This window comes from Mauremys reevesii, linkage group 1 (genome assembly GCF_016161935.1).
Source record: "Mauremys reevesii isolate NIE-2019 linkage group 1, ASM1616193v1, whole genome shotgun sequence".
NCBI classification, from domain to species: Eukaryota; Metazoa; Chordata; order Testudines; family Geoemydidae; genus Mauremys; species Mauremys reevesii.
This window is the reverse complement of record NC_052623.1, coordinates 88,001,374-88,073,462: the sequence shown is the minus strand read 5'-3', so window position 1 is coordinate 88,073,462 and position 72,089 is coordinate 88,001,374. Positions and strand designations below refer to the sequence as shown.

The 72,089-nt window shown below is 41.7% G+C and overlaps 1 long non-coding RNA gene across 1 annotated transcript; it reads right to left on the bottom strand.

Moving 5' to 3' along the window:
* Positions 1-54,232: 54,232 nt before the first annotated feature.
* LOC120380344 lies at positions 54,233-66,032 on the bottom strand. The gene is made up of 5 exons (XR_005587731.1): positions 65,436-66,032; positions 60,666-60,984; positions 59,411-59,476; positions 56,780-56,855; positions 54,233-54,344 (listed from the first exon to the last, which is right to left on the bottom strand). It is a non-coding gene; the product is annotated as an uncharacterized LOC120380344 (long non-coding RNA).
* Positions 66,033-72,089: the final 6,057 nt, after the last annotated feature.

Below are 72,089 nucleotides of genomic sequence, written 5' to 3'. Positions count from 1 at the left end.
AGGGCTGACTAGCATGAAAAGAGAGATGGCCTGCAGGGAGTTCGGCTGATCGGAGCTCCTACTGGCCGTGGTTCGCCATCCCAGGCCAATGTGGTCTGTGGGAAGCGGTGCGGGCTGAGGGATGTGCTGGCCATGGCTTCCTGCCGCTCTGTGGCCAGTGGGATCCACGATCAGCCGAACCTGTGGATGCAGCAGGTAAACAAAATGGCCCACCCTACCAGGGTGCTTACCCTGGCAAGCTGCATGCCAAAGGCTGCCAACCCCTGATCTGGCAAATAAGGACAATACTGAGAGGTGAGAACTCATAAATGAGATTGATTGCGACCGCTCTGGGAAGTGAGTAGTGAGAGGAACAGATTGAGGGTTCTTTTTTTGTTTGGTTGGGGGGTTTTTTAGCTGGCTAAATGGAGGAAGTGGTCCACATGCAGGTGGCACAACCGGAGTGGACTTATATGTTGTTACAACTTTTACAAGGACAAAAGAAGTAGCAAGAGTCCAACAGTGTTCTGAAAGATGGAGCTCCAACAGAAGAGAGTCTCTGGGCAAGGAGAGACCTAGTACTAATACTGTCAAAATTACACACACACACACCCCTGAGATGTTCCATAGGCATTTTTACACATGTTTAAATGGATGGCAACAGCAGGAACAGGTTAGCTGAGGTGCCTCAGTTAGCTCAGGTGGCCTGTTTTCCTTCAGACAGGCACAAGCAAAATACCATCCTCTTTTGGACAAGCCAGTGAAGTCTTATATTGTAAAGAAAGCTATCTTAGACTAGTTAGGACTAACTCCAGACGTCTGCAGACACTGCTTTAGAGTAGAGCCTTTCCTTTTGGGAGGGCATCCCAGGATAGTGGACTAATGCCCATTGGGCCTGGCAACACAGTTTTTTGCATCCTGAAATGGAACCTCATTTTTGGAGGCAGAGGCAGCATGCAATGGGTTCCATTTTCTGGGGGCTGAAGAAAGGAGTAGCTGCTGAGTTGCTTGGAGTCTTGTCTGAGCTGTGTCAAAGCAGTACACTAGCCTGCTGCTGGGTCCCCTGTTCTGACTCAGGAGCTGAGACTATGTCCCTGGACTCCTGGTCAGGGGATATGAGATTGCTCTGTGGAGCTCTGGCCAAGCCACGAGCTACAGCTAGAAAGCCAGAAGCTGCTGGTGAGAATAGACATAAAGATGGGTTATGTAACACACGTAAGATTAGAGAAACAGTTGATTACCTGATATGGGAATGCAGTGAGTGGTTCTGGGACAGAAAGACTCTCTGAGAACAGTTTAGATGCTTTAAGGCAACAGAATATACTATGAGGGAAGGGATCTGGGGGGTCGTAGTGGACCACAAGCTAAATGTGAGTCAACAGTGTAAAAAAAAAGCAAACATAATTCTGGGATGTATTAGCAGGAGTGTTGTAAGCAAGACGCAAGTAATTCTTCCACTCTACTCCACTCTGACTAGGCCTCAACTGGAGTATTGTGTCTAGTTCTGGGCACCACATTTCAGGAAGATGTGGACAAACTGGAGGGAGTCCAGAGAAGAGCAACAAAAATGATTAAATGTGTAGAAAACATGACCTATGAGGGAAGATTGAAAAAAATGGGTTTGTTTAGTCTGGAAAAGAGAAGACTGAGAGGGAACATAACTATTTTCAAGTATGTAAAAGGTTGTTGCAAGGAGGAGGAAGAAAAATTGTTTTTCTTAATCTCTTAGGATAGGACAAGAAGCAAAGGGCTTAAATTGCAGCAAGAGAGGATTAGGTTTGACTTTAAGATAAACTTCCTAACTGTCAGGCTGGTTAAGCACTGGAATAAATAGCCTAGGGAGGTTGTGGAATCATCATCATTGGAGATTTTTAAGAGCAGGTTAGACAAACACCTGTCAGGAATGGTCTAGATAATTAGTCCTTCAGGGTACTGGACTAGATGACCTCTCGAGGTCCTTTCCAGTTCTATGATTATATGATAAGGGGTTTGCTTAGTGAGAGTATTGGGAAATGCACTAACATTAAAAAAAGCTGTACTACATTTTTTAAGGACATTGAGCAGGGTAAAAGTGTAGTGGCATGAATGTATGAAAACTACATAGGGGGCAGTTACAGACTCATCAGGTGAGTCTGATTTGCCATAAAGCATCAGAAGAAAAAGTTTGGGGGAAGAAGCCTTGGGGAATAATCAGGCAGGCTTGCTTTTGTGAAGGGCTGAAATGTCAGTGACTGTCAGAGGCTAGAGGCCTTACAATGACTTATGTTGGTTGGGACAATACTTGATACCAGAGCTGGGGGGTGGCAGTAGAGCTCAGGGAAAGGGGTGAACACAGGGCCCAAGATAGACTGACTCTTTGAGACTTACCATTAATGTCAATGGGAACAGGAACAGGTCTATTTATAGGTTGGTTGGGCTCATTGTTATAATTGTATAGCTAGAGCCTCCTCCTCCTCTTGTTAGAATTCCATGGGAAAAGGAAACTAACATACCTAGTTTGCAGAGTCTCATCACACGAATGGCTTTTTAAATCTATAGTATTGCAGCATGGTCTCCTCCAGGGTGCATATTCCTTTCCTGACTGTGGCCTTGAACCTACAAACATGTATAACTTTATGGATGGGAGTAGTACCACTGACTTTTCATCTGTAAAGATAAGCATGTTCATATCAAAGTCTACTTTGGTTCAATATCCTAACAGGATTTCCCAACTTTCAGCAGGAAGAGAATGTTAGAGGACATCTGTACAACAAAGAGGTTTCCCTCATGTTGACGTGATGAATTATTGTGAAGGATCACATTAGATAATGTTCTTTGCAGATGTTCAGGACTTACAAAAAAATTGCCCAGGCCCAGGTGGAATTTCTTTAAGGTTAGCAACAGAAAATAATTGTTTTGACTGTCCATTACCATTAATATGTAAACAACTGAGCATAGAAATATCAGAACAAATGCTTATGGAACATAACATAACTGGTTTTACTATAAATTATAATCCAGGGTACTTGTTACATAAAACTTAAAATTCCTGGAGTTATTATTTAAATTGCCTATTGCTTCTTAAAATATTTGATTAAAAGTATTAATGCAAAAGCCTGAAATTAAAAATTGTTTTTTCATAGACAAGAAACAATTAATATATTAAGCTAATTTATGGATTATTAATCATTAATTTTATGTTATTGCCAAAAGACCCCAGAGTCAAAATCCCATTATAATAAGCAGTGAATAAGCCTGTAGCTTTAATTTGATAGGTTTGATTATATTCGACAACACAAAGCATTTGGAATTTTGCCCTTTCGGTGATTTTTGCACAGATCTAATCCCTCTAACTTTACATATTAAAAATAAATAAATAAGTGGCCTGTTTTCAGAGAAATTTGAGCAAATGTTTTAATAAATATTTGTAGCTGAAACAATCTGTCCATACCACATCATTACTCACTAGGGTATGCACATAAAATCTCTCAAACCACTGCAAAATATCTGAACATCTCATAAATCCTATGTCACTCGAAGACTGATAGGCATTAAAGTTCAAGTAGAATATCAGAATGCTCTTGGAGGGAGCCGGTTGTCACTATCCTGATTAAAGGAAAACATTTTAAAAGTTGTCATCCTTGTCCAGGAAGCTTTTGAGATTTTCCTGTTACTGAACAGGACTACCAAATGAGGACTATGTAGTTGGGAGGAGGCACTGTACATTGAAGTATGGATTATTTACCCAGCACCAATAGAAGAAGCTCTAAAACTCACATTATGTTAGCTTAGCATACATAGCTGCTTGGCATGGAAAGAGTAAATTCAAAGCACAAATGGACAGAAATAATATAAATTGACATCGTTTCTGCATGTATTGCAGTTAGATGTTTCTGGAACATCTTATGTAATTTAACAGAAAATGATTTTCCCCATTTAAACAGCAAGTATCATTGGATTTAAAAGTCCTGGCAGCTGATGGCCAAAATAACAGCTAGGGCAGCCAGTCCATGCTCCCCACCCCCATCCTTCCCATGCCTGCATGTTTTATCTTGTTTTCAAAGTGAAAAACATGAAGACGGTGATTTGGGGAGAAAGAGGGTGGCACAGGGAAGTGGTTTGGTGGGGAACAGAGGAGATTGCTTTGGAAGAAGGAAGAAAAACAGGCACCCTCCTCTTCTCTACCTGCTCTCCTGTTAGAATAAAAAAGGGATGTTTTAAAGAGCAAAGTGGGATAAAACTGTATTTATCTCCGTTATTGCTTCACTGTTCTCCCTAGCCCCACCCTCTCCCTCTCAAATGTAGCTCTTACCCTACCATCTGCTCATAGTTTCTTCTTTCTACCCACCCCCAGCTCAACAGTTCACTCCATACCCCTCTGCACTCATTCCAGTACAGCCAATTCATTCCTCTTCCAGGTCAGAACTCTCCCCAAATCCTGGGGGCATTCAGATACAGTGCAGCTCCCAGGACCTGAAACATCTCCAGCCCAATCAGGAGATCTTGGGTTGCAGCAGTTAGTATTGCACCCTGCAGCTCCCTGGAAGTGATACCAATTAAATAAGTTTTCAGATTAAGGTGTTTCTATCATAGTTATGTATTAAGGGTTAAATTCTTCCCTCAGTGACACTTGTGGAAACCAACTGATGTCAATGCAGAGAATTTGAGCCTAAGTAGTTTGTACAGATGAGAAACACAACCATCCCACCCATTTCATCCTCCTATTATCTTCCTCAAGTTGTGCTAAAACACAGCTAGGACTAATTTTAGCTTCTCCAGCTAAGGTTTATAAACCTGCTATATACCACATATATCAGTTATGATTTGAGACCAATGGGAGTATTCCTAGAGTAAGGAGTGCAAGATTACTGCATGATGAGGCTCCAAATTATATGTCATTTAACTGGAACATTTATGTCAGTGTTTCCCAAACTTTTGAAAGATGAGCCTTCCCATTCAGAACAATTACATTAATTGCATACCCTGCAACCGGTCTTCTGCTGTGAAAGGCCTAAACATCTTAATTTGTACATCCTCCACACACACCCTAGCAAGTTCGCTCAGCCCCCTCTCCCACTTCACGCCGTAGGAAAGGCTAGTGTAGAACTTTGTAATAAGATACTTCCAGCCTTTTCTTGAATGCTTTAGTGAGCAGTGAATAGTTAATGTTAACATTGAAAGGATCAGCCTTGCCTTCTGAGTTAGCAGCTGCTGAAATGAAAGGGTGGTGTGATCACTGCAGAACTTACTGTTTAAGGTTCTCCACAAACTCAGGCAGCCATCACTGCATTGGTTACCCTCATGTTGACTTACTTTTGTCTTTAAATGAAAGCTGAGTCTCTTAAAAACCATTAAGACATCAGTCCCTATCCCCTGGTTAGCCTTCTGGGCATTCTCCACACTGGGTTAAGGATTTGATTGGACAATGCCATTGACTTCAATGGGAGCGGGTCTAGCTATTAACAGCTGTCCATTTTTTATGGCTGCTTTTATAGATGTCACCTAGATAGCTGTACTGTTCTCTTTCTAACTTTTTTTTTAAAGAGTATGAGTTTTCTTATATCTGATATAATTTCTAAAATTATGTTGTACTATCATCTTTTCTCTCCTCAGGCATTTCACACCATTGGTGTCACTGTTAAATTTTTTTTTACATTTCACCCGTAGCACATGATGGGACATAGATTATGTTGTTTTGATTACTGGACCATTGGAAATTACAGCAGTGTATCTTTAATTAAATGTCAAGTATCGAAGGTAGCCATGTTAGTCTGTATCCACAAAAACAACAAGGAGTTTGGGGGCACCTTAAAATCCCCCCACCTGCTCATTATGCATCATTATATAATGCCTGCATCTGTAATTTTCACTCCATGCATCTGAAGAAGTGAGGTTTTTTACCCACAAAAGCGTATGCCCAAATAAATCTGTTAGTCTTTAAGGTGCCACCCGACTCCTTGTTGTTTTAATTAAATGTGTATCGTAATGGGTCTTATCACTGGTTTTGTTATAACAGTACTGTTGTGCCTCGTGCTAAGCTTCCTGCAAATAGACATATTGAAGAGAATTCTAGTTTTTCTTACAAGTGGGCTACTTTTAGTTAGGAAAAGAGTTGTTAAATTTGGATCATATTGAGAGTGGTTATTTTTTCCCCAGTGTGTTCTGCTACTTTTTTAGCATTTGGCTACATAAAAAGCTTTCAGTTTTCACAACTAGTCAGTTCTTTTTGATGTACAGTCAAAAATGATACAGAGTGAGTTGCATTCCCACAAAAACTTGTTATAATCTAAAGCATGGATCTGAATGAATACTTAGAAAATAATAGTTTATTTTAGAAAAAATCATCTTTGGATTCTTGCTAACAAATTGTCTATGAACAAATCACAACCTGCTCACAAGCACTGGCTATTTAGAATTATCCACACTTTTTTATAGGGAAAAGTTCTTGATCTCCAAATTGTTCAGACTCTGAAAGTTAAAACTGATGTTCAGTTCTCTATTTGCACTGCGACATATGTTTCTAATCAAAACAGCACACATGTTGAACTGTGAGCTAGATCCTCAGGTTATTTTAATGAACAATTTTAATGAAACTAATTTATGCCAAGCTGATGATCTGATCCTATATTATTTATTTTATTTCACTTTGTGTTGGTTAGTTGCATACAAGTATGCCACCCAATCCAGGAAGAGAAACAAATCTGACATATCTGACTCACCAGTTTTATTTGACCATTGTTAATTTCTCATTTGAATATTCATAATTTGTTTTTGATAAATATCTAAGAATTGTGATTAAAAATTATCTTGTCAACTGTTCTTGCTGGTAAATTTGCTATTCTGGAATGTTCATGGAAAAATAAAAATATTTACACAAACATTTTCTGATGTTATAATATAGACACTTCAATAATACTATATGATTCAAGGCAGGGAGCACATATCGCGATGTGTTTGGAAATATAATCTGTTCAGTTGCAAATCTGAATTTATTCACAATTATAAAATTGCCTGTAGTGTGGAAAGCCAGCACAACACTCCATACTAATAAAACTGAATAGGGTCTTTGTAATTTACCATGGATGGACAGCCCATGCATGTACAAAAGTCAATTAGAGTAAATTGATGGACTTCAGAGCATTCAGAACTGTAAAAGGCCTTATGGAGAAGACAAAAAATTGAATTTGTTTTGGTGGAAAATGGCGAGCCAGTGGAAAGATTCCAAGATAAGGTGATTTGCTCAGAATGATGAGCAAAGATGATGATTTTACTAACTGCTTTTTGAGTCATTCTGATTGCTACCATTCTATAGATTAGCAACAAGTAACAATAAAAATAGCCGTATAAAAAAGAATCCTCTTAAAGTCTGTAGAATTTTAAGAAATGAAGATGTAGTGATTTTGGAAAGTGCTATTCTTTTCTATGGGATGTCATGGTTGAGTGCAATGCTGTATTAGTACCTCCTATTCTTCATTCACATAATGTATTGTATAATATTCAATACTCTGTTAGTGCTATTGTATTTTTAAATCCATAGTGGAAATTCATGAGAAAAAAAGAACAAGTTATTTCCTCCTGAGAAAACAACACACGTGAAGTGGGGGATGGGGGGAGAAGAGGAAGGAACGACAACAGCATGCTGATGTTGTTGAACATGGGTTCACTCTTGGCCACAAAACAGAATCAGCTATGAGTGAAAGTATTTAAAATATATTCATATACCTGTGGGATTCTAGTAGAGAACTTGGCCTCACCTTCCTTCACTGTGGTTTGTTGTTAGCAAATTTCCTGTGCAAGTCTTGTTGCAGTTCCAGAACTTAGTATTAAACTCAACTTATTAAATGGTTTTAATTATTTCTAAAAAGGTATTTTTCAATCAATGAAAAGTCAGGCAGGTATTTTACAGTTATACAAGTAACAATGTAAGAAGATAAGAATGGCCATATTGGGTCAGTTCAATGACTCATCTTGCCCAGTATCCTATCTTCCCATGGTGGACAGTGCCAGATGCTTCAGAGGGAAAAAACAGAGCCACGTGCCAGAGGCTGCCGACTCCTGTTCTATCCCTTTCCTAATGGTTCCTAACATTCTGTTAGCTTTTTTTGACTGCCACAGTGCATTGAGCAGATGTTTTCAGAGAACTATCCATGATAACTCAAAAAACATTCTGTTTCTTGAGTGGTAACAGCTAATTTAGACCCAATCAAGGACTTGGTGGACTTTCTTAGGCCATCTATTAAGTTATAGATCTATGCTCTTTTGAGTATGGCTACAAAATGTGACATAACTCCTTTCATTTGTACTGAACAGGTGGGTATGTTTGATCTCATATGAACTTGTGTTGGAAATATATTGGTACAAGTACTATAGTTGAGAGGTAGGTTGATTATTATATCTTGTCTACTGCAAAAAAATCCTGTGTTCTTTGTAGAGATTTAAGGATAATAGCAACAACCATCAATTGTTGTGTGTTTATTTCTCTGTATTTCCTCTTTCTCCTTCATATTCTCTATCCCCACCCCCACACATATTTCTGGACAAAGTTATCTTCTCTTCCATAATAACTTGTTCCACTCAGTAATTTTATGCATGAGACACTGGAGCAACATCAGGTATTTATATTGTGATGCCTCCTTCGCATGTTCCCTCTTATATATTCTCATATAACAATAGCAGCCCTGCAGGATGACTCTAAAAGTGGGGAGTGGCTAAGCCAGAATCTCCTATTGGAGTCAAGCAAAAAGCACAACTATGGGGCATATAACGCTGGACTGTGACGTTACCCGAATCTTGAATGAGGACTAATATATAATTGTGTTGTCCCAGGAGCAGACCAGAGACAGTATTGTGATTGCGAGTCACAATTCTTTACCTGGTTCTCCTTTGCTCTAGAAAGGAAGAAATCTGTATCCCTATAACTCACACAGTTTACTTCTCCCTCTGCACCAGCTAAGCTTCTCTTGTTGGTACCTTTGAAGGACAAAATCAAGGTTCCACGCACTCCCTGATCCTGCCTGCTCACCCTTCACACACCTGCATTGGAAACGGGGTAGAGGCCCATTGGAGGCTGCCCTCTACCTTAAGCAGTGACTCATGATGCAGGTAGCGAACATAAGGAATCAAGGGGGTACTGTATGCCCCCTTCCTTTTTTGTGTGGTCTGGCCCATAATAAGTACAAAGGCATAAAATGATTTACAATTATTGTTATCTACAATTTAAAAAAAACCCTAAATGTTGTTCTGATACAGAAAACCAATGTTGAAATAGAGGGCTAAGGCCATGGTTTTCTCATGGCAAAGACATGTTGCAGGGGTCTTGGAGAATACACAGTTTTTAACCTACAACCTCTTGACACACAGTGCATGTTCTTTCTTGTTTCACTGATGAGAGTGTTTTTCTACACAAATGTCAACTTCAGTATCAATTATTTTCAAGAAAAAAAACAAATGAGTTTGAGAGTAACAGAAATGTGTTAGCAAAGCAGGCTGGTATGCTTCAACTGATCTGCAGGATAGCAACAATGGTAACAGGGAAACAAAAGAGCATAAATACCCAACTATATTTTTTCATGTAATGAAACACTATAGATGCTACATTATAGGTGTGAGTATTAGATCATTCATGGGGTAATCTGTATGTTAAGAAGTTCACCACAGGTAGTAAACTTTGGTCCTCTTCAGATGACTCCCTCGAAGCCTATGCACCACTTAAGCACTACTTTTAAGGGCTAAGTGGGAAATGAAGTGGTGAATATGCAGATGTATGAATTTCATCTAGGTTAAAAAAAGTCAGAGAACCACTGAATTATTCATTAGTTGACTAAGGTTCATTTGTTGACACATTTACACATCTGTGCAACTACAGACTGCATCATCTTCATGAGACTCTGTTTTCAAATTATTATCCACCTATTCCTCTTCAAACAAACAATTATTATTATTAGGGTTTGATAATCTTACTGGCTTCTTGTCTAGGGTGAGTAGAAATTGTGCCTGTGTTGCGTGAGACCAGGGTGGCACTAGCTCCTTCTACTGTAGAGTGTGAGACTACTTTCTAGTGTCATGTTCCAATTTGTTTTATATGCTGTCTATTGTTTCCATGATTTTGTGTCATAATCTCAAAGAAGATTATGAAAGCAAAAAGTGAGGTAAAGCTTTTCACAAATTTTGCTTTTAAAGCACACAGTAAAGAGTAACTGTACATACACAGGTATGCCCAAACCTTTCACTCTATCAAAACCTCAGACCCCTGCCTTGCCAAGAAATTGCTTCAAATTGGAAATACATTTTGGGTACTAGTCATATTCCTAGCCTTTCACTACTGAATGACAAGTTAACTCATCTCCAATTACTAGTGAGCTGAATTAACCCATGTCCTGTTATTCATGCTAATAATCAGATTCAATGAGGGCTGCCAACAACAGAGATTGAGATTAAGGAAACCTACTTGCTTTGGCATTGTCATGGTTCTAGGACCTTACTCATGTTTTATATTATGAGTATCAAATCCAGATCATATTCTTATATATATAATTTGTTCAGTTGCACGTCTAAATTTATTCACAATTTTTTTTAAATTGCCTGTTGTGTGGAAAGCCAGCACAGCACTCCATGCTAATAAAACTGAAAAGGGTCTTTGTAATTTACTATGGGTGGACAGCCCATGCAGGGTACAAAAGTCAATTAGAGTAAATTGATGGACTTCACTGTATTCAGAACTGTGAAAGGCTCTGACGGAGAAGACAAAAAATTTAATTTGTTTTGGTGGAAAATGGCAAGCCAATGGAGAGATTCCAAGATAAGGTGATTTGCTCAGAATGATGAGCAAAGATGATGATCTTACTAACAGTTTTTTGAGTCAATTGGAGAGGGATGTTGTGCATGTGAAGGAGCTCCGAACAAAGAGGAGAACAATAATCAAGATACGAGAAGAAGGCCTGACTAGAGTCTTAGCTGTGTAGTCTGAAATAAAGCTTAGACCTTATAAATGCTATAAGTAATAAATAGTTGGATTTAGACACAAACCAGATAGTTTAGGATAGAGTCAAAGATGATCCCCATGGTAGGAAGTGATAGGGAAGGTGGTGGTGTTGTCACCATTGATAAACAATGAAGGAGAGGGAAATTGGGGGGAGAAAAGATATTGAGATGCTTTATTTTGTTTTTGTTTTTGTCACATTCAGTTTGTTACTGTCGAAGCGTTTAGATAGAGAGGTCACAGAAAGAGGCTGAAATATGGAACTGGATAGATTTAGGCAAGTTGGCAATGGAGAGAGAAATAGGCAAGTTATCAACATAAAGACAGTAGTTAAAGCTGTGAGAGCAGCTGAGATCACCAAATAGTTTATTATTCCCTTCTATGTTTGTGCCTTGGAGGGGAACATATGACTAGGCTTCACAGAATTCCAATTTTTTTCTTCAAAAAATGCTTATCTGTTTAAATTTTCACAGTTGCAGGAAATTATGGTGGGGTGGGAGGGCTCTGACAATGGAGGGTCAAACAATAATTATTTAGTGACAATAAACTTTGAGATTCAAAAAGTTAAAGCTTTACAACTGCTAAAACACAAATTGTCAATATCACATCAAGATATACAAAATGAATATCCTTAAATCAAACTCTAATAAGTGCTCAAACAGCATTTTTCCTACTTTGACTTTGTAAATTTCAATTATTAATGGGAACATTTGTTCATCTGTGTGTAAGTACAGTGAAATTGACATTTACCAACATTTACCAATAAAAATCTAATCCTTCCATGCCTACATATAGGACATAATCTTTGGTATTTGAACTATCGCTAAAAGGTACATGTCTATTGGAAAATGGGAGATCTCAGAACTTTTTTTCCCAATGAAAGAAATAGAGGAAACACATGAGAACTTCCTTTTACATCATGTATCTCAGTTTGCCTCTCATCCCTTTCTCACGCCTTCCATTCATATATGCAATTTGTCTCCCTATATTCTCATCTTCTCATGTAGTCTTAACTTTTTCTTTCTTTCATTTTCTCTAAGTTACATTTTTGGCATGATGCAGCTACACATGCATTCTACTAGCACGACACAGCAGTGCTAGTGGAAAATCCGATAGACCCTTAATTATAGCAGTTTCATCTATGTCTTATATATTTCCTTTTGTTCTTCAATCAATTCCCTTTCAAACTCACATTTCATTCTCGCTTGGCTACTTCCCATTATTGCTACTAATTTTGTTGATTTCAGACACTAATGAGAAATACAGGGTGCATTAAATAAGAAACAGCATTTCAGTGATCAAAAAATCTCTTTGTGTGATATTGAAGGGATAATGATGAAAATGAAAGTTTCCATTTGAAAGGTAGTCTGAGTTCAAAAGTATAATATTTTTGCATGCAGGTACTTCAATATATTGTACCAAGCAGACCTTGGTGAACATAGCTAAATTGAATTCTGTACCCAACAGAGACAGAACAACTGAATATACCTATTCATAATGAAAGATTGATTTCTTATGTGCTAGACCTGGACAGAAAAAAAAATTAGTCCTGGAAATTCTGAAAAATAGCCTTTAAAGTCTTGTACAGCATATTATCCTGTTTTAATTTAAAGCTATCCAAATATCTTTCTCTGAAATTATGGCATTTAAACTGTATGCCCTATGATCTATAACAGGGGTCGGCAACCTCTGGCACGCAGCTTGCCAGGGTAAGCACCTTGGCGGGCCAGACCAGTTTGTTTACCCGCTGCGTCGGAAGGTTCGGCCAATCGCGGCTCCCACTGGCCGCGGTTCACCATCCCAGGCCAATAGGGGTGGAGGGAAGCCGCGGCCAGCATATCCCTCAGCCCCTGGCGCTTCCTGCCACCCCCATTGGCCTGGGACGGTGAACTGCGGCCAGTGGGAGCCGCGATCGGCCGAACCTGCCGACGCGGCGGGTAAACAAACTGGCCCAGCCCGCCAGGGTGCTTACCCTGGCAAGCTGCGTTCCAGAGGTTGCCGACCCCTGATCTATAAATATCAAAGTACATCTAGAAGAGCCTAGCCTTCTGTAAAAAGATATTGCTTACACTCTAGTACCCCTTATCAATAGGATGCCTTTGTTATAGGTAAAAGAAACTTTCAAAATACAAGGCTTACTTTGTCAGCAATGAAGCTACTTTATGGTTGGCACTAAATACTGTTTTAAATCTTGTTGGCCCAAATAAAGGAGCACAAAGTAATTTATGAGCACTGTTATTTCTTAGTACTGGTATTTGCCAAGGCTTTATATTTTGCTTAGCTCTAGTGGTAATATAGGGCAAGGTGTGTGTTGAGTCTTTAAAGTTATGTTTAAATAACTTATCTAGAGCTTGTCGGTACATATTTTAAAGTTTAGTTAGATTTCTATTCTGATTTCAGGTAAAAGGATATCAAGTACTGCATGCACCATATTCTTACTTCTCTGTTGATAATATGTCATTATCAAGAGGGCATATGTATGGTTTTTGCATTTCATACATCTCCACACTGTAATATTCATCTAGCACCGTTGACATCATGTAAAAATCTGTGGCCGAGTGTACACTAGGCATAGGCCATAAGAGGTTACATTTGTCTTTTTGGACATATCTCCAGTACTACGATGACCAATTATCTGTGGGGTAGCCGTGTTAGCCTGTATCCACAAAAACAACGAGGAGTCCGGTAGCCCCTTAAAGACTAACAGATTTATTTGGTCATAAGCTTTCGTGGGTAAAAAAACCAGCTTCTTAGGATGCATGGAGTGAAAATTACAGAAACAGGCAGAAATATATATTGGCACATGAAGAGAAGGGAGTTACCTTACAAGTGGAGAACCAGTGTTGAAGGCCAATGTGGATGTGGTCCTCTCCCAATAATTGATGAGGAGGTGTCAATACCAAGAGAGGGAAAATTGATTAGATATGTGGACAGAGATGCAACAGGGTTTGTTACAGGGATTGGTTCCTGTGTTAGTGTTTCTGTGGTGTGGTGTGTAATTGCTGGTGAATATTTGCTTCAGGTTGGGGGGCTGTCTGTAAGCGAGGATTGGCCTGCTTCCCAAGGCCTGTGAGAGTGGGGGATTGTTTTCCAGAATAAGTTGTAGATCATTGATGATGTGCTGGAGAGGTTTTAGCTGGGCGCTGTATGTGATGGCCAGTGGTGTTCTGTTATTTTCCTTGTTAGGCCTGTCCTGCAGTAGGTGACTTCTGGGTACTCGTCTCATTCTGTCAATCTATTTCTTCACTTCCCCAGGTGGATATTGTAGTTTTAAGAATGCTTGATAGAGATCTTGTAGGTGTTTGTCTCTGTCTGAGGGATTGGAGCAAGTGTGGTTGTATCTTAGGGCTTGGCTGTAGACAATGGATCATGTGATGTGTCCTGGATGGAAGCTGGAGGCACGTAGGTAAGTATAGTGGTCAGTAGGTTTCCGGTATAGGGTGGTGTTTATGTGACCATCACTTATTTGCACTGTAGTGTCTAGGAAGTAGATCTCTTGTGTGGACTGGTCCAGGCTGAGGTTGATGGTGGGGTGGAAATTGTTATCTACCAATGTGATATACTACATCATGTACCAGCAATGCCCCTCTGCCGTGTACATTGGCCAGACTGGACAGTCTCTACACAAAAGAATAAATGGACACAAATCTGACATCAGGAATCATAACATTCAAAAACCAGTAGGAGAACACTTTAACCTCTCTGGTCACTCAGTAACAGATTTAAAGGAGGCAATTTTGCAACAGAAAAGCATCTAAAACAGACTCCAATGAGAAACTGCTGAGCTTTAATTAATATGCAAACTAGATACCATTAACTTGGATTTGAGTAGAAATGGGGAGTGGCTGGGTCATTACACATATTGAATCTATTTCCCCTTGTTAAGAATCCTAACATAAGAACATATAAGAACATAAGAAAGGCCGTACCGGGTCAGACCAAAGGTCCATCTAGCCCAGTATCTGTCTACCGACAGTGGCCAATGCCAGGTGCCCCTGAGGGAGTGAACCTAACAGGCAATGATCAAGTGATCTCTCTCCTGCCATCCATCTCCATCCTCTGACGAACAGAGGCTAGGGACACCATTCTTACCCATCCTGGCTAATAGCCATTTATGGACTTAGCCACCATGAATTTATCCAGTCCCCTTTTAAACATTGTTATAGTCCTAGCCTTCACAACCTCCTCAGGTAAGGAGTTCCACAAGTTGACTGTGCGCTGCGTGAAGAAGAACTTCCTTTTATTTGTTTTAAACCTGCTGCCTATTAATTTCATTTGGTGACCCCTAGTTCTTGTATTATGGGAATAAGTAAATAACTTTTCCTTATCCACTTTCTCAACATCACTCATGATTTTATATACCTCTATCATGTCCCCCCTTAGTCTTCTCTTTTCCAAACTGAAGAGTCCTAGCCTCTTTAATCTTTCCTCATATGGGACCCTCTCTAAACCCCTAATCATTTTAGTTGCTCTTTTCTGAACCTTTTCTAGTGCTAGAATATCTTTTTTGAGGTGAGGAGACCACATCTGTACACAGTATTCGAGATGTGGGCGTACCATGGATTTATATAAGGGCAATAATATATTCTCAGTCTTATTCTCTATCCCCTTTTTAATGATTCCTAACATCCTGTTTGCTTTTTTGACCGCCTCTGCACACTGCGTGGACATCTTCAGAGAACTATCCACGATAACTCCAAGATCTTTTTCCTGACTCGTTGTAGCTAAATTAGCCCCCATCATGTTGTATGTATAGTTGGGGTTATTTTTTCCAATGTGCATTACTTTACATTAAATTTCATTTGCCATTTTGTTGCCCAATCACTTAGTTTTGTGAGATCTTTTTGAAGTTCTTCACAATCTGCTTTGGTCTTAACTATCTTGAGTAGTTTAGTATTATCTGCAAACTTTGCCACCTCACTGTTTACCCCTTTCTCCAGATCATTTATGAATAAATTGAATAGGATTGGTCCTAGGACTGACCCTTGGGGAACACCACTAGTTTCCCCTCTCCATTCTGAGAATTTACCATTAATTCCTACCCTTTGTTCCCTGTCCTTTAACCAGTTCTCAATCCATGAAAGGACCTTTCCTTTTATCCCATGACAGCTTAATTTACGTAAGAGCCTTTGGTGAGGGACCTTGTCAAAGGCTTTCTGGAAATCTAAGTACACTATGTCCACCGGATCCCCCTTGTCCACATGTTTGTTGACCCCTTCAAAGAACTCTAATAGATTAGTAAGACATGATTTCCCTTTACAGAAACCATGTTGACTATTGCTCAAGAGTTTATGTTTTTCTATGTGTCTGACAATTTTATTCTTTACTAATAAAACTAATTTGCCCGGTACCGACGTTAGACTTACCGGTCTGTAATTGCCGGGATCACCCCTAGAGCCCTTTTTAAATATTGGCGTTACATTAGCTAACTTCCAGTCATTGGGTACCGAAGCCGATTTAAAGGACAGGTTACAAACCTTAGTTAATAGTTCCGCAACTTCACATTTAAGTTCTTTCAGAACTCTTGGGTGAATGCCATCTGGTCCCGGTGACTTGTTAATGTTCAGTTTATCAATTAATTCCAAAACCTCCTCTAGTGATACTTCAATCTGTGACAGTTCCTCAGATTTGTCACCTACAAAAGCCAGCTCAGGTTTGGGAATCTCCCTAACATCCTCAGCCGTGAAGACTGAAGCAAAGAATCCATTTAGTTTCTCCGCAATGACTTTATCATCTTTAAGCGCTCCTTTTGTATTTTCATCATCAAGGGGCCCCACTGGTTGTTTAGCAGGCTTCCTGCTTCTGATGTACTTAAAAAACATTTTGTTATTACCTTTGGAGTTTTTGGCTAGCTGTTCTTCAAACTCTTCTTTGGCTTTTCTTATTACACTCTTGCACTTAAGTTGGCAGTGTTTGTGCTCCTTTCTATTTGCCTCACTAGGATTTGATCCTCACTCTTTCTTGTCAATTGTCTAAAATGGGCCATCTTGATTATCACTACAAAAGTTTTTTTTCCTCCTGCAGCCAATAGCCCATCTTAATTAATTAGCCTCTTACAGTTGGTATGGCTACTTCCACTTTTTCATGTTCTCTGTGTATTTATATACTTACTATATGTTCCAGTCTAAGCATCTGACGAAGTGGGCTGTAGCCCACGAAAGCTTATGCTCAAATAAATTTCATAGAATCATAGAATTCAAGATCAGAAGGGACCATTATGATCATCTAGTCTGACCTCCTGCAAGATGCAGGCCACATAAGCCGATCCACCCACTCCTTAAGCAAGCGACCCCTGCCCCATGCTTCGGAGGAAGGCGAAAAACCTCCAGGGCCACTGCCAATCTACCCTGGAGGAAAATTCCTTCCCGACCCCAAATATGGCGGTCAGCTGAACCCCGAGCATGCGGGCAAGACTCTCCAGCCATAATTTGTTAGTCTTTAAGGTGCCACAAGTACTCCTGTTCTTTTTGAAATCCAGGTGGAATTCTTCAAGTACCTCCTTCCCATGTGTCCATATGATGATGTCATCAATGTAGCGTAAGTAGAGTAGAGGTGCTAGGGAACGAGAGCCGAGGAAGTGTTACTCTAACTCAGCCATAAAAATGTTGGCATACTGTGGGTCTATGCAGGTACCCATAGCAGTGATGCTGACTTGAAGGTATAAGTTGTCCCCAAATCTGAAATGGTTCTGGGTGAGGACAAAGTCACAAAGCTCAGCCACCAGGTGTCCTGTGGCCTCATCAGGGATACTGTTCCTTGTAATCCATATTGGTGTAAAGAACTTCTACATCCATGGTGGCCAGGATGGTGTTTTCAGGAAGATCACCGATACATTGTAGTTTCCTCAGGAAGTCAGAGGTGTCTTGAAGATAGCTAGGAGTGCTGTAGCACAGGGTCTGAGGAAAGAGTCCAAACAGCCAGTAACAAACCCCGTTGTCCTCTCTGCCCCCATATCTACTCTGGCAATACCATTATAGGACCCAACCAGACCAGCCACACCATCACAGGCTTATTCACCTGCACATCTACTAATGTGATATATGCCATCATGTGCCAGCAATGCCCCTCTGCCATGTACATTGGCCAAATCAGACAGTCTCTACGTAAAAGGATAAATGGACAAATGAGACATCAGGAATGGTAACATAAAAAAGCCAGTAGGAGAACACTTAAATCTCCCAGGACACTCAGTAACAGATTTAAAAGTAGCCAGTCTTCAACAAAAAAACTTCAAAAACAGACTTCAAAGAGAAACTGCTGAGCTACAATTCATTTGCAAACTTAACACCATCAATTTGGGCTTGAATAGGGACTGGGAGTGGTTGGTTCACTACAAAAGCAATTTTCCCTCTCTTGGTATTGACACCTCCTCATCAATTATTGGGAGCGAACCACATCCACCCTGACCTAATTGGCCTTCAGCATTGGTTCTCAACTTGTAAGGTAACTCCCTTCTCTTCATGTGCCAATATATATTTATGCCTGTTTCTGTAATTTTCACTCCATGCATCTGAAGAAGTGGGTTTTTTACCCACAAAACCTTATGCCCAATTAAATCTGTTTGTCTTTAAGGTGCCACCAGACTCATTGTTGTTTCTGAGGATGACCAATACTTCCCACAACACACCTTTCAAGATCCATGAGTCCTACACATGCCTATCACAATATGTGGTGTACCTCGTCCAGTGCACTAAATTTCCCAATATCATGTGAGTGAATCCAGAGAATCACTAAATTCTCGAATGCACTAATACAGAAAAATGTTAAAAGACAAAAATAACCCCTGGGCAAACACTTTTCACAAAGCAATCACTCCATATCTGACCTGTCAGTTCTTATCTACAGCCAAGCCCTAAGATACAACCACACTTGCTCCAGTCCTCATCCTCATAGGAAACTTGCACAATATCTTCAAAAAAGGAGCCTATGAACTTAAATTCATAAGTCTGCTAGACTCTAAAAATCACAGACTCCGAGATATGGATTTGATGACTTATTACAACAATCTGTAACTGAATAACCCTCCTTTGTCCTATTATTTCAGAGGTGTTAACTATCCACTTCTTTTAAATGATCTCCTGCAACATGTGTTTACCCTTATGCTAAACAATCTCTTCCACCTTGTATTTAGCTGTGACACTGATTACTTTTTCCAGACCTAGAGAAGAGCTCTGTTTAACTTAAAAGTTTGTCTGTTTCACCAATAGAAGTTGGCCCAATAAAAGAAATTACATCACCCACCTGGTCTCTCTCATATCTTCATGACAACAAGAATACTGCAAATGATTTTTTCTTCTTACTAGTGCAGCCAGGACCCAAAATAAAATTTCCAGATGATAGCAAGTTAATGTTAAAAGAATTCAAAAAGAAAAAAAAAATAACAGTCATTCTTAAAGTGGCATAAAATCTATTGAACTAACCATTTGTTATTCACATATATGCATAAGAAGTCTATATGGTGTGTAGAGAAGTAATTAATTGTTTCATTCAGTTAATTCATAGACTAATAACCAATGAAATTGGAAATGTCCACAAATTCAAGTACTTATAAGAATACTTTAATTTTGTCCAACAGAGCAATTGTGAAAAAGTTTGGAAATTCAAATATAAATGTACTCATTACAAATAAACACATATTATCCATGTGGAAATGTAAAGTCAAAGTTAACTTGTTACTCAATATAATCACTAGTCTCCGCTCTTTCACCTACAGTATTTCTCATAAGTTTTTTAGCCCCCAATCCTGCAAAGGATTATGCATGTGCATGGTTTTTCCTTTGTGGAATCCCATTAGCTTCAATGGAACTAACCATATGCATTAGTGTTTGCTGGATCAGGGCCAAGATGGCAAGACAAAACAAATCAAACTGAAGTAGCTAAAGGAAAATCCGTAGTAACAACAGTAAAAGCACTGTTATCTTCTGTGAGCCAGTGACTTGAGGGCCATAGAGTTACATATGTAAGTCCCCTACAAACGCTTATACATATTTGTAACTTTATTCATGTGTATAAAGTTAAAACACATGCATATATATTTAGTAGGATAAAGGGAATAGATGCAGTCTACTGAAACATATAAGAAATTTCAATTAGATTCAAAATTAAGGCAACTGAGACATGCCACAATTGTGCTGTAAACCAAAAGGTAGTCAGAACCCTAAGTATGAGACTGCACTGTCTTCATAATGTAGTACTTTACATGTTCAAAGCACTCCCCAGATATTGACTAGTAATCCTAAGGGCAATACTGTATGGTAAATAAGCATTGTACATATGGGCAGTGATGACCTGCCAAAATATTAACAACCGGTTCCCTATGAAAAGTTCTGATTTAAGGGATGTGCCACAGAATGTATTTTTTGTCGCTTTCTCCATAAAAAGTGGCAATGCATTGAGTCATTGGGAGTCATACTTAACAATAAAAAATATGTCCGTATTTTCCCAGACAGCGATTTAAGAACCAAAAAGCCTGACATGTCAGGGAAAATACGGATGTATGTTAACCTTACCTAAAGTTCTTTTTTAAAAAGTTGAGCCTGAACTAGAAATGAGCTTTGTTTCACATGTGTGGGTCCCTGCCACTCCCTGGGGGTGTGCTAGGGTGACCAGATGTGACCGATTTTACAGGAACAGTCCAGATTTCTGGGTCTTTTTCTTATATAGGCTCCTATTACCCCCCATCCCCTGTCCTGATTTTTTACACTTGCTGTCTGGTCACTCTAGGGTGTGCACATGTGTGGGTCCCAGCTGCTCCCTGTCCCCCTCATTGAAGCAGGTGTGCAAGGTTGCTGCCTTGGGAATTGCAGGGCACCAGTGGACGTGGGGCCGGCTGCAGACAGGGGTGTGGGGCAGGGCTAGCTGGAGGCAGGGGGGTGCGGGGCTGGCTGCGGGCAGGGCAGGGGGTGCAGAGCTGACTGGAGACAGAGGAGTGTGGGGCTGGCTGGCTTCAGGCAGGGGGGTGCATCAGGGGCTGGCTGCGGGCAGGGGGTGCGGGGCTGTCTGCAGGCAGGGCAGGGGGTGCAGAGCTGGCTGGAGATAGGGGGCTGTGGGGCTGGCTGGCTTTGGGCAGGGCCGCAGGGGGGTGCGGCAGGGGTTGGCTGGAGACAGAGGAGTGCAGGGCTGGCTAGCTTTGGGCAGGGGGGTTCCGTAGGGATTGGCTGACTTTGGGCAGCAGGGTGCGGCAGGGATTGGCTGGCTTTGGGCAGGGGGGTGCGGCAGGGATTGGCTGGAGACAGGGCAGGGGGTGCGGCAGGGGATGGCTGCAGGCAGGGCAGGGGGTGCGGAGCTAGTGCAGGCAGGGCAAGGGGTGTGGCAGGGGATGGCTGCAGGCAGGGCAGGGGGTGCGGGGCTAGTGCAGGCAGGGCAGGGGGTGTGGCAGAGGCTGGCCGCAGGCAGGGGGTGCGGGTACTCATGGAGAGAGCATCTAGGAGCAGCCTGAGCAGCAGGATGCAGCCGGGGACCCACCAGGCAGCAGTGGGAGTCCCAGGGTCAGGGGTTGGGGGAGCAGCAGCAGCAATAGGGCCAGGCGGTGGCCCACATGGCTTCCGCAGTGCAGCGCACCTGGCAGCTGGAGGAGGAATTACACACTTCCCGGCCAGAGCCCATCAAAGCCACAGCGCCCCGTCCTCGCAGGGAAGCGGGTTAACAACTGGTTCTAAAACCGCTTCAAAATTTAACAATCGGTTTGCACGAACCAGTGCAAACCAGCTCCAGCTCACCACTGCCTATGGGTCAGACAAGACACAGTTAGGCGATGTGCTTTGCCTGTTGTAATTTTGAATCTTACAGAGAATTACCTGTAGGTGGCAGGTAAGTAGTAATTCAATCAGAGACACAACCAGAAAAATCTAGACAGGAGAACAGACTTTGTAGGTGACATTTTGCATTTAGAAAGAGCTGCTCCTCAGCAGACTAAACATCAGATTGTGATAGACCCTCATCTAAGTACACAAGAGGGAGGGAGACTTGTGTGAACAAGGCACATATAAGGCCCAGTCATATTTGCAGTTCCTGCACTCAGTGGAGTGTACTGACTAGTCCCTTGGTGTGCACCCTGGGGTGCATGTTGTCCTAAAGGAGGCACACAAAGGAGGCATGGCTGTGATGCTCTAGCCCTCTTGCACTGGTCAACAGACCAACTACGTTCCCCTCATCTACTGAGCTGACATACCAACAATACAGTCAATAAACTTTTTGCAAAACTAAAACATTTCTAAAATATCTGTACAGACACACACAGATTGAGGGGTGGGGGGAACATACATGATGGCATTGTCGTTGGTATACATAAACTCTGTTGGCCACAGCACATCGTCACGACTCCTCAATATGCTATGTGCTTTTCAAAAACTATTTCCAATATGAGGCTTAATTGACAGTTACATTTGTAATGAAGTATCAGAGGGGTAGCCGTGTTAGTCTGGATCATGCATCCGATGAAGTGGGCATTCACCCACGAAAGCTCATGCTCCAAAACGTCTGTTAGTCTATAAGGTGCCACAAGACTCTTTGCTGCATTTGTAATGAAACTACTCTTATTTAAGATACGTGACCTTTGCTGCAATATATCACAAGGAAAATATTTATCTGTCCTGGTTTTTTTTATTATTATTATTTTTATTTTTATTTATTTTTATTTTTTTGGTACATGAAACAAGCTTTTACGCTATTCAGATAATTTGTTTCAGTGGATCATATCCAAGATAAAATCCATGTGAAGCACCAATCTATAGTGGAGAAGGTGGGATTTTTTTTTGTTTCTTTGTTTGTTTATTAAAGTAGCCATGAGTCCCGATGGACTGGTATATCAGCAAACTGCACAATTCAATCAAGTTTGGATCAATCAACAGTGTTTCAAAGGTTAGCGTTTTATTTGTGAGCAGATATCTTGATCCAGTGCCAATTTAATGCAATGGAAAGACTCTCATTGATTTCAGTGGACATTGGATTAGGTCTAGACTGAACACACATACATTTTCAATGAGATGTGTAGGTTTTGGCCATACAGATTATATTAAGGTTAACTGGATACCTCATAGTATTTTAAGAGCATTTTGTATTGTATGTCATAAGATTCTATTATCAAAAATACTGAAAAGTAAAGCAGACACATTACGCACTCATTTGAAAATGTGCTAGTTCTCACAGTTTGGATATTTACTTTTAAATTATAGTATAGGCAGAGCTGTTAGCCTTTTTTTTTTTACCCAGCAGAACAATTCACGATAACAAGGGCAATTTAACAAAGAAGAACTCAGAATAATTAAATATATGGAGGCAGTACTTTAGTGAACTACTGAATGGTAAGCCAGTGGCCAATCCCCTAGATATAGAGGAAGGAGAAGATCTGGATGTTGAACTAGTCATAAGTGCTGACTTTTGGTTTTGCTGGTGGGTGCCCTATCCCAGCTCCACCCCTTCCCCTAAGCCCTGAACCCCCACTCAACTTCTTCTTGCCCCCACTCTGCTCCCTTCCCTGTGGTCCCCTCCCCTGAGTGCCTCCCATCCACTGCTCATTCCTTTCTGCCCCCTCCTGCCTTAAGGACGAGGTGTGTGTGTTTGGGTGGCCTCAACCTGCCCCCCAAAGCTGGCAATTTTCTGCATATTTATGCACTCCTTTCATGTTCTATTTATTGAATGTGTGTCTATCATTGGTATCTTAACAATTTAATCATTATTGAAATAGTAATGAACTACATAATTACATTATCATGAATTATGGTATATTAAAAGGATTATACTCAGCTATGAGCTATCTCCACTAACAATCCAGTTTAAAGACATTACATTCGCTCTGTGGTTCATACTTGCTTAGGGCCTGTTTGGGAGCTGAGGGCCACTGATGGCTGCGGGAAGGTGAATGGGAGGGACAAGCAGAAGGGAGTGTTTCCCCTCTCCCTTCCTCTTTCTCCTCTCCCTTCCTATAGTTCTCTCTGCCGCTTTCCCTCTCTCTTGTTTCTTCTCCAAGTCCCTGCTCCCCTTCCTGCTTCCCATCCATGTCTCTTTTCCCATCTCTCTCTGCTCTCCACCTCCTGGTGGCCTTGTCTAGTGCCTGCCCCACCCATGCACGCAAAGCAGCAGAGAAAGCTTCCCCTACTTAGTTGGCCGTAGTGATAGTTCACCATTTGGTCCATTCCTCCACAACCGCAAAGGCTTGACGGCCTAAGAGTCCAACATGGGAACTAACTTGATGAACCTGTGAATAGGGGGGTCTGCCTCTGGGCTGCCTCCACCCCTTAGTTGATGGAATTTTATCCCGGATGTTACAAGCCACCCTGAAAATGGCGTTCACTGGAATGTCTTGTGGCATCCTTGCGACATGTCCGAAAAGCGTAAGGTGCTGCCTGTGGACAATGGCCCCAGTAGTCTGTAGACTAGAGTGACTATAAACATCTGCATTACAGATGAATTAATTCCACTTTATGCCTGTAGTGAGGTGGCCTGGCTCCCAGCCGGGCCTGAGATGGCCGAGCCAGAACAGACGCTGAAGTGGGCGGAGCCACCGCCGCCTGTTCCCACCCCCCGGAAGTCAAGGGACGGGACAGGAAGTAGAAAAGCCCAGCCCCAGCTCTCAGTTGACCGCTGGCCGCCGGAGAAGACAGACGCTGGTGCCCTAGCTCCCGCTGGGCCGAGCCTGCCCCATGCTCACTACCCTGAGGAGGACTGGCCGGGCCTTCCCCGAACCTGCTACCCGGAGGAGCTGCCTGAGCTTCCCCTCACCTGGTATCCCAAGGAACAGCCCCGCTTACCCAGCGCTCAGTATCCTGAGGAGCCCATGGTGTGGGACACTGCGGAAGACGCTGGTGATACACAAGTACCAATAGAGGGGGAGATTGGAAGTGGCCCGGGGGTAGCCGACCCTAGCCTGGCTGCAGGAGATGCCGAACCAATGTCAGTGTGTTGCGGCCAGGATCCCCACTGACACAGCAGACAGCCTGCCGCTGTTAGGGCCCCGGGCTGGGACGCAGTGGTGTGGGTGGGCCTGCGTCCTCCCTGCCACCTCCACTCACGGGTGGCAGTCTCCCCCTCACCCTAACGCTAAGGGTCTGAGCCCTGAATTGCTAAGATGATGTTGATTCCATATCCATTGTAAATGACTCGTGGCAGATGTTGCAATGCCAATCTGATGGAGAACCTCTGTGTGATTATTGGAGGAGCTGGTAAGTAAAGAACTGAGATAGCAAAAACTGGAAACTGTTATCATGGTTTTGTTGTTCAAAGAGATGAAGTTGCACGTGGACCGGATCCTAGATTTTTCAGTTTTGTCTTTGACCATGAAACTTGGAGACCTATCTTAGCTGACTCCGCCTCCATATGCTGGAGCGCCTCACAAAACCTGTTGGGGCTCTGTACTAAAAGAACAATGTCATCAGTGTAGTTAAGGTCTGTGAGTGAGAGATCACCAATCTCAATGCCTATAGACCTGATGAAATCCTGCTTTATGAAATCCATTCCCCAGACTAATGCTGGCAGTGGTTCTATTATGCAGCTCTCTAATCAAGTCCAGCAGAGTGGTAGGGACACCTATGCCCTTTAAGGCCTTCCATAATGCAACACGGTCTACTGAATCAAATGCATCCTTAAGATCAACATACGCTATGTGCAGGGGCTTCCTGAACTCATAATGTATCTTTGACAAAAAGCAAATGGTCAAAATGTCTAATGTGGACCTGTTCCTTGTAAAGCCTGATGCTTCCAATGTAGCAAAAGTTCCAGGCATGCCAGCAAAACATGCACAAACACCTTCCCTGGAATGGAGAGTGAGGTGATCGGCCTGTAGCTCTTACATTCACTGCACGGTCCCTTACATCAGATTAGTGGATAATATTCCAACAGAGGCTCCCAAGGCAGACTTGACAAACACAAACATTTTGATAGGCCCCTTTCAAAAGATATGGAAAGAAGAAAAAAATACTAAACAAGCAGAAACAAGTATCAAATAGTGAAGCTGCCAAAGAAAGGAGACCTAAGTTAGTGTAAAAACTGTAGGGGCATTTAACTGCTGTCTATCCCAAGTAAGACATTTATATGTTCTGTTCTAGAAAGAATAAAGAAGTGGTATATTCAAGAGCGAGCAGGGTCCAGACAGGAGAAATCACATATGGATCAGCTAGTAACACTACTGTAAGACCCTACAGTTCTAGAATCTGGGAGATTCTGTGTCACTGATGCTTCCACATTTCCCCTGGAAGCTTAGGCTAGCTTTCCCCTAGAGGACTTTGCGAAGCTAAGCTCAGCAGGAAGTACTGACCAAAGAGACTGAATGGTGACCCCTCCCAGCCCATTGATTGGCCAAGGCTAGTATTTAAAGCAGGAAGCCATCATGGGGAGTTGTCTGAGCTACAATTCAGACTGTGTGCCTGCTTCTGCTCTAGACCCTAGATGCTGGCTTCTGACTCTGGTTTGTCTTTGACTTTGGAATTTGATTGCTTTCTATAACCTTTTGCCTGACCCCCTACTTCCTGATGTCCTGACCCGACTTGACCCCAACTGTGCTATCTGCCTGTCATCTGAAACTTGCTGCCTGACCCTGACTTCTTGGCATTCTGATCTGGCTCACTCCCGACCCTGCTACTCATCTCGTGACTGCAACTTAATAGCTGACCAGTACACAACCTGCCCATAATCCACCCCTGACACCTACATATCACAGAATTGTAGACTGAATGGCAGTCATCTCTTTACATGAATTTTGTAGATTTTTAAAGAGCTTTTGATACAATAGATAGAACAGTTTTATGGAAGTTGTTGTGCCACTATGGAATCCCCCAGAAATTTGTGAACATCGTTCCCAACTTATATGAAAATATGATGTGACAGCATTACTTGGTGCACTGTCTGGAGTGGTTCACAACCATGAGTGCCTATCACAGGGCAGACACCCCAAACTGATTTCACCAACCCAGTAACACATATGAACTCCTGTATCCCTATAACAGTCTTACCATGAAGTCACAGACAGTCCTCTTGAGCTCTCATGTTTATCTTGCCACCCAAGCAAGTTGGACTTAATGATAAATGGTGACTTACACCAAAAGTACAAAATATTCAAGTTGCTCCTAGTCCCAAGAGACCAGTCACTTACCCCAGCTCAATTTGTACCTTAGACCTCACAAAGAAAAACCTGGTAGCTAATCCTATAGTAAACTAATTAAGGATTTATTAACTAGGAAAAAGAAATGAGAGTTATTCATCATAGATTATTAGGATTGGAAGGGACCTCAGGAGATCATCTAGTCCAACCCCCTGCTCAAAGCAGGCCCAATCCCCAAGTTGTCCCCTCAAGGATTGAACTCACAAGCCTGGGTTTAGCAGGCCAACGCTCAAACCACTGAGCTATCCCTCCCCCGTTTTTTATAGGTTATAGCAGGCAACATATGTGCACAAATGAGTTCAGTCTATGGTTCAGTCTGTGGTGGCAGAGATGTAGTAATGTGTCAACAATGAATGTATTTTCAGGGCTAACCTCAGTTGAACGTGGGGATCTCTGCTTTTTGTTTCTTAGCTCTAGCCCTTGTAAGAGTCCAAAGAGCAAAGAGATGAAAAATCTTCATCTTAACTCTCTTTATTTCCCTCTTTCAGAATTCCATCCCATGGGACAAGGCCTTCAGCACATACTTCTCCATGGGTGAATGAGGCAATCAACAATACTTTTGTCCTAAGTAACCCACTTAATTTTGATATCCCTCCTGGATGTGTGGGGAAGCCACTCTTCCCATCTGAGCTCAAAAGGTTGAGAATAGACATTTATACAGTTATAAAACAAACATTTTACCTTGTAGCATGGAATGCAGACATTACAGGAAGATTAATGCATGCAGCAACTTACAAGCATTTTATAGAGTCTAAACATTAAACACATCCTTACAAGTCTAACACTTATCTTGAATAATATTAACATGTAGGTGAGATGGTCGGTTTTCCAGCTATGAATTTGTCAGTGCTGAGCTGACCCCTGCAGACTTGGCAAGAGCTGTCACCTGGTTTACCACTGTCAAACATACATAACAACAAACTGACTGAGCCATTTAAAGTTACAATGGGCACCAGATAATGATGTCTTATGTCACCCACGATCTTTTTACTGGTAGTGGTTTGGGCAATGAGAGACCACAGAACAACCAAGGGGCATCGTGATGGGATGTATAAATGCTACACTGACAGGGAAGGAGCCAGAGAAGTGGCTCTGTGCTAAAGTAGTCCCACCTCTCCAGCCCCATTAATCATGGATGGTATGGAGGAAGGCTTTAAAAGGAGGAAGCTATAGGCAGCAAGGGGGAAGCGCTAAGAAGGGAGTGGCTACTGAAGTAGCATGAGGCACCTGCATGGCAGAGATCCCTTCAACTTTGCAAGGAGTCCAGCAAACCTGAGAGGCAAGCCCAACAGGGAGAGACTGATTCAGCTATCTGTCCAGAAGGACTACATTAAAGCTGCTGCACAGGTACCCCTGAAGTAACATGGTGTCACTATCCTTTTCTCTTTTTCTTGACCCTGGGAGAAGCTTGCTCTCTGAGTTTGAATGTTTGCTTTCTCAATCTATAATCAAAGTAAGAAGACCCACAAGGGCAGGGGCTACCACAAGGATTAAGAGGCTGGGGCCTGGACTGGACCAACCCTGTGGTGGTAATTGGGCGTGCCAATGGGCTCCAACCCAGCTAGAGAGGTAACTGAGAGACACACATTTACAGGCATACAGTGGACTTTCACACAGGAATTAGAGGACCTTGGCTTTGCAGATGACATCAACTTGCTATCCCATACCCACAGATATATGCAAGCAAAACCAAGTGATCTCCAGACCTATGCACAGCTAGTCGTGTTAAAAAATCAACTCTGAGAAAACTAAAACTATGAGAATCAACACACAACAAGAAACACCAATAATACTCTCTAGGACTGATGTAGAAAAGATCTGATATTTCATTTAACTTGGCAGCATTGTGAATATAACTGGTTGAACAGACGAAGACATGAAAGTCAGAATAATGAAAGCCAGATATGCCTTTTCAATGCTAAAACAAATCTGGAGAAACAGAAATTTCATCCTCCAAACTACACTTAGAGTATTTAACACTATTGTAAAATTAGTCTTACAACATGATGCTAAAACTTGTAGACTCAAGGTCCTACTATCTAAACTGCAAGTTTTCATATCGAGCTGCCTCAGACCAATCTTCAATATCTAATGGGCAGAAAAAACGTACAAATGAAGAACACTAATAGAGGATGTAACAGAAACCAATAGGACAGTAAGTTATGAAACAAAAATGGAGATGACTAAGACACGCATAGAGTGAAGGACTTAAATAACATAAGGCAGCCATAAACCTGGAACACCCCAGGCAAGAGGCAGGGAAGTAGAGCAAGGAAAGCATGGAAACACAATAAAAGAAGGACTGAAAGCTATCAAAGTGACATAGGAAGAAGCTAAGACTGCAGCAGGAGATTGGTAAAGATGGAAGGCAATTGTAAAGGCCCAACGTTCTACATGGAGTAAAGCGGCATAAGAGAGAAGTGTTTGACAATCTTAACAATGGCTAACACTTCCCATTGTTATTCCATGTTTTCAGTTGCTTATGACATTGCAAAGCTTTAATAGAATCATAGAAATGTAGGACTGGCAGAGACCTCAAGAGGTCATCAAGTCCAGCCTCTTGTGCTGACGCGGGATGAAAAAAAACATAGACCATCCCGGACAGTTTTGTTCAACCTCTTCTTAAAAACCTTCAATGATGGGAATTCAACACTCTCTTGGGAGACTTTTCCAGAGCTTATCTACCCTTATAGTTAAAATGTTTCTCTTAATCACCCACCTACATCTCCTTTGTGGCCAGTCAATGCCTTCTTGTCCTACCTTGAGTGGACATTGAGAACAATTAATTACTGTCCTCTTTATAAAAGCCATGAACACACTTTAAGCCTGTTATCAGGCCCTCCTCCATGAAGGGGATGATGAAGCTTCTTGATGTCATCAGTTATTAGCTCTCCTTCCCCAGAAAGTAGAGGACTTACTCATTCCTTCATCTTTCCCTTGCTCCTAATGTATTTAAAGAACCACTTCTTATTCCCTTTCATGTCTCTTGCTAGGTGTCATTCATTTTGTGCTTTTGTGCTTCTGATTTTTGTCCCTATGTGCTTATGCTATTCTTTTGTACTCCTCCTTAGCAATTTATCTATGTTTCCACTTTTTGTAGAACTCTTTTTTCATTTTTCAGGTATTTAAAGGGCTCCTGATGGAGCCATATTGGTTCTCTTACTATTCTTCCTGTCTTTCCTTCGCACTGGAATAGTTGGCAATAGTGTGTTTAATAATATCTTCTTGAGAAACTGCCAGCTCTCCTGAACTCCTTTATTCCTTAGATTTTCTTCCCAAGGGCTGAATGTTTCTTTAATGGGAATCTACCTCAGGCTAAATAGTTTTGGAATTTTTTAGCCAAATCAGTCAAGCCATTGCCAAGAACACTGCAAGGGAAAGATGTCTTTAAAAAATGTTTGAAGCCTTTTCTTGAGGAAGCTGTAGTGTCTCCTACTTTGGAACAGGGACTTGAAACTTGGTAGGGGGTAGCCTTTTTGGCAGGGATGTGCCTTTAGCCATTCTTATAAAAATCCACACAAATGTGGCCAATTTATAAGCCATGGGAACAGGGGGATGCAGGCAAATCATAGTTTGCACATGCCCAGGAAAGACTTCTATATTTATCAGCTAAAATCTCTAAAGATTCCTTCCTCACTGAGTGTAGTCAAGCCTTTCACAGCTCCTCGTGCGGACGGGACAATGCACGTACCGTCCCCATAGCACAACTGAGCATGTTCAAGCCCAGGGCTATAGGGGCAAACCTGGATGTCCTCTATAATTGCAGCTCTGAGTTACTCTGGCCTGGGCAATGAAAAGGATAGCAGGATGTCTGTCTGTCCTGTGCTTTTAATGACACTCCTGCTTATGCCTAGGCAGCATGGAGGAGGAAGCCACCTGATTCTAACGCTATGAAGACAAAAGCTGGATTGGGGGAAGGGAAAGGAGTATATTGAGAGAAGGCAGATAGTGACATGGGGACTGGAGAGGGTTGGGGGAGAGAAACTGACTTGTAGTTTGGGGGACACTGAGAAAGGGCAATGAGACTGGAGAAAGAAACAGGGTTGGACATGGGAGCCAGTTGGCTGACGTTGGGGACACACTGAGATCATTTTAGGAACTGGGAAAAGACTGTGAGTGGGATTATGAGCCAGTGGTGAGTGGAACAGTATGATGAGAAGGAAAGAAACATGTGCTAAGGAGCTGGGGGTGCTGAGGGAGAACCAGAACTGGCTTAATGACCAAGAAGAGGTGAGGAAACAGAATGGATAAGGAGCTCAGGGAAGGTGACTGAGGCCTTGGCTACACTTGCCAGTTACAGCGCAATAAAGCCTCCCAAAGTGCTGTACCTCACTCTCTGTCCACACTGGCAAGGCACGTACAGCGCTATGTCTCCACGGCTACAGCGCTGCTGGTACTCCACCTCCCCGAGAGGAATAACAGCTGTTGCATATTGACTGAGATGCTGCTGCTCCAGTGTAAACGGGGAGTAATGTTATTACACACTGATTGACCTCCGGAAACTCCCCATAATCCTTTTAATTGAAGCGTTCTTTCTTGTTTTGTTGTGAACTCCGGAGGAGGAAGTGCCCTTTCAAAGCTCCGTTTCAGGGGCTGCTTACCAAAACACAAACACAGCTACTGTTTGCTTTGAATGAGTGAGAGGCAGGCAGGGGGGACTCCGTTTGGAGTACCCACAGCTAATGTTTGCTTGAAAAGAGAGGTGGCGTGGGGGGTGGGGGGCTTGGGGTCCATTTCGGGGAGCAGAATTTGTTCTTCGTTGCCAGATTGTACTGGACAGAGTGTAGCTTTTATACTTCCTCCTAGCAGCTTAGGGACCCAGTGAGTACATGGGGCTTTTGTCACAGTTTGGCGGGTGCTTCTTCAGCAGTGTGTCTTGCTGCCTGATTAACCAGAATTGAAAGTGGATTAGGAGAAAACATCTCCTAAAGAAAGTGCGGAATTGGGCTGGTACAATGAAAATAGTGTCTAGTACAATGAAAACACAACTCCCTTGTGTAAGGAAAGGAAATGAGGTCCCAGTAATGATGCTGGGATCAGGTTAACGTGAGGAAGAGAAGCACTGATGGCAGCCCTTCACTAGCTAGAATAGATTACAATAGGAAGGATGACCTGCACTGCACAGATTATTGCCTAGTAGTTCCAGATGTGTTACTTAATAAACTTGAAGTCTAGCTAAGCCACAATCCTGGCATCTTGTCTTTCTTACTGTAGTGTCCAAGAAAAAAAACTAGTATCCTCATTATATAAATTGGGAACAGAGGTTAAGTGACTTGTTTAAGGTCAAAAAGGACATCTCTGATTTAAACACAGATCTCTTGAGTCCTGGTCTAGTGTTTAAGGCACTAGACCATCTCTCTCCCTACATTGTCACAGTAAGTCATTGGAAGCAGGCTGACTTATTGCTCAGCCTTCAGGCTATGAGGACTTTAGGCTTAACCCTACACCCTCTGCAAATTCAATGGGAACTTGATCTTGAATTAGTGTGAACAGAATTGTAATGTCTACAGAAATATTTGTTTATAACCTGAGAAAATTGTTTATTGGCTTTGGTTTCAACTGAGACATTTATTTTATTGAATTAGTATTTTGTCTTGTATCTTTTTTTTAAGTAGGGCATATCATTTAGGAAGATTAATTAAAAATTATGAATATTTAATGTAGCAGACCTACAGTTCAGAATTCTATTAATATTTTCTCGTGATTTATTATAGTCTAACAAAATGTTTCTGCTTCTAATTAAGAGTTATTAAATAAAACGACAGCTATCCAGCATTCAGTTTATATTGATAGGTTAACAAAATTCTGAAAGCAATAGCTCAATATCCATGAAAATCAAATACCATAGTTCATTAATATCAAAGTTATTATATTCTCTGTGCAAAAGGAAAGAAAGAACCCCCCCACACACACACGTTTCAGATTACTGAGCCTCTCAGCTTCTTGTTAAAAAAATCCTCTTTAAGTTGCATTCTACCCTCATGATAACATTGTTTCCATCAGCAATGTAGTTTTGGTTTTATTAAGAGGTACTTCTGTCCCCAAGGTACTTGTTATTTGCTTAATGGTTGAACTGGGAGCTGTGTGACTTGTGCAGATAAAGTAATTAGCACCATATAAAGACACTTTCTTATAAAGTGGTGAACTGTAGCCTGAGGCCACCAAACTACAAACATTTATGCACATACTTAAGTTACCTGAATAGTCACAGAGTAGTCAATGGGAAGACTATCAACTTTTTTGTACTGCAACCCATTATCACAGTATTTGGACATCTTAAATGTAACACAGATTGCTATTGTCAAAGTTCTTAGTGGGCTTCTTGGATCCTCTGGCTTGTCTCCCTTTGAGTTATAGAAAACTCTGCCTGGCATTTTGGTGGTTGGAATTTTTATTTTTTTTTAAATGGGGTAGGGTATGAATTTATACTGAGAGTTAAGGTTGCTGTGGTAGAAAAGCTTTGTTATTTAAGAAGGTTCTGCAGCAATTCCCAAGGGGAGTCAGACTCTGGTTTCATCTAATCTCAAAAGTTAAAGGTGTATAGCCGTTAAACACACACATTATCAACCTGACCTGTCAAAATACATAATGTAAATATCTTTAAATCTAACTCTAATAACTTCTTAAGCAGCAATTTTCTTACCTTGCCTATCTGTAAATTGTGATGATTATGAATGGAAATATTTTTGTCACTTGTGTGTATGGTTGTGACATACCAGGGAACAATCCAGACCGAGGCTCACAGACACTTTGGGTGTGTCTTGCATCCTTGGAGGCTATTTGTAACTGCACCCTGAGCCTTACCAGCCTTGATTATACTGCATGGTGACCCCAACACACCCCCAGCCCCAGATCTCCCCTCAGAAATGTATGTCCTATACTGCACAACCCATTCCTGGACAGAACAAATATTGTAAGTCCATTATTCCTTTAAGAGAATAATATACCACCTTATTATCTTAATTTGAGTTACCCAGACACTTCACTTTAAACACACTGGATAGATAAAATAAAACAAGTTTATTAACTACAAAGAGATAGATTTTAAGTGAGTACACCACCAAAGTGAGCTACTACTAGCCCCGCAGATGAGCTGCCAAGAAGCCAGACATTTCTGCTGGAACCCTGCCCATGATTCAGATAGTTCACTGAACCTGAAACATTTATGCAAAACATGTTGGTTTCAACTAACTGGATTTTTTTGTCAAAGCACCAGCTAGCTCTAATAATGGCCCATATGTTGAGTTTGCGTAACAAAAGATTTTTAAAGAAAAACCTTTGCCTGAGATGCTGACACCTCCATTATTTTCAACAGGCCTTAAAAATATGGCAGGATGAAAAGCTTGGGCCCAGTATTGTTTGTTGTGGAGGGGGATTGTTTTTGATGAAGTCATGTTCAGATTTGGCTGAGCCACAACCTTTGATAATCACCATTTCACTCCTGTTTCAATGTCAACAGAATTTTGACAGCATGTTGAAATTATAATTGAACATGAACATACTAATTTAAGGCTGGTTTCAGAGTAGCAGCCGTGTTAGTCTGTATCTGCAAAAAGAATAGGAGTACTTGTGGCACCTTAGAGACTAAACAAATTTATTTCAGCATAAGCTTTCGTGGGCTACAGCCCACTTCTTCGGATGCATAGAATGGAACACACAGACAGAAGATATTTATACATACGGAGAACATGAAAAGGTGGAAGGACACATACCAACTGGAAGAGGCCAATCAACTGAGATGAGCTATCATCATCATCAGGAGAAAAAAAAAACCTTTGAAGTGATAATTGAGATGACCCATAGAAGGTGTGAGGAGAACTTAACATAGGGAAACAGATTCAATCTAAGGCTGTGATTCATGCCATGGAGAAAGCAGCAACAAATACACACTGTGGAGCAGACCACTTCTTCAGAAGTTAAGTAGACAGACCTGTGTTATCTCCCTCTGACAGCTCCTCTCCCCATCCCAAACCCAGCATATTGGCCTATGGTGGCTTATCCTGAACTCAGAGGGTACCAATTGGTGAAGGAGCTTCTTGAACTTCTCAGGGAAGCTGGCGAAAGAGAAAGAAGCCAGGTTTCCCTAGTCACTGTCACATCCAGAAAAAGTAGTATGCACTGATATATTAAGGATCATGTTATACTTATGTTTGTAAGGATTAGATTATTAATAGTAAATGTTGATTTCACTACTGTGATGGAATACATCTCTGTATTCACACCCTGCACACTACTGTAATAATCTTTCTACAAGATATACATTGTAAGGTATCATTTAAAAACTCATAATTTGCTGGTCAATATTGTTCTGATAAAATGTGTGGAAACACTATGAAGTTATAAGATTACCCTGTAAGAAGTTATTAACACATGTTCCAAACCCCACAACACTGCCCCAGCAGAATTTATCAAATAGCTCTGTCCTAAGCAAAGGAATGTGTACTTGCTTTAATTTGCATTTAAGCAGAAAACAGAGTCATCAAGCAGGAAGGGGAAAAACAAAGAAAGTTCAAACAGGTGAAAAAGCCAGCTTAGAGCATCCTTCCACATAGACTCTTTGTCTCTTAGTTTTCAGCTGGATATGGTTTTTTTCCCCAAGAGGGGAACCAAAACTATAGAAAGGAGGGATAAACACTCCAAGACCTCCCCCCACCCCCATTTTTCTGCCTCTGACATTGCACCTAAGATGACACAGGAAAACAGCCATTGGACTCTGGGGGTCCTGACATGAAGAGTTTGGTCAGTAACTTTGCTGGAAGCATGTGGTGAGAAATTTTGATTGAATCTAATACAATTTGTTAAGTTAGGCACTAAAAAGTGTTTTATCTTTACTTTTCTTGTAACCATTTCTGACTCTTATGCCAGTGGGCCCTGGAAGCTAATGATCGAAATTGACATGGTTCTTGTCAATTTAATCACTGCTTGTTATCATTCAGCAGCTACTGAGGTCCCTAGAGCATGCTTTGCTTTAGAAAACACCATTTCTTTTTTTCTTTTTTTTAAAATGTCCCAGCTCATGGAAAATTTTAAAAAGGACTTGGGAAAAAAAACCAAAAACGGTTGGACTCAACCAAAGTTTCAAAGTGTCCAAGTTTCACATGAACTGGAAGTTCTGAGTTTTGTTCAGCTCAACTCATTATTAGCTCACCCTATAAATTCACTCATTTTTATGTATTTGCAATTTAAGAGGATTTTCAGGAGGAATATGCTGCTCCTGTTCAGCAAAGCACTTCATCATGTCATTATGTTTCAGCACAGGCTTAAAGTGAAGTACTGTATATGCTTAAATACATTCCAGAATAGAGGCTGAACTTCAGCAAACACTGAAAGTTACATGTATGCATACATTGTTTTGTTGAGTAGGACTGGACTGCAACAAATGCTTAAAGTGTTTTGCTGAATTGGGGAGTGAATGAGAAATGGGTGGTGGCCTGGCAGATCAGATCAAGAAGGGAATTTCAAGTGGAAGAATCAGTCAAAAAAGTTATAGTTATTATTTGCTAAGTGCCAACAATGTACTCCCACTGTACACAAAAATATAGGCTTTTTTCCCATAAATATTCAGGGCAGTAGGACACCTCACATGAGGAAAGTTACTCACATGCAAAGGAGATGTCAGGACTGAGCCCTAAGGCAGTCATAGGAATGAGATGTCCTGGAATATTAAAAGGAAGAAATACATTTAAATACTTGTTAAATGAATAATTTGGGCCACATTCGGACATCTTTACTCATGTTGACCAGTACCTTACATTGATTTAAATGGATCTAGTCACATAGTAACAGTGGCAGAATCTGACCCTCATTTATTTTAAACTGTCTATCTTTAATAACATAACTTACATGTATGTACAAAAACATTTAATTATAGCATAGCTGATAGTGTGTGAAGAAACAAAGAATGTATTGATCTTGGAATTAAAGAATACCAGGAGTAAAATACTGCTGCCAATATTAACAAAGACAAGGTATAATTAATTCATCTTTGAAGACTTACACTGATTAGACAAAATGCAAAATAGGATTATGTTTTCCAAAAATCAATAAAACTGATTAATTCAATAAGACATTTTGTTTTCATTGCCCATGGCTGGATTCTGTTGACAATCTAAAAGCTGAATGTTTTGGAAGTACAAAGGTTTTTAAAGACATTCATGACTGATTAGGAAACATTTGTGTTTTGCCATATCTTTTGAAGTTTTCAATTTCCTTAAGTAAGATATTATTGCTGGAATCCATGTGAGCAAAATTGCCTTTTAAAATTCTTGGCAATATTTTCTACAACATAAATGTTTGTGGAGGAATGAAACAATTCCCTTGCTATGGTTTTCACAAGAGATTATAATACTAATTTAAATGTAGAAGAATAAAGCATTTGTTCAAGAAACTGGCAGACAGACATTTGCAGTTAACAACAAAAAGGGCTCAAATTAAACACACTGGAGGAAATAAACAGATAACAAGGGCCAAATGGGATTCAGCCAGGATTTTAAGGAATGTAATAAAGAACAAGCAGTTAGCACTTTTAAAATACATATTGTGAATAGTTAGCACTTTTATATATCCATATACAGTTAGTGTGTGCGTACAGAAACTCATGCACCCATGCAAGAAATACTATTTCAGAGGATTAAAAGAAGGCCAATATATATATATACACACACATATTAGGGCTTGATGCTGGCATGGGCCAATAGAAGATTTCTTCTTCCCCGCATCAGGGGGCAAGAAAAACCACAAGAGAAGCACCTGTGATTGAGTCACAATTCTTTCCCTGTACTGCTCCCAGGCAGCATAAATGAAATTTGCCTCTTAATATGGACTAAAGAACAATGTCTCAATCAAAATAGTTATGGTTATTTTTTGAAATGACCTTAAGGGAATTATCTGATAAAAAACAGTTTCACTGTCAGACCTGCCAGCATTTTTGAAATGAAAACTAGGAGATTGCTGGCTTGCAAAAATTGACATCCCCCCATCCCCCAAAATATTTATTTAAATAAATGTGAATAGATGTGCAGTGAGTTAAAGAGAAAGAAAGGAGAGCAAGGGGGAATATTAAAGGACCATGTAATTTCATTCTCTTTTCCTTCTTTCTCTCAGCATTAGTATTTCATTCTCTTCTACCCTTTCCTTCTCCAACAAGGTGTTTCATTCTTCTCTCTACCCAAATCAGACTCCAGAATAGGAGCTATTTTGGGGAAGCTATTCTGGGAGATTTTTTTTTTCCTCAACATGATGTAATATCATTAATTGTACTGTTCAACCTGTTAACAATATTAAGCTAGCTACAGAGCAACAATAATGAATAGCTTTAAACGTTAAACCTTCATACTTTTGTACTTAATTAGAATTATATGCTGTGTTCTTACATTAAAGCTTCCGACAGAGAATGCCTTCTGCTGTAACCGTGTCGATTTTGTGAACTCAATTTTTGAATGCATTTTCGTTGCACCATTCATTGTTAAAAGACCAAAATTTTTTTTTCTTTTTTCACTGTGTCACTGTTTGAGTGCCCCTCTCCACTGTAATTCAGGTTTTGGGTTTGGGGTTTGAACTGTTAGCTCAGGGGTCGGCAACCTCTGGCACACGGCTCACCAGGGTAAGCACCCTGGCAGGCTGGGCCAGTTTGTTTACCTGCCACATCAGCAGGTTCGGCCGATCGCAGCTCCCACTGGCCGTGGTTCGCCGTCCCAGGCCAATGTGGGTGGCAGGAAGCGTCGTAAGCCGAGGGATGTGCTGGCCGTGGCTTTCCGCTTCCCACATTGGCCTGGGATGGCGAAGTGTAGCCAGTGGGAGCTGCGGTCCACCAAACCTGCTGACGTGGAGGGTAAACAAACTGGCCCGGCCCACCAGGGTGCTTACCCTGGCGAGCCGCGTGCCAGAGGTTGCCGACCCCGGTGTTAGCTAAATAGCTAATTGTAATTTTTCTAGAGCTGGACGAGGAAATGCAATGAAAAAACAGACAACATTCATGAGCATACGTACGTCAGTTATGGTAGTACTACTGGTTTACATTATGTATTATGTCATTGCGTTTTTCTTTCCCTTGGAAGCGTAATCAGTTTTAACAATAAATGAGCTTCAGTATGAATTATGTGCATTCATTATATTAATTTATTTTCTTAAAATATCCTATTAAAATCTCCCAAAGTGCTTTCAATAGTCCCCTGGAGAATAATGATGATTCTGGTAGATTCCCGGCCAATTCAGGAGAGATGGCAACCCTACTCCAAAACCCATATCATTTTCAAAATATACTCCCTCCCCATAAAATATTTTTAAAAAGACACCTCTATGAAAAATGATTTGATGTTTGAAATACTCCCATTCCCAGACCCAATATCATTCTACCTCCATATGTCACCTCTGTAAGAATACTGGAGGTAAGGTAACCACCAGGGGACTGGGTTACTTGTTCCCTTCCAAGCCTGAAGAGGGCAGCACAGAGAGGATTGTCTTACCCCACCAAACAATCCCCTCCCCCACAAAAAAGTCACTAGCACAGGGTACTATAGCCAGACCTGCAGAGCCAGAAAGAGAAGCTGCTTCCCAGCCACCTTCAGACAAAGCCCTTCAGTTGGGAATGAGTATAAATTAAAATGTATTCTAACAACTTGATTATCTGTGAATAATAGAAGTTGTTCTAAGTGTCTGGAAAGCTTCCTGACATCTGTTTTGATCCAGCTCTATTCCTGAATCTGGCTCATGCTACACCGTATGAGAAAGAAAAACGTGAAATATTCAAAAGGTGCTTTTCACATATTGGCATGGTAACATCACTGAACTCTACTGATAAATTCTGGGTATTTTGTTTGTTATTTATACAACACTGTAAATGTGGATGGTGTCTAGCGGACAAAAGCTTAGGGCTAAATTCTCTGTGGCTACAACTTTATGTAGCACCACTAAAATCAAGGGAGTTTGCACATGGTCTCTGTTCCTCAACTACAAACTTAGTCTTAGGCATTTTGCTAAACTGGAACCTAAGCATGTGCTTAAGGCACTCACCCCTATTCAGCAAAGAAGTTAAGCATGGGCTTAAGGACATGGTGACACAGTGTGTAGTTATGCAAAGGCAATTTCATGCAGGTGTTTAGAGGCCGTGTTGATTAGTAACATATCTGGAAGGATATTCTGTTTTCTTAACTTGTCATTACCCTCTCAATACTATGCTACATATAGACCTTGAGGATCTTCTCTTTGTAAAATATTTTCAAGGCTAAAAAATGTGTTATAAATCACATCTGAATATCCTATTTTAATTGGATTTCTTGCATATTGTATATTTAGATTCAGTTTTCTGGGCTTGGGTGCAGAATTTTGTCCTTGGGAGCAGATCCTTTTTTGTATAGGTAACATAACCAAGTGGTGGTAGTCACCTGGATTGGATACAAGACCCACAATTTCACTTGAAAACCTGGGACCACTGCAGCTAACTCTTGCCTTCTTGCTGTTATCCTGGGGAATGTTGGGGCAGAAAAAAAGATAGTCATGCGTTTTGACCATAGAAGAATATGCAGAGTTGTAACTTTGGCCTTTTAGTTTCTTCATCTGGAAGAGGAAATCATTTGCTCTGCTGGATGCAGATATGTCCATTGACAAGCCAGTGACTCAGGGCTGACTCTCCACTTCAAGACTTTAGGCTGTAGACTCCCCTCTCCTGGATTTTTCCTTTGCTTTGTTAACTAGCCACTACCATATTTAATTTCTTCCTTATGCATTGTACATGAATATACAGGAGATATTTATCTTTATAAAAAAACCAAACTCAAACCTAGAAATCTACAACACAGTAGATTAGAAGTTCATAGCCAGGCTAATGTGAAAGTAGAATTAATTATATTGTAAAAATAGAAAGGATAAAAGAAATGTTGTATGTACCTTTAAGCAGAAATAAGAAATGTTGAAATACGGGTGCCAGGAAAAGAAACATTAGGTATAAACAATGGTGCTAATGGCGAAACATTAGCCGAAGATCGGTAATAGTTAGTAAGGAAATAAGATATGCATGTCTAGCATGTCTACCTGATAAGGTAAACTTATCAGATTCTGCTTCCTTTGTTATCTTGTTAAGTTCTGTCCCTTTTATCTGTATAAATAAGATAGTTTGCGTCTTGCATGGTGCTCACATTATCTGGGTGTTATTAGCAGAGCGCTGTGCTAATAAAAGTGGTCTGACAAACTGAGTCCTGAGTCTAACTTTGACACTAAGGATCTGGTACCTCCTTCCTCTTCAATAAAAACCATTGCTGACGTGTTGTAAGACACCCCTGGTATATTTTGGCTGATCAGGATTGGAGCTATAGCCTTTAGGGTCTGATTACTTTCTTGATCCAACTCATACCATGTTGGAGATCTGTTCTTCCATTATCCTTGAATGGAATTTTTCCTTCTGTGAGGCCTGGTCTACACTACGCGTTTAAACCGGTTTTAGGAGCGTAAAAAAACCATTTAACGCCACCACACACACACTAAGGAGGCCCTTATATCGGTATAAAGCTCTTTAAACTGGTTTCTGTGCTCCCCTAACGGAGAGGAGTAGCGCTATATCGGTATTAACATATCGGTTGGGGTTTAGTGTGGCCGCAGATCGGGCCGGTTGCCTCGCGCGGTATCACTGATGCACCACTGGCCGCTCCGCTCTGCAATCTGAACTGGCAGATCAGTGGCCAGGTAGACAGGAAAAAAAAGCCCTTTTTTTTTGAAAACTTTTGCTTGCCCTGGAGCTCCGTGGTGGTGATGCAGTTAAAAATCAAAAAAAAAAAAAAAAAAAAGAAAAAGGCAAGGGCAGCATGTGCAGAGGTGGATCGCTGTAAGGGCAAGGCAAATCTGTTCTATCAGCGTTCTAAAGAAGAATATTCAAAAAAATTTTTTTTTATTTTTCAGAGAGAGAGCATATAGCCAGGGAGATAGCGCAAGCAGGTGGGCAGCGTAAGCGGAAAAAAAAAGAATTAAATGGAAGCCATGACTGAGGAGCATTCAGTCATCCCCTGCCTGCAGTCTCATTCTTGTTTCCTGCAGTCTCTGAAAAACAGTGTCCTTCTAGGGTCAGGTCAGGTCAGGGCATAGCTGGTCACTTCAGTCCACCCAATTCCCCACCCCACCAGAAGTGAAAGTGAAACCAAAATCAATCCTCTTTTTGCTGTCTTACAATTCACCTTTACTTTACATTTCATGCAGCTTGCAGGATGGTGCAGCAACTATGACCGCCATGGGGTGGCTGATGCTGATGGGTGGGTACTGATACCCATATCATCATCATCCATATTGCAGGGCATCATGCTGGTCAATGCACTAGGCGTAGGGCTGATACTCCCACAGGTACCATCCATGGCTGATAACCATTTTGGTGACTCCTGGGTACATGGGTACAAACATGTATCAAACCATCATCACATCACAAAACACCAATTGCCCCCCACCTTTCATCCCCTGTGAAAGATTCAATGCTGGATCCCAATTGCCTGGCTGCACTCCTCCTCTCCTCCTCACTCCTCTCCACCACTATGTCTATGTGGACTATGGACTGAGGCTTAGGCTTCCTTCTTCTCATTTCTCACTTTCTCACTGTCATGTCTTCTTTCTTTATTACATATACTGGGAGTGAGACACAATGCAATGGCAGGATAGCCCAGGAAGAGAAATGAACAGATGGGGTGGAGCTGTGGGGCAGGTGGGGTTCTGCACAGAGCACCTGACAGCTCTGTCTCCTCTTCTGACACAGAGCAGTCTGACACTCTCTTCTTCTCTCTCTCCAACAGTCTACTTCTTTACCCCTGGTTCTCTCAAACTGATTCTCTATGATTTCCTCAAAAAGGACATTGACTCAGGAGTCAAGAGCCATTTTTTTTTTTAGCTTAGGCTAAGGCTAGCTAGGTTTTAGCCCTGGCAGCAAATGGCAGCAGGCTGGACAAGACAGGTACTGGTGGAACAGTACTATCTATGGTATGGTATGGGGTATGGTACAGAATGGCTAATAATCTATAATCAAAAGTGCAAAAGCAAAGCATGCACTGCTGCAGCATCTATCTGGCATCTCTAGCGGCATGCTCTACAGTCAACAGGAAAGTCACAGGTCAAGCTGCCATGCGCAGGCACATCTCCAGATGGCGACATTTAGGAAAAAGGCATGAAAATCTTCCAAAGCGCATCAGGCCCTGGAATCGGAAAGATGAAAAGAGTTACTGGCGACCACCATCCAGATGATTTTTGCCGCATATTTTTGCCAAATCATCAGGAAAGGATCACAAAGGGGATGGATGCGGGATGGCTGCAAAACTAGGATGATAACTACAAATGCAACATAAATCGACATATAGCTACCAAACGCTACACTACCACCGCCGATTTAATGTTGTGTGTGGCCGCCCCTGAGATTCCCTACTCTTGAAAATGGCATATATTTTCCTCATCAATCCTCTCTTATTCCAAATACCTCCTGGCAATGGTAGAAGGGAGGACAGGAATAATGGGTCCTACAAGCTCAAAACATTTATGAAGAAAGCCATATGGAGTCTCACTCATAACAAAATGTTGTTGCTAGAGACCTTCATTTTTATCCGGACATCAGAACCCTGAGAAATTACTGTAGAATGAAAAACATTGTGCCTTCTGACCACTTGCTTCTGGATCCTGTCCTCTGATAGAAATGAACTCCTGTACAAGTTGATCATCTTTGATCATACCCAAAAATAATATTGACAGCCTGACATCATTTGGATGCTGGTTATGTTGACAGAAAAACATGGGAAAAAATCTGCACTGTAAGATGGTTTTGTGGAGTTTTTCCGGGAAAAGTGCACTGATCAGCAGGTTGTTTTAGCATGTGTATACAAGAATGCTTTTCTGCTTCACAAAGAAACAATATACCTAGCACTTTGGAAAATACCTTAGAAAGGTAGGTCCAGGAATAAAGGGATATACTGTTAATACTGTCTGTTGCATATGATGCTGAAATCTCCTCCTGGAGGGTTGCATAATAATCTGTAGATAGGTGTTCTTCAAATGATTCAGTAATGGAAATTGATGCTAGGGTCTCTATCCTGAACAGTGATTTTTTGATAACATCTGTTCAAAAACTTCCAGTTGAGAGTTCCTCTGTCTTTGGAACTTGGGCACTAGGAAGAAGATGGAGAAGAAATCTAAGTTCTTATTTTCTGGGATATCAGTTACCCCATTTTGAAGCAAACGATCCATCACAGGCTTCATATTCTGGTGTTTCAACAGGTTGGAAGAAGGGAATGTCAATCTTGGTTCCTAGTTGCTTGCAATTCTAAGCTGTAAAGCAGACCAGATCTCTCTGCAGAAGATTCAGTCTTCTGACAGTATCAATCCAGATCTTCAAATTTCCTGCCACTTGCTCTCCAATGGGCAAACCTTGTCATATGGGATGAGCTTGTAATTATGCTTACACTTAAAATCCAGAGAGTTCTCAGATTGGCTGCAGAGTCTCCCTCCAGCCAAAACTTAGAATCTCTCCCTTTCTCCCCACCTCTCTCCCTTCAGTAACAATTAGAATCCCTCTTGGTTCTTTTGGGGGGTTTCTGTTGCTCTGAGCAGGAGGCCTGGTCCTGCAGCAGCAGGATGCATTTCAAGCTGTCTAGGTCTTCAGAGATGTGGTCATTCCCAACCTTCCTGATGGGGCCAGTACCCAGACTTCCCAAAGAAGCTGCAAGCTGGAGTAAGACTATTGTAATGGATTTGCAACCTTGACCTGTGAAGAATTAATATTTCCTACTGAAAATGGCTCATGTCTAGCAAAGTATTCTTTGAACATGTTTTAAATTCTATATATCAAAATAAAGTGAATACAGCAATATTTTTTCAGAGATTAATTCTATTAATAGTCAGTTCCCAAAGCTCCTATTGTAATGCATTTGAACACATTTCAGCATACTGGCACAACAATGGTAAATGAGTGGAGATACATGAACTATTAAATACATTTTCTTCAGCTACAAAATAAAGCTTGCCTAGCTATTGAAACCTCAGTGAAGAGATGGATAGGGACACACAGTCACTAATTTCACCCCAACCCTACCTCCTTTTAACATATTGTGAAGTCTGATTGGAGAGTAAAGATCCTGGATGACTCAGAAAGTCACTGTACATTAAATTTTAATTAAAAACCTCTATTTGTAAAAAAGCACTAGGAGAATTTGACACACCAAAATAGGCCACTGTCATTGCACTCCAGGATGTACTGGAGAGTCAGATACCTTCTGGCGATTTCTGGATTTCACGCCGAGTGGTAATACAAAAATGTATTGCAAATCTTCTGTGAATCACATCAAGACCAGGGCACTGTAGTTTATCCCTTCCTCCTTTTTAAAGATGCAGTCTAACCATGTTAGCGAGCCACCTATAACTTGATGTTAGCTATTGATGCAGCATTCTGAAACATATTACAGACTGAGGTTTGGGGCCAAACTGGGATTCAGGTTGAGATTCAGTTTTGTATTTCTCAGACCTGCAATCCTGAAAGCTGTTTTCATCATTTTCAATGGCAGAATCTCCTAAAAATCAGGCATCTTGAGAAGATTTTTTTTCCTAAAGTAAAAGTGGAACTGAAAAAAAAGTGTCCCTTTATTTAGAATTGGTCAGAATTTTAATTATTATTTTACATTGCTGTACTGCAAACAGGGATTGGGACCCCCATTATATAATGACTGTACAGGCAACACACAAAATAGTCCTTTCCTCAGTACTCATGATCTAGGGTGAAATCCTGGGCCCAAAGTAGTAAATGGAAAACTACCATTGACATCAATAGGGCAAGTATTTCATCCCTTAGATTTACACAGTATAGGTGAATAAACTGTCAAATGAGTTGGTAGTAAGGAAGACAAGATAACAAGAGACAAATGTGTTTGCATAAAATGTCCAAGTTTGCTGAATACCATTCAGCAAGTTTTTCAACTGGTTCTATTTACAGGTAAGAAAAAAAAAAGTTTCTTCAGCACAGAGTTGCTTGTTCAAAAATCTTTGTTTAGGTTAAAAATAAGTTAAGGTTTTATCTTAGACCCTAATTATGTATATTGCAATTCCTTTACACCAGGGGTTGGCAACCTCTGGCACGTGGCTCGCCAGAGTAAGCATCGTGGCGGGCCGGGCCAGTTTGTTTACTTGCTGCGTCAGCAGGTTTGGACGATCGGGGCTCCCACTGCCCATGGTTCGCTGCTTCAGGCCAATGGGAGCTGCTGGAAGCGCCAACCAGTATGTCTGTCAGCCCACACCGCTTCCCGCCACCCCCATTGGCCTGGAGCAGTGAACTGTGGCCAGTGGGAGCCACGATCCACCGAACCTGCGGACGCGGCAGGTAAACAAATTGGCCCGGCCTGCCAGGGTAAGGACCCTGGCGAGCTGCATGCCAGAGGTTGCCGACCCCTGCTTTATACAATTAGCATTCATTAGTCAAATGAGATTTTGGGCTACAACAGCAGATGTTTTGCATATCAGAAGTGTAGTATTCTAACAGAGCTGTATGGGGAAAATGTGTACAGAAACTTCCCATATCATGGTTAACTCAGGCCAATGCTATTAATCTTTTACATTCAGAAGCACTTAAAATCATTCTCAGATTTTTTTTTATAAGTACCTTCCAGTTAAGTGATCTTTAGAAGGAATCACAGAAGATGATCCTGTAATTAATCGACTAGATAGTAGACATACTCATAAGGGCTTCATCAGCTTTATTGAGTGCTAAAAGATTGTACAGGTTAGCTATTTTTGGGAGCAGAATTTTTTTTGAGATCATAGAATATTCAAGGTTCTTCTGTAGGCTGTTCATAATTACGGCATTAAAAATGCACTTATTTGAGAGTTAGTGAATATTACATTCAAGTTTAACTTCATTAACTCTTTAGTTATGCATTATTAAGTGATTGAAAAGGAAGTTTGGAGATAATTTTCTTCTGGTCTTCAGTATGGAAATATTTGGTTCAGTATATCAGTCTTAATATAAGAGGGATAGGGGCAAAATGGTAGTATGTTAATTTAGGTAAGACATGACATGTCCAGTATAGCTAATGCACCTTATGAACACATCTCCACCCCTTTGACTCCTCCACCCATGCACATAGACTTCCATGGGCTTGGAAGACCCTAAACCCAGCAGAACTGGTACACTTCAACTACACAAAGGCACAGGATTTAGACAGCTCATTTTTGGAGTGCAGCTCTGTGTGCTGTGGAGCACATCTCAGCAGATACCTTTCCGTACTGCTGCAGATGGGAATGGAATAAGGCAGAAGGCTCCGTATTTGCATGGACACTCCAGCCAGCACCCCATCTCTGTAAATGGAGGATGCCATAGACATGGGGTTCACTGCAGTCATAGTACTACTATAGCTACATTGTATTCAATTTCCATTCCAGGTCTTGAGAAAGACAGGTTCTGTTCTGCTGACCTCCACCACAATAGCACCGTGCACTAAGTGCACTGGGAAGAGGGGCCTCTGCACAGCAAATGCTTTTTATAAACTTAATCTTAGCCTCTATTTATCTGCAATGACTTCCAACATGGCACAAACCTGAGAAGGCCTTTTGCTAAGAACTTCTCCTAATGTCATCTCTCAAGAGTATCACTTCAGCAATCATCCAGACTCCAGTATTGTCCCCTGGCTGTACTGCAGGAGCAAAATTAAACAAAATCTCATTGTGTAATATTTTAATGTTACTTCTTTGGTTTTAACATTTTAGACTTTCTAATCTGGAACATTTTTACATTTTGAAAGCTTTGCTTAAATCATTGGGAAGATAGATGGTTAAAGTATTACATTATCACCCTACATATCTTTTCATTTTATCACCTTATCATGCTGGGATTAGATCAGTTTGAGACCACTATTCCTGTGACACACATCATGTAGAGAAGAAAATGGTGGTAAAGTGTAGGTGGAATTCATTACACTAAGCAAATTAACTGAGAGTAAGAGAAAACTACCATGAGTAATAAGTGCTGCAGGGCAAATCTGTTGCAAGAATTGTGCTGGGAAAAAAGGGTAGAGGCCGAGGCCATAGACATGATGTGCATTAATCTAACTACAAAAATGGGAGACAATTTTCCAGAAAAACTTTTTTAGCCACTAAAACCTGGTAGAATTTCTCTTCCTCTAAGTTGAATCCAACAAAATGACTCTGAAAAGTCTGCTCAGAATACCTAATGTACCAAATTATCAAATGGAAGACACCTGCTCAATTTCATTGTTTCCCTTCTATTTATTATTCTGCTTTTGCAGAATGCTGAAGTGCTCATGCAGTACAGATGCTCCACAAAGGATGGAGGGTTATTTTAACATATCGTAAAGGTCATATTCTATAGTCATTCCATGGACATAACTTTGGTATGAGTGGGAGTTGAACACAAGGATACCGAGCAGCGTATGGCCCTTAAAACAGAAAATCAAGTTATCACAGCACTAGCACTTTTGTCATGAAGCCTTTTTTATATGTGTCAGAAAAGATATATTTTAGGTATAAATTGCTCCTGAACAAAGCTTATTCCTGTAAAATAGTTGCTAACTTTATTTTCTGTATTTGATTTTTTTTTTAATAATACTTCTATTTCACCTTTCCTCTTGTACAACATCTATGACTCATTTTAACACTAGTTTTCCCTGGCCAGTAAGAGAGTCACTAGTACAGAAGGTGTTGGTAGCTACAGTGCAAGTTAGCTGAAGCTAATAACATTTTCACAGTGCTGCTTTCAGTTGTAAAACAGTTACTGGATTTCAGTTCAGAAGAATGTACAATTTAGTGGTGGGAGAGGTGATGACTTAATATATAGTTCTTTTTTTACAGACCTTGGGGATCCTTCTAGAAGCAGGGAGATATGGAAATGTAAAATGGAAAAGTTGTTTTATTTGTAGTATTTGCATAGCACCTTTCATCTGAGATTCCTAAAGTGCTTTATTACCATTTACTAATTTCCCCAAAAATTCATATACGTAGACACACGTTTATCCTCATTTATAGACAGACAAGCAGAGGCACAAAGAGGATAAGTCCAACCTTTTTCCAAGCTCACATACCTGAAGTTCGGAACCTCTATCCACATTTGGAAACTAGAGCAGCATTACCAGCCCTGAGAGTCCCCTTCCGGCTTTTTCCAACAGTCTCCTGAATTGAAGATCTGGCCCTCCTGCCAGATACCTTTAAAGTTTCATCTGTTCTAGACCAATGGGGTATTTCATGATTGAAAGAGTGTCCTCTACCAGCATTGAAGCAAATATGGCAAACCCTAAAATGTCTTTTGCCCGAGACTGCCCTTACATCTGCCTCTCCAAAAAACCCACATACACATATAAAAAAAAAAAAATAGAGTCCAAACCATAAATACTACTGGACCTCTCCTACCCCTCCTGCATTCATCTTCTCCTCCTCCTCTTTACTCTTTCTGGCCTTTCCTCAAGGCATGCCCCTGAGCAGGGCATTGTCATAGAGCACGCCTGCCCTGTCACACCCCCTGATGAGTTAGTGTGCTGCATGTATTTTCTGCCTCCGTTTCCCGTCTCAGGAGGCCAGTATTGCCATTTCAGCCACTTGACTTAATAATACGCTCTTTGGTGCTTGTTTATTACAAAACTGCTACAAAAGGATGTATAACAAAGGCAAAACAAATAGCATCACAAGCTTTCAGGGTTCCATTGAAATCTGCCCTCCAAATGCTGTTCCCTGTCTCCAAAGGGTTATCTGTCTTTGCAGCAGGAGTCCCAGCCCTCCTCCTGGAGCTAGTGTAGTTCAAGCAATTACTATACCTCTTCTTACCTGGAGTCCCAAGCTGTCCTCCTGCAATTTGTCTCCCTCAGCTAGTCCCACTTAGTCTTCAGAATCAGAGTTTTGGGCAGCCTTCTCCTGCTGGCATCTTCTCCCTAGTAACTCAGGGTCCTGCAGGAGCCTTCTTATTGCCTGCAGTGTGTACAGGCATCTCCCCTGCTGTGAGGGACAAGGCAGCATTTGTTTTGGTCCCCTTCTCATCCTCAGTTGGTTGAGAGAGAGTGAAACCTTGCTTCAAATGCAAGAAGCCTGGGAAACAAGCAGGGAGAACTGGAAGTCCTGGCACAGTGAAGGAATTATGATGTGATTGGAATAACAGACTTGGTGGGATAACTCACATGACTGGAGTATAAACTGTTCAGGAAGGACAGGCAGGGCAGAAAAAGGTGGGGGAGTTGCATTGTATGTAAGAGAGCAGTATGACTGCTCAGAGCTCCAGTATGAAATTGCAGAAAAACCTGAGACTCTCTGGATTAAGTTTAGAAGTGTGAGCAACAAGGGTGATGTGGTGGTGGAAGTCTGCTATAAACCATCAGACCAGGGGGATGCGGTGGATGAGGCTTTCTTCAGGCAACTAACAGAAGTTTCTAGATCACAGGCCCTGGTTCTCATGGGGGACTTCAATCACCCCAATATCTGCTGGGAGAGCAATACAGCGGTGCACAGACAATCCAGGAAGTTTTTGGAAAGTGTAGTGGACAATTTCCTGGTGCAAGTGGTAGAGGAACCAACTGGGGCAGAGCTCGTCTTGACTTGCAGCTCACAAACAGGGAAGAATTAGTAGGGGAAACAAAAGTGTTTGGGAACTTGGGTGACAGTGACCATGAGATGGTCAAGTTCAGGAAATTAGAGGGGGAGTTTGAATTTATGAGGGGTGGGAGAGGGGGCTGGAAAATGACTAAATTGGCAACACTGTGTAACTAGTTGACCACTAGGGGGAAGATTGTGTGTGGGGAGTTTGGGGGTGTGTGTATGTGTAAGGAAATCTCTGCTCCCAGGAGAGGTCTTCTGCCCATCCTTTCCCCACTGACTGCCCTGCACGCTCTTTTAAGTTCCTCCCTCAGCCTGACTATGCCCTCACCCAATATGTATCAGATGAAGTTAAAGGAGTTCTCAGTTTCCCTTAACCCTTTCTGTGTTTGTCTGGGTCTGCATTCCCATCACACATACATAAATAAGACTGCCGTGATTTTCAAAGGTGTTGAGTGTTATAATTTGACTTTGTCCTCTTTTCTGGATGGACAGCAGTCTGTCAAAAGTTGTCCAAAATCCTAGCCTTATGTTCTTCTAAGTCCCCCTAGGTAGTATCTGTTCATTGTCCTTAACTTTGGGTCTCTTGGACACAGACCCAGTGACTGACACCCCCCTTAAGTAGTGTGACCCCACATTCAGGCCTCTTTGGAGCCTGGAGCCAGTACCTCATCTCCTCTCCACCAAACACCCAGTTGCTTGGACTTATTCCCCCAGAGTCCACCTGGCTGTGGCAGTTCTGATTTGTAGTTAAACCCTTCAGCGACAACATAGAAGGAAAGCAAGGAACACAGATGTAATGAAGGAATTTCTTATCCACAGACACTCTATTCTTAATAAAGCACAAGAGAGTTACAGACCTATGTAAAACAACAAACTGTTCTTGCAGTCACTGCCCTGAAGTCTCCCCAACCCCTCTTATGAAACCTGGGTTTGATCAGAGTCCTTAGGTTAGACAGCCCTTCCTGCCTTCTCCCTCCTTAGCCTGGTGGTCTTGCATGTGACTTGCTTAGAGAAGCACCCACTTTATAAAACTGTCTGTCCCTGTTTTGCCCATGTGCATCAGCTGCAGGAATTCCAGGCTCCATCCCTCCCCCTGCTTTGGTCAGGCTTGTACAGCATAAAAGTCATAGGCTCTATCAGGAGAAAACCCATTGTTTCAGTAGGGGAGAGTCATTCAACGCTGATGGCCCTTGATGGCTCTCTCATTGTTAGCCTCTTCAAGGTTTCCTATAATTTAACATGAGCATGACCATGTCCAAAATAGGCTGACCTTGTCAAGATTAGGCTGGTTTTCAAACACAAACTGGCTATCTTAATCCAACATGGAGGTTACAGTGCAAAGTGAAAGTCACAATGAAGGTTGTTACCAGTTTGACACAGATGTATCCCTAGTCTGTCACACTGAGCACATGTAATTCCTTTTGTTCTTAATTTTAACTAGTGTTAGAACTGGGAATAAAAAACTCTGTATAGAAAACAATTGTAATACCAAGCTCTCATATAGCACTTTTCATCAGTAGATCTCAGTGCTTTACAAAGGAAGTCAGTATCATTAGCCTCATTTTATAGATGTGGAAACTGAGGCAGAGATTGGCAAAGTAATTTACCCAATATCATTCAAGAGGCCAGGATTAGGGTTAGCAATAAAGCCTGAGCCTCCTGAATTGTAAATCACTCCCCTGTTCCCTGTGCTATCCTGCCGGCATGGCAATACTAGATAGCTCTAGAGCACATTCATTTATTACATCTGGATGTGCACACTAGAGCTATTGTACACATTTATGATATTTATTTTCCAAAAAAAGAAACCACTTTCCTTTACAAAACATGCTCTCTTCCACCTGTCTGTCTGCAACAGGAATGAATTCTGCAGTGCACATATGATTTTTCATGGTTATGGTATGACAAATTGTACCCAATTAGCTTATTGAAAAGGACAGCAACTGCATTAGTTTTATAATAAATGACAACTATGGAGAGAGTGTCTTTGTTTCCCCATAAAGCATTACTTTTAAAGCTGTAAAGTCAACTTGTTAAATTAATAAAGTACTTGGGAAAAAGAGGAGGAACTGAGTGCTAGCAAGAGCACCATCATTTTTATTAAAAAGTTTAGAATAAATCAATGTGCTACAGGGCGTTAGTGTTGAATTTTATGGTGAACAGAATGAAATGCACTGCACCAGATGCAAACAAGTAAATGCAAAAAGAAACACTGCTTCCCCATTATTTTATTTGCCATAATCTGACAGTGTTTCCTAGGATTACACAATGTATCATATTTGTGTAAGGTCTCCTAAATATTTCCCAGTAATAATGAATTAGCAGGTTTGAAAGCTAAAGGTCTTTTGCATTTTTGAATAAAAACATAATGGATTAAATATACCTCATCCATATCAGGTCCAAATTAAGTAAGTAGGGAGATCTAATATATAAATGAGTTGGAAATTGACATTAAAGTAATGCTGGCATTAGATTTTCATTTTATGAATATCAGAATATATAGTGATATTTACAGGGCAAGTAAATTTGTTTTATTTGCTTCTGCAATTATTAAAAAAAAACCTTGAGGAATAGGAGGAAAAAAATCAATTTTATCATTAAAAATCTTCCTTATACCATTCAAATGAGTGTATCACTTTTACAGGAATTCAGAGTAAATGAGAGTATTCTCTATGGAAAGTCCTATGAAATATAATAGAGATGAAACCAGAAGGATTCTGTAGATATTATTCTAAGTGTATGTCTACACTACAAACCGAAGTCGGCCTATATTAGGTTGATGTACAGCCACTGCAGTAATTAATGTGGTAGTGCACATCCACACTACCCTCCTTGGGTTGGTGGCACGCATCCTCACCAGGAGTGCTTCCTCTGATCTCAGAGGGGGAGTGTGAGGAGCTGAGAGCCCAGTCTTTCAGCTCTGCTGGCCGCTCCCTGCCAGGATCCTGGCTTCCCCACAGGCTCCCGGGCAATCAGCGGACTGCCCCTCCCCTCAGCTCCCCATTCCCCACCAGGAGAGGGGAGAAGCTGCCCAAGGCTTCTCCACTACCTGTATCCTGCCTGAAGCTGAACATCGACCTAATATAGGTCGACTTAGACCGCTGGGAGCTGACATAAATAGGTTGACATAAGCTGGCAACAGCATTATTTATTAAACTTCAGGAAGGTTAAAAAAATCTCAGGTATTAAGGTACCCCTGACTTTTCCATAAGGGTTAGCAAGTACTGTCCTCTACTTGAGACACTTGTATTAGTGACTATTTTGTTTGCAGAAAATAATTAGTCATTAGTTATATAGCATTTTATGTCCCTTACATTTGATCATTTAAATTGTTATTGGATGAAAACAAGATTTTTAGACATCTGGCTATGAGGTGGTAGGCCAATTTGCAAACTTGCATGCATTTATGTCAACAGGAGACCTATGTGCACATAATTATGTGAAATGTGTTGAATAAAATTGTTTACTGCAAGTAAACAGTCCAATAAAAGTCAGCTACTAACTATAACTAAATATATGTATATAAATATTCACACAACAACTTTTCCTGCAATCATCATTGAGAATAACTATTTGCTTACATGAATGCTTGCAGAGAATCAGTAAAAGGAATTCTGACTATGGTCAAAGTGAATTTCAGGTTTTATTTAAGTGCACAATTATGTATGTATGTTAATTATGGTAGACCCAAAGAGGCCCTCATCAGGACCAAGGCCCCATCATGGTAGGCAGTGGAAAAAAGTAATTTAGAACATGGTTTCACAGAGGACCTCACAGTGCAATCTAGTGTAAAACAAAACACAACAAATGAGTGAAAAATAATAGGAGGGGTGTGGGAAGAAGGGCAAACAAAATGGGATACACACAATTACTTAGGCTGGTTTCACGTATGCTGCTTTGACATCAGTATACTTTGGTTCAATTCAGTGGAATTAGTCTGGATTTACACACGTGTAATGAAGATCAGCATAGAATGAGGCTCAGTATGTTTTACTTCCATTATTTTCTTTCCTGTTTTCTAACATTTGTGAAAATTTTGCTCTTGTATGTGCAAAGATTATTTAAATTGGCTAATAGGAGCCATACACGGACTCTTAAGGACAGAATTTGGCTCTTGAAGATGAATGATGTGACTTAGACTTAATAGCAGGGCTCAATGTGTACATGTTTGGAGACCACTTATAAAAAAGAAGTATTTTCTTTTTCATGGAAGTTTTTGAAGTCTGTTGGTTTAGAGGAATTGGAGGAACAAACTATTGTTCATATATTAAATGAAACACTGCTACCAGTTTTGTGCACAGAGGGTCAAATTATTAAGCCCTGCAGCAGTTTTTACTCAGACTTTCGAAGGATTACATTTTCACTGGCTTTAATGACAGTTTTGCTTTAAAAAAAAATAGATTTCACCATTCTGGTTCTTGTTAGGTGAACTGATGATTTTCCTAAGGACAAAGACAATGCCCTAATGCTTTTATCAGAAAGGTAACCCCTAATTATAGTTAATGCCTCATTTAGCTTTTAAATGTCCTGATAATCCCCCCACCAGCATGAGAAGGCAAAAAGAAAACCAATGATTTGTAAAGGGGATTGTTTCTTTTGATATGGCAGTTGGGGGGAGAGGGGAGGGTTCTGCTTTTGTTTAACAATTTATTTGTTCCTAATCCTTTCCTAGCTAACCAGTCAAATTAGCTCAGATAGGGAAATATTTTTATATACTCAGATTCCAAGGTCAGAGGGGACCATTGTGACCACGTAGTCTGACTTCTTGTACTCCTTCCAAAACAATTCCTTTGAGCATATATTTTTTTATTAAATCCAACCGTGATTTTAAAAATGCCAGTGATGGAGTATCCACCACAAACCTTGGTAAATTGTTCCAATGGTTAATTACCCTGACTGTTAAGCTAAACCAGTTCAGCCAATAATGTAAGTCAAGGGCCAAATTCTATCCTGATTTATAGCCCATTCAACCTTTGTGTGGCTAAAAACAGGATTTGTTATACAGATCCCTCTCTTCCCCACAGAGAATAGGATTGCTAAGAGCACAGAGACTGTTCCAGCATTAGGCTGCAGCAGCCTCGATGCATCAGGTCCACTCCTGCTCCACAGCTTTGTGAGGCATAGCCCCCAGTATTCAGCCCAAGTAATTGGGTTGAGATTTGAGATTTTCCCCTAAAAGTACATGTTCTAGGACAAGGATCAGCAACCTTTGGCAAGCGGCTCACCAGGATAAGCCCCTGGCGGGCTGGGACAGTTTGTTTACCTGCCATGTCCACAGGTTTGGCAGATCACAGCTCCTACTGGCCACAGTTCACCATCCCAGGCCAATGGAAGCTGCGGGAAGCTGTGGCCAGCACATCCCTCAGCCCGGGCTGCTTCCCGCCGCCCCCATTGGCCTGGGACGGTGAACTACAGCCAGTGGGAGCCGCGATCAGCCAAACCTGTGGACACGGCAGGTAAACAAACCAGCCTGGATTGCCAGGATGTTTACCCTGGTGAGCTGTGTGCCAAGGTTGCCAATCCCTGTTCTAGGAAGATTCTGCTGTCAATAAGGCCAGGGAATTTTCATTTATTTTTGGTACACCCACAAATCAGGAACCCTTGTCAGAGAATATCGTTCTACTATGCTACAGAATATACAGAGCCCTGAATATAGGAGTTAGACACTGACATTAGCAAGTAGGCCTATATACTACTAAAATTAGATACTTGTCCATTAGATGTATATTTCTCAGAGAAGATATTTGTGATTTCAATGATTGGCAAACAGTCTAAAAAATATTGTTCTTCTTTCGGCATGTCGTATTGGTTTGTCACATTGCGCTGCACTCACATCACTCTTGACAAGTTGTGACATGACACTGTGTGACATACTCTGACCAAAAAGCAAAATGACTTCATGTGAAGTGTCAGAAATTTATATTAAACACATGATTTGTTTTGAAATATCAATCTGGATTTTGAATATCGTGTCTGATTCAAGTGTGCATTAAAGCTGGAAATCTGACTGTTGTGCTGTTGAACTAAAGACTCCATAACATCTTGACTAGTCAATTGATTTCTGAGAAGTTTGGCCCATTAAGTGTTATAGAGAAGGCATCAGCAAAACAATGATGGGAATATCAGTTGTGGCTTTGCTATAGAAATGATTATGCATTTTAAAAAATAAAAATACAGCTATCACTTCCAAGTTGGTAGAATCAAAGATCCTCCCATACCTTCTAATTTCTGGGAAACTGTACGGCTTGCAGTTCCTTTTATTTCTGTTCCCAGGTTTCAAGCTTCCAGTACTGTCTGAGGAAAACATCAACATAAATTACTTGCAGTTGTCATTTCAATTAGGTGAAGGATAGTGTGGAGTGGTTTATTAGCCACCAGAAAATTTTGCCAACCTTAGTATTGTAATTTTAAATAATTTAGTGGCATGTACAGAAATGGTTTTGCTGACAAAAATTTTACAAAGTTTCTACTGTTAGAAAGTTTGTGTTTTTTTAGTAGTACTTGCTAAACTTTTTTTTTTTAATTTTTAAGGGAAAAAAACACCTTTTCACACTGTCCTAATTAAAGAAAGTCAAAAGGTGTCTCAAATGCTACTATTTGTGAAGGAAACTTAGAGCAAATGTCTAGGTGGTTGTATTAGGGTGCATGTTCTAGGACCCTGTGTAAGGAGGCAGAGGATTTTCCTGCTGAGATCAGGTCTGCACAATTAGCTACAGAATAAGAGTCAAAGAGGCTGGAGTATCTCTCTGAAGTAGAGGGAACTAGAGGTAGGGACTGAGGTCCGGTAGGGAACAGCCTAGAAACAGCCAAGACTGGGAATAAAACTTAGGCTGATGTTTATATTTTGATCATGTTATTTCAGTTAACCTTAAAGCATTCCTAAAGAAAGCAGGTTTGGATTATACCCTGAGTGTAGATGCTCTGTCCAGAGCAAGGAAGGGAAATCATTTGAGTTCAGTGGCCCAGTGGGCTTAGATATTGAACTTTCACTGCCTATGGTGATGCTACTCTGCCTTAAATTATGAATCAGATACATTTATTGCTATTAACTTAGAGCCTCATAAATGCACAGAAGGAATATTTGGAAAAAATCCAGTCTTTGTGCAATTGAAGATTCACCACATCATCACTTGCTGAGGCAGATCCAAGAGAAGTATATAAAGGTCAGAGACAATGTTCCCAGAAAGTGGCTAAGCTGAGGACCAACAGGGTAAAGATGACCCAAACCTCTCTGTGGTCACTCCATGAATCCTCCAGGACTCCATTTAGCCATATATTCAATCTCTTACACAACACCACAAGATAGCAGACGAACAGCAATAAGCTTTGAGAGGGTGCATAGCACAACTGTTTAGCTCCACAGTATATATTTAAATAATGGATGCCACTTTGAGAAGGGAAAAAGGCATGTAGTAGTTATCAGTAATCAGTAGAGCACTTATCAGGGGTTCACAGTCAAGCTGGAAGGGCATATTGAGTGGGGTCCTAAAGGGATCGGTTCTCAGTCTGTTTCTATTCAATATCTTTATCATTTATATAATGGCACAGAGATTACACTTATAAAGTTGCAGATGATACCGAACTCGGAGGGGTTCCTTTGGAGGATAGGATTAAAATTAAAAATGATCTGGAAAAACTCAAGAAATAATCTGAAGTAAATAGGATGAAATTCAATATGGAAAAATGCAAAATCATCCATTTAGGAAGGAACAATCAATTGCACACATACAAAATGGGAAATGACTTCCTAAGAAGGAGTTCTGTGGAAAGGGATCTGGGGGTTATAGCTCATCAGAAGCTAAATATAAGTCAACAGGGCAACACTGTTACCAAAAATAAAAAGTGCAAACGTCATTCTCGGATGTATTATCAGGTGTGTTGTAAACAAGACATGAGAAGTAATTTTTCCACTGTTCTGTGCTGATAAAGCCTCAGCTGGAGTATTGTGTCCAGTTCTGGGCACCATATTTCAGGAAAGATGTGAACAAATTGCAGAAAATCCAGAGAAGAGCAACAAAAATAATTAGAGGCCAGAAATATGACCTATGAGGGAAGATTAAACATTTTTTTATGAGTTTCTTTAGTGTGGAGAAGAGAAAGCTGAGGGGGGACATGATAACAATTTTCAAGTACATAAAAGGTTTTTACAAGGAGGAAGGTGAAAAATTGCTCATTAACCTCTCAGGATATGACAAGAAGCAATGGGCGTAAATTGCAGCAAGGAAGGTTTAGGTTGGACATTAGAAAAACTTCCTAACTGTCATGCTGAACAAATTGCCTAGGGAGGCTGTGGAATCTCTATCATTGGAGGTTTTTAAGAACAAGTTAGACAAACACCTGTCAGGAATGGTCTAATTATTACTTAGTCCTGCCTTGAATATGGGGGGACTGGACTAGATGATTTATTGAGGTCCCTTCCAGTCCTACACTTCTATGGTTCAAAAATGTAATTCAGGACTCTACCAAGTACCCCTATTCACTGCACTCATTCCAGCACTTCTAGGGATATTATACCTAAAAAGCGCATAATGCCTCTAGCAACTGGTACTTGAGCAGTGAATGTCCTCCTCCTCCTCAGCACTGTTCTGCCTCCTAAGTAATATAGTAGCCTTACATAGCCAAGGTACTATTGTCTAACAGGAGGCGAGGGGAAGTCATTGACATCAGTAACCTTTAGGCCAGATGCTTCTGTGTATTTGTACCATGACAGGTCTGTGGTCATTTTGAAGACCTTTAATGCATTTTGTTGCTCTGCTTAAACTTTGTTTTTGAATGTTCTGGAAAAGACAAGTGCATGGTAAGCTTTCACTGATATAGAAGTGACTATTTGATCATTCTTCCCCCATTACCTGTACTAGTTTGATGCTCTTCTGCCCTTTTCAGCATGACTCTTGCCTATGAGAATCTCTGTGGAGCTGAACAGAAGAGAAAGTCCTTGAAAGGGTACTGGCAAGTAACTGACATAGCTCAGAACTCCAGAAACTTTCATCTCAAATAGAAAATTAATGCAGTATTTTTAGATACATGGGTCTTCTAATAGCACAGACACTGCAAATGTCCAGAAGGGTTAAAGTAATGCTGCTATGTTAAAGGCATTTCTTCCAAATATTTCATCTTCTCATCACCACCCGCCACTAGATCTGTCTCTCATCTGAGTTTTTCAGTTTCATATGGCTTTGCCCCTTAACACTTTAAAGGTGACTCTAAAAAGACTGCATGCTCATCCACCTCTCTCTAACATTCCCTTTTCAAGAAGTTACAGTTAGTGTGCCATCCACTACAATATTTCTTCCATGTTTGATGGCCCCAATAATTACATGAAAATTAAAACCAGATTTGAATGTGCCTTATACTAATTGCTGTACTTTTGATTTCTTTTTCTTTGAAATTATTTAAGTTTTTAATACTGCATCTTATATTTTTCATCTTCTTGTAGAATTTCTATTAATCTTGTAACAACATTGCTTTGGGATACATGGAAAACACTTTCTCTTCCTGGCTTTGAAGATTGCTATTTCTGCCTTCTTTATCATTTCAAAAGACTTGGCAAATTTCTTCTCCCATATTTTTGTTCTGACTTGAAAGGGACACAAGAACCCATGCAGTTTAGTCTGACTACATGTCACATTTAGGATATAGTTTGCATGCATATATGTATGATGTATAGCATGCATATGTATCGAACTGCTTCATCTCTCTTAAAAGCCAATTTGTGCCAAAAAAGTTGTTCTTTTTTAATATAAAAGTTAGTGAAGAAGGTGAGTGCAAATCTGCATCAGTCTTCTCAGACTGAAACATATTACTGTGGGACACTCTGCCTTTTGCTTTGATGTCGCTCTTCCAATAAAAGTGGTGTTTCTGGTTTATCTGCACATAAACTGCTTTTAGTTCAGTTCAGACCCTAATCTCTCAAAAACTAGCAGACATGTCAGTTCCCCCTTTGGCAACTCATGTTACCTGAATTAATCAAGGTCTGGTTTTGTGTAAAACAGACTGAGAAACCTTGCACTAAAAGTCTATGTATTCTATTATCCATATTACTACCTATCACGATGGTCACAGACACACTGAGAATGGTATGGTGCGCAAAAGCAGCCTGCTTACTGAAACCACTTGTGTACTGATGGTTGGTTCAGTCAGTGTCTCTCCAAATAGTGAGCCATTAGTACAAGACTTCTGCCTAAAGTGCTGTCAGACATCTTGGGTGAAATCTTGGGCCCAGTAAAGTGAATGGTAAAACTCCTGACTTCAGCAGGGCAGGATTTTATCCCCTGGGCTTCTCCATCAACAGGTGGAAGATATGTATCATAAGCACAGGAAGCAGCAGGAATAGCAGCACGAAGTCTAAGGCTATAATGCAAGTTCTTTTTATTTCTGACTTGTTTCTCCTTCTCTCTCTGTTAGATCAATTTCTTCTTCATACCTGAGAGAGAGAGAGAGAGAGAGAGAGAGAGAGACTCATTTCCCAGCCAGTCTAAATTTGAGTCATCAAGGAGAATGCTGGTATGGGACATGTTAATGAAGGATAGCCAATGACTTAAATATTTTTAAGCTGAACCTTTGGAGTAGTCATGAGCCCAACTAGCCATTCTTGGTCACTATACTAGTCAGAGGCAAAGTAGTACAACATGAAAAGGAGAATTCCATACCATCATTTGAGAAGTCATCTTTCAGCTTAAACCACACATAGAAGATCTGCAGCAAAGATATGCATTGAAGACTACCTGTAGTTGTTTACATGCTAAAACTTGTATTAGTTTTCTGTGCCATATGCATAACAAATATACATATTGGCTAATAGACATCCAAATTACTGTTTTCTATTGTGTATATGACTGTCTCTTCTTTATAGCAATGGTCCAAACGGCAAGAAAACATTTGACAATAATGGTGTCACAGTGTTGGTAGCAGTTACTGTAAAATACAGTAGTATTTCTAAGAGATCTGGGCACTTTACAATATTCATTATCCTTTGAAAACCTTCCTACAATGTCTTACCCTAAAGCTTCATTCCGTAATAGAATGAAACAAAGTAAGAACTATACTTCAATGAATAAACAAAGCTCCTTGGTGAAGGGTTAGTGGTAAAGGGGGCTGAAAGGCAAACAAGGAATATATATTTTTATCTGACATGTCACATTACTTCATGCTTTGTTGGTTTTGTTTCTATTAAGGACATGATGTAATGCAGTATGACATTACTGACATAATTCAATATGACTTGACACAGTGCAACATTTTGGAACTAAATTCTTTATAAACTTCCTCAAACCTGCAGTTTAAACTATTTTTTAGTACTTTTATAAACACATCAGATCAGTGCTTTATGATTGCGTTCCTATTTACATACTTTGTTTGAAACAAACTGACTTTTGGGAACAGGTGAGTCAAAATGTTAAACTCCAGCTGATATAGATTTAGAGATAATTTTTTCTATGCTAGCATTTATTCATTTAGTTCTGTTAGTTATATGTTTTTATCTTTAAATTATCTCTGTTTTTAATATGCTTATCACTGATGTGTGAAAGAAAGAAAGAAAGATTCTATGAGTTTATAGAGTGTTTTATCCACTTGTTTCCTACAGTAGACCAGGACTCTAAACCTTTTTGGTTGACACAATGGGACTAATCATATATGTAAATTTAAGCAGTCATAAGTATTTGCAAGATTGGAACTTTGGGTGATAATTTGTAATGCCATTTTATGGGAAGCTATCTAAGGCAGGGGTTGGCAACCTTCAGCACACGGCCCTATCAGGGTAATGATTCACTGTGATGATTCTGAAAGGACAAATGAATGTCATTGAGCTCATGAGTTTAATAGGCTTGTTCACATTGAATATTGGCAAATGGGACTCCCTTCAGCACTATTTTGTGTTATGCAATTTTTATACATAATGCATTGTAACATAACTTGATAGGTGGAGTAAAAATTCCTTTAGACTTATGGGTATAACTAGATAGTTGATTTCTGTCAGGAGTATATTTGGTATTCTAGTCTCCAATTATACTAATTGGTATGCTAGAACTTGATTGTTTTCATTTCAATAACAACATAAGTTTATCACTATTGCTGGCTGAGTATGAAGGAGTTCATAAGTTGGTCTGCCCAGAAAAGTGATTATAAAAATGGTAGTTTCTCATTGAATGTTTCTGCTTCCTATGTGTGTTCAGAAGTATGTTAGTAACACCACACCCACACACAGCATTTTATACACACACACAAACAAATACATACACACACTTCAGTTTGATCATGTTAATCCTGTAGAACCAAGATAATTAAGAATGAGTAAGCTGAGTATTATTCATCAAGAGTTGTTTACTAAGTTCCAATCAGTACAACCTATAAATCCCACTGAAGGCACTGTTGCTTCACAAGTGTCACTGAGGGTATAATTTTGCCTCCAAGATATTTCTTAGAGGTGGTGATGCATGAGGAAGAACCCAGCTTGACTTTCAGAGCTCATGTTGAATTCTTAGGGTTGACAACTGGGAAATAAAATCTTTTTACTTTCAAACTCAGCACATGATATGGAAATAACTGAGTGAAAAACATGGATCACGTGGATTTCCACTATTGCTGACTGAAAAAATAAGTAAATTGTCAGACAAATTGAGAATCTCTTTCTAATTGTAGCAGAGACATGGCCTCCCTTGGAGACTGACAGTGAGGGAGGGCCAGATGCCCCATGGTGAACATAATCAGGAAAGCCACATCAACCATGCCAGAAGCAGAGGGCAGGACAGGAACAGGAAGTAAGAAAAGGTAAGCCCTGTAGCTCAGTTGAGCTAAAGTTGTGAGGCAGGTAGATGCTTCCACCCTGCTGCTGGAGCCAGAGCCCACTGATGACTTCTGCTGTCCTGAGGACTTATCCGAACTGCCCGAGCTACCAGACAGGCCTGATGTGGAGGAGCAGCTGGGATTACCACTTGCAATGTACCCAGGGGAGATGGAAGACAATCCTGAAATACAGGTACACCTTGAGTGGAGGGTGGGAAGTAGCCCTGGGACAGCCGACCACAGTCTGGCTGGATTGTTGCCCGAGTCCTGGTCAGCATGTTGTGGCTGGATCCCCGCTGTCAGGGCCCTGGGCTGGGAGCCGGTGGAGTTAGGTGGGCTTGTGTCCCCCTACCCTCTGCCACCCCACCCCTGGGATGGCAGCATCCCCACCCTTGACCAGGAGGCCTGTTGGAGTCTGTCCACAAAACTAGGATGCTAGACTCTGCTGGGTGTTCACCCCTTTCTGAAGCCCCTAGAGTCTGTTGGGTGCTCACTCCTGCCTGAAGTCTGGAGTCCTAGACTGCTGGTACCCTGCCCTGTCTGAGGGCTGGGGTTCCCAGACTATACCTGGCTGTACCCTGCCTGAGGGTTGGGCTTTAGACGGTTTGGTTCCCTACCCTGCCTGATGGCTTGGGCCCCTGACTCACTCACTGCTGTACCCTGCTGGAGGGATCGAGCCCTGAGACTGCTAACTTCTCCCTTGTCTTAGACTGTTATTCCAGGAGTGTGACAGCAAAGGGGCATGGCCAATCTCAGAGTCTGACGGTGGGAGAGGGGGGCCACACATACCTACATATCTACACAAATCATGCTATTATTAATGACAGGAATAAGGGCAGGAATAAGGTCTCTGGGCAACTAAACAAGTGCAGCTGGCCTGTGGTAGGCTGCCTGATGGGCTACAATACCTGACTGATAGGAAGAATTAGCAAATCAGCTCTTAACCCCCCGAGTTCAGCAGCTACTCAATGCATTTGACCATGGCTGCAATAGCCCCTGCCTTGCCTTACTCCAGGTAACCTTGTTCTGTCCCCTTGGCTCTGGCCTCTGACTCTGGTTCTGACCCTAGGCTCTGACCATTCGGCCAGACGGCACACGTCCTGGTTATGTAATAATCAGTTCTGTTCCCAATAACATCATAGCATCTTCCTTCCACTAACCCCTCCAGAGCCTACCAAAAAAAGTTAAATTAACCAACTGGTGTCTCAAAACAAATTATACCACAAAAATCTCACTCTATCCAGCTGTTCAGGGCTAGCTGAAGCCCTAAGAATCAGCCTGAGTCTGATAACTTTTAAGGTACACTGCAGAATAGGGGAGCAAGTCTGAGATCCAAGAGGTCCTCTTGGAGAATACCCTGCACCATCTCTATTAGGAGAATCTAGCTGAAGCAAATCACAGCTGCAGTAGTCGTGATCAGAGATGGAGTCTGTTAGACAGGCAGTTCCCAAGCCATTTAGTAATTTACAGAACAAAACTAGCAAGTAAAACTCTGCCGAGACACCAGCTGGCAGCCAACATTGATCAGAGCATGGGTGTTGTCATGAATTAGGACCTGGGTAGTGACTCCAGGTGTTTCAAGCAGGAGCCAGGCTTAGTGGTCAGATCAGAAATCCAGAAACCAGTCAAGGGGTCAGGGAGCAAGGCTGGCACAGAAGCAGTCACAGGTGTAGGAATAAGAATTCAACAGCCACAGACCTATTGTTGCTATTGGGCTTAGAGCGGGTTTGCTCACTTCCTCTACCAATCGGGTGGAGTGGTCAATCAGAGGCCCCTGCTGTGGCTCCCCTGTGCTCATAGGCTGCCCAGAGACTAAGCAGGCACAGGTGCAAGTCCTCATTCCTGACAGATGTCATGTGACCATGGGTAAATGTTCCATGCAACAACTGTGCTGTGGAATTCTGCACCAAGGTCATTTGCCAAATGGTTTCAAGGCCTGGCTAACAGAATCATGGTTCACATCAGAAAGGAACAGAGGTAATCTTCTGGCTAGGCTCAGATAGAAAAGTTCTGTCCTGTTCACTGCTATAATATGATCATCTAAAATCAACTGAAAATCTAACAGCTCCTTGTGAAGGAGTTAGGACTCACCACTGCAGCACCTCCCGCTGGCACATCTGGGAATTAGCTCTGTCCTCTGCAGGGCACCATCTGCCAGTGGTGTCCCATCCATCATCTGCTCCCCTGTTGGTGTCCGGACCCACGTTGCTTCCCGCTCAGCAGCGTCCTCTTCAGGATGCTGCCCTCTGGCAGTGCCCACTGCTCTGGTCTCACCCCCTTCTGGGGGTGGTTGGTGTTATCAGCAGTCCTCTATCTGCACCTGTTCTAGTGGCTGGCTGCAGCCTCAAAGTCTAGCCCCTTTGTCACAGTGGCCAGCCACAGCCTGTATCAGGCCAGGCTTCTCCTCAGCCAGGTGGAAGGGGAGGAACGACCCAGGCCCACCCACTACTCTAGGTCCCAACCCAGGGACCCTCTAGCAGCAGCCTCCCTGCCCTCCTTCTCTCCCCTTGTCAGACTTTGTCCCTGGGCTGCTTCCACTTCGGTCCTGTGCACCCACTCAGCCCTTTGCAGCAAGGCCCACAGCCCGGGGTTTTCCTTGGCTGGAGCTCCCCAGCTCCTTCTGCCCTTCCCTAGCACTGCTCTGTCCAAGGTGCTGGTCTCCTGCTCAGAGACAGACCTTCCCCCATGAAGGTCTGGGACAGACTGCCTGCTCCTTTCCTAGGGAGCCTTTATATAGGGCCTAGCCTAGCCCTGATTGGCTGGCTCTAATCTCAGCCCTGATTGGCTCTCAGTAGGCCTTTCCCTAATTGGCTGCCGACCTGTGCAGCCGCTCTGGCCTACTGTAGCCCTCTCTCTCATGGGGGTGGGGCAGCCGCCTCAACACACACCTCAAAACTGAAAACATGGGAACTGTACAATGGGGTCCTAGTCCATGGCTGGAGCTCCTTGGCACCACCACAATACAAATGATAATGGCAAACACTCTTGATCAGATGTGCTATACTGGGCTTTAACTTATATCTCTGCTGTAAATTTGCTCATGTATGTAACAGCAGCAGAAAATCAGACATAGTGAAGCCTTACTCTGCCATATTCCTCCCCAACCCAGACATATAATCTTCCTTCCTTCCTTTCAGCCCCAACATGACCCTCCTCTTACACCATCTAGGAAATTATTTTGGGGTAATCTCAAGACACTTTAAGGGTTAGAAATTTCCTCATAACAGGAGGAACCTGTACTAGCCATTGAGCAGTGCAGCTCATTACATGCAAGTGATTAGTATGGCATTGGCAAAACCCTGGGTAACAATTAAGAACAACATTATCTCCATAAGACACATAACATGTAGTGAAGTAAGAAAGTACCATATTATTCCTTGTATAATAATATAATAATATGGTGTGGGTGTGTATATATATATATATATATATATATATATATATATATATATAGGCCATATGCTGCACTCACTTCATGCACAGAACTCCAACTGACATATGTGGAAGCTTCTTATGATGATACTGTAGAAAGCAGCATATGCATGTTATATGTTACTCCACGGATCGGCAATCTTTGACATGCAGCAAGCCAGGGTAAGCCCCTTGGCGGGCCGGGCCGGTTTGTTTATGTGCTGCATACTCAGGTTCAGCTGATCGCAGCTCCCACTGGCTGCAGTTTGCCGCTCCAGGCCAATGTGGGCATCAGGAAGCTGCGGCCAGCACATCCCTCGGCCTGCACCGTTTCCTGCAGCCCCCATTGGCCTGGGGCAGTGAACCACAGCCAGTGGGAGCCATGATCGGCCGAACCTGCGGATGTGGCAGGTAAACAAACCAGCCCGGCCCGCCAGGGGGCTTACTCTAGCGTGCCACGTGCCAAAGGTTGCCAATCCCTGTGTTACTCTTATCGGAATTACTCATGAATCCCCAGTGAAACAACAGGAAAATAGGCCCTTAATTTCCATTCTGTTCTGTATGAAAAATATTTTGTATTCCAAATGTAGAGCTCACTAATTATCAATAATGTGTAGGAAAGTTTTGCCAATTAAAATAAAAAAAAGTTTCATCTAGAACATCAAATTGTTATCATAACTCTGGGGCATCATAAACATTTGGTATGTTGATTTGGTGCTCTTTGGTTAACAACTAGTGATGGAAAATTTTCATTATATAGCCATTATTAGATTCATTTATCTGGGCATTTAAGACAACAGGATTAATGGAATAAAGGAGACATCTATAAATGGAAATAAGGCTCATGTAATAAAGATTTAAATTGATTTGTGTCTAAAATTCAGTAATATGTTTACCATTTGTAACAAATTTATAACCACATTGTTAATTGTTAATTCCTTCTGAGACTTTTGCAATATTAATATAGCTAGTTGTGATTAGCATTCCAGAAAGACAGGTCAAATGTGTACATAAAAAAAAATCACACGCAGATGATATTCTCTCATAATTGTGTATTAAATTTGTCCTTGTTTTATTAGCTAAATAAGGCTCCATGTGGTACTAAGTTTTGTTTTGTTTCCCCCCCTTTGTTCTGACTTATTGTACTATGTTTTAGATACCCAGCTGTCAACAAATTGCCAGTTTACCTTTTACCTCATACTGATTTACTATCCTCTGAAATTAGACATATTTAGCTTTTCTTGTTGGAAAAGATAGTATGATTGATATTCTGGGGTGCAATCTAGGTCAGTGAGAAGCTGTGTCACCCCTTCCTTGCAAACTTGGGTACCTCAATGCTTTGCTGCTGTAGCTTCCACTGGGGCTGCTCACAAACAGCTATCCAGCATGCAGGTCACACCCTGAGCCTCTGTGTACAGCTGCAGCCTCCCAGCCATACATCAGTCACATTCTGGCTTCTACCAGCCTTGGCTACCACTTGCAGGGGGACTGTAACACACTCCCAGTCCTGAATTTTAACGCCCCCCAATGGGTGTCCTGCACTGTCCAGCCCTTTCCTGAACAGTCCAGATATATTAGAGCTGTTGCCTCTCCGAGGGGATCAATATACAACAGTTTGCTACCCCAAAAGGAGTTAACCACACAGGTCACAAGACTGTATTAGTTTTGATTATAGAATTAAACAAGTTTATTTAATTACAAAGAGATTTTAAGTGAGTACAAGTATAAGGTATTAATGTCAGAAATGGTTACAAGAGAAATAAAGATAAAACATTTTCTAAACTTAACAAACTAGACTTGGTTCAAGGTGAAATTCTTACCACAAGTTTCCAGTAACATGGCTGACCAAATTTCAGGTCAGAATCTGCTCCCAAAGTCTGTAGGCTGTTCCTTTTCTTTTCTTGGTGGAAAAGAGAGAGAGATGGATAGAGAGAGATAACTTGGGGTGGTTTTGCCCCTCACTATTATAGCTGTCACCCTCTGAAATGCATTTTCCTGAGGTTTACCCTTAGTTAAATTTCATTCAGACAGTCATGGGCGCCAACTTATATGGGCTCTTGGAGCTAAAGCCCCAGGAATATTCATAATCAGGGGCTCTGCTCCACCAATATTTTGCTAGGTTTTTTTTTCCCCCTGCTGCCCTGAATGTAAAGACAAGCGCAGCAGTCGTCTCTCTCCTTGCTTTGCTGCCGTAGCCTAAGGCTACACTGCTGCCATTAACATAAGAACAATGCTAACTAACTGCTGCTGCTGCTGGAGGGGGGGGGGGGGGCTCTCCCCTCCCCCTACCCCCCTACCGAGGAGAGGGACTTCCGGCCGAGGCCAGAGGAGGAGAGGGAGCAGCTGCTGCTGAGCTTGCTGGGTGAGTGTGACCTTTAATTTTTTTTTTTTTTTTTTTTTTTGACCCTGTTTTCCCCCAGCCCCCAGCCAGCCCCCCCCCCCCCCCCCAGTAGGCAGGCAGGGCAGCAGCACAGGGCACAGAGGATGCACATGTGCCCCAGCCCCCCCCCCCCACCCACACCCACACCACCACAGGAGAGGAGAGGGAGGAGAGGGCTGGGGCTTGGATGAAGCAGCTGAGAGGATGCTTGACTTGATGACACACACCCCCCCCCCCCCCCACCCCCCCACACCCACCTGCCCCACCCCACATGCCCCCATGCCCCACCCATCACCATCACCCATCCACCACAGGTGATGGTGGAGAGGCAGAGGGAAGGCCACCTGTGACCCCAGCCCCCAGTGACCAGTAGGGGGGAGAGGGGAGGGAGGGGAGGCAGGGGCAGCATGTGAGGTGGTGTGTGTGCAGGTGCAGAGGGGTGGAGGGGGGGGGGGGGGAGCTGCCCTGGGCTTGAGGTGGTGATCCTGGTGGTGGGCCCTGTGGCCCTCCCTGTCTGCCCTGGCTCCTGGCTCCCCCTGCCTCCCCTCACCCTCACCCCCTCACCCCCTGCACTCTGCCTGCCCACACCTGCCCCCTCCCCCCACCCCCCCCCACCCCCCCACCCCCAACCCCCCATCCCCAGCCCCACCCAAGTTGGAATTCTGTTTGTTTAACATTTCATTGTTTTTTTATTTTTATTTCAATTTTTTTTATACATTTTTTTTATGTCACTATTTTTCTTGTAATGTTTCTGGAGTCTGTTTCTGTTGTGCTTGTGTTCTTTTGTCTGGTTGTGGTGTGTCTGCCTGGTGTGGTGGTATAAGGTGGGTGATTATGTGGGATGGTGGGAGCCCTGTTGTGATGCCTGCCCCTGCCTGCCCTGCCCTGCTGCAACTGCCAGGCAGGCCTGGGCCAACTGCCTGGCTGTGGCTGCCTGCAAGGTGGGGTGAAACCTGAAGCCTGGAGAAGAAGGAAGGAAAGAGAGAGGACCAGAAAGGAAGGAGGGAGAAGTGACAAAGGAAGTGAGGGTGGAGTGAGGGGAGGGGTGGAAAGGAAGAGGGGGAAGGACATGCTGAACAACTCCTCCCAGGGGGCCAGGGACTCTGGGGAGCCTCCTCTCATCTCTGGGGCAGCTCCTTCCTGGGCCTGACCTTGACTGTCTCCATTCAGCCCTTCCACACCTTCCCATGCATGCACCCAGGCAGCCCCAGGGGCAGGTCCACCAGCTGCAGCCCAGGGGCCCCAGAGGCAACCAGCAACCCAGATGTCCCAGAGAGAGAGACAGATCAGACAGAGAGCCTCAGAGAGAAACAGAAACAGACAAACAGGAGTACAGTCCAGACAGAGCAGGAAACAGACAAAGGGAGTCAGGGAGGTCAGGGCCAGGGGTCAGGCAGAGGGCAGGGGGGGGCATCCCACTGGCCTCTCAGTTCTCCTCCTCTCTCCCCCCAGCTGGTCCACCAACCTCTGGCTGTGTGTCTCTTCCGGACAAGTTTGACCAACACAACACCTGGCAACACAACCTTTGTGCACACACCACAGGGCATGGCACACAAAAACACAAAGAGAAACCACAACAGAGAAACATAAGCACAAGGTGCAACAAATTTTTATAACAACATTAACAAATTAAGTGCTGCTTCTGACTTTCCTTTTAAGACTTTTTTTTTCTTTTGTGTTTTTAATTGACCCTTGTAATCTTGTGTGGCTGATTTTATGTAGCTTTATTTTATATCAGCACCAGGGGTGGCCATTGAAATTAACCACCATTGCGAGACAGTAAAGAAGGTGCCATAGTGTCTGCTGGTAAAGAGGCTGCATACTGTTTCTTCTCTCCTGTGTTTGCTGAAATGCAGCTTGTCCTTGTCTCATGTCTTCATCCTCTCGCTGTCTGTGGACCCTAAAACTTAAGTTTAAAACTTATATGTGAATTGAAGTAAACACACATTTCTTTGTTAAGACATGCTTGTTCAGTCCTGCGTAATTGGGGCTACATGGTTTTGAACATGTGCTATCAACATTATTCAGAAAGAATTCATAACTTTTCATCTAATGTTGCTACATACATTTCATCAGATATTATTGACCAATGAATCATTAGTTTTCAGACGATACCTCACAAGGCATATTTTGTACAAAGATTATTACAGTAGCGTGTAGGGTGTGAATACAGTGGTGGTATAACTTCCAATCTTCCTGGCCCATTGGCTTCTTTAATCTTACAAATAATTGCAGAAACAAAGTTTGCAAAGGACACACACACACACATTAACAGTGATACATAGTAGCTTGCTGTTTCTGATAGATTTAACATCAATGCTAATCAAAGATATCTGGCATCAGACAAGCTGATTCAATGTCTGCTGCAGTAGAAATGATGTACATAAAGAGAAAAAGCAAACAGATGAATGCTCTATGTGTCAGCATGTGGGCAGCAAATGAATCAGAGGGTTATCTTCAATGCAGTCTAAAATGGTTACAGTGAAACTAACATGGAAGATAAAAGTTTGGTTAGTTAAGAGACACAAAAAACCCCCCCAGGAATATACATGAGGGCTGATTGAAGTCTGGTCTTAGCAGTTTTATTTTTGTTTGTTTGTTTTTATCCCCACCATAAGCTTCTGACCACTCTAATTAGAGGATGCACTATATGGGCCAGAGGCTTAGCTAGTGAAAATCAGTTCTAGGTTCTTTACATTCAGTGGAGCTATGCTGATTTACACCAGCTCAGGATGGGGTCCATTGGTATTAGACTTATCAGTACTTGAGTATGCCCTGTAAATGATTACTTGGATGTCTAAATGATAGTGTTAGAAAATAATTACACTTAAAAAAAGTGGAAGTGCTGTTTCTGGCCCAAACATGAAGGAAAATAGGGCTTAGCTATCAGAACGTGGTGTTCAAATGTAATTGTTGAATACAGCGGGCGAGGGGCGAGGTATGAAGAGGAAAGA